General features: G+C 36.4%; 5 protein-coding genes and 1 pseudogene across 5 annotated transcripts; 1 reads left to right on the forward strand and 5 right to left on the reverse strand.

The window, feature by feature from the left end:
• Positions 1-3,249: 3,249 nt before the first annotated feature.
• LOC119055752 (olfactory receptor 51A4) lies at positions 3,250-4,218 on the reverse strand. The gene has a single exon (XM_037154025.2). The coding sequence runs from the start codon at positions 4,201-4,203 to the stop codon at positions 3,250-3,252; it is 954 nt and encodes a 317-aa protein (XP_037009920.2). The 5' UTR covers positions 4,204-4,218.
• Positions 4,219-17,117: 12,899 nt separating this feature from the next.
• On the reverse strand, positions 17,118-19,065 carry LOC119055769 (olfactory receptor 51A4). The gene is made up of 2 exons (XM_037154042.2): positions 18,946-19,065; positions 17,118-18,074 (listed from the first exon to the last, which is right to left on the reverse strand). Exons 1-2 carry the CDS (start codon positions 19,063-19,065, stop codon positions 17,118-17,120), a joined length of 1,077 nt encoding a protein of 358 aa, XP_037009937.2.
• Positions 19,066-25,825: 6,760 nt separating this feature from the next.
• Positions 25,826-26,800, reverse strand: LOC128628323 (olfactory receptor 51A4-like; annotated as a pseudogene).
• A 2,417-nt stretch (positions 26,801-29,217) lies between these two features.
• Positions 29,218-30,162, reverse strand: LOC119055727 (olfactory receptor 51G2-like). Its single transcript, XM_037153999.2, has one exon. It carries the CDS (start codon positions 30,157-30,159, stop codon positions 29,218-29,220), a length of 942 nt encoding a protein of 313 aa, XP_037009894.2. The 5' UTR covers positions 30,160-30,162.
• Positions 30,163-51,251: 21,089 nt separating this feature from the next.
• On the reverse strand, positions 51,252-52,187 carry LOC119055772 (olfactory receptor 51A7-like). Its single transcript, XM_053671451.1, has one exon. It carries the CDS (start codon positions 52,185-52,187, stop codon positions 51,252-51,254), a length of 936 nt encoding a protein of 311 aa, XP_053527426.1.
• A 16,222-nt stretch (positions 52,188-68,409) lies between these two features.
• On the forward strand, positions 68,410-69,375 carry LOC119055731 (olfactory receptor 51L1). The gene has a single exon (XM_037154003.2). The coding sequence runs from the start codon at positions 68,410-68,412 to the stop codon at positions 69,373-69,375; it is 966 nt and encodes a 321-aa protein (XP_037009898.2).
• The last annotated feature ends 2,714 nt before the right edge of the window (positions 69,376-72,089 follow it).

The following is a 72,089-nucleotide window of genomic DNA, read 5'->3' on the forward strand; positions in this document are numbered from 1 at the left end:
CCTTGGCATATGGTGTAGCATCTCACAATTCCTACAGAGACATGCTTGTTCATGTGTTCTAATGAGAGACATCATCTGTCACCATAATGCTGATGTCACTCCATAAATCAATGTTATTTAAGTTGTTTAGTTATTTATGTAAGTATATAACTCAAAGTAAAGTTGTAAGTTTTTAAACATTTGTTTTATTCAGATTTTATGCTGTAAAACACTTGGTCTTATTGTGAATGCTCTTTTCAGCTAAGAAGCTCAACATTAGAAATACATTTTAACAAAATGTAGAGGTGTTATCAATGATATTTTATTATAGTATAGCAGTGTGGTAAAACAATGTTCTTATAAAATTAAGAAACTTATTCTACTTGGAATGGATGTAGTTTAAACATATTTATGATTATAGCCAGGCAATTCTTTTTCTAGTCTATTTTCTTTGCATACATATTTAGAGTAGCTGAATTAAGGGATTTTTGAGACAAAACATATTTACAGATGTGAAAACATACTTTTCATCTCCCACTTGAAGAAACAATGTCTTGGGGTGACTTGGTAATCAGTGAGCAAGTAGTGGTATAAGTAATTGGCCCTTTCTGATCAGTGCAAACTCCTTCATAAAGCAGTCTTTGCCCTGAGCCCCCATTCAGCCTGGCAGATATTTCATTATCTGTGAAGTGTGGCCTAATGTCTCTCTTTACTCAATCCTGAGTTTTCCCCTTCTCTTTCACACATTTAAATTTTTGCACACTGATTCCATCTTAACATCTGCTTCCAGAGAACACAACCTCTATTTTTTAAAAAAGATTTTACTTATTAAGTTTTAGAGAGGGGAAGGGAAGAAGAAAGAGAGTGAGAGAAACATTAGTATGTGAGAGATACATGATTGGTTCCTCTCCCATGTCCCCAGCTGGAGACCTGGCCTGCAGCCCAGGCTTGTGCTCTGACTGGGGATCCAATCAACAGCCTTTCAGCTTGCAGGCCGACACTCAGTCTACTGAGTCACACCAGCCAGGGTTAAATTTTTGCATGTGTTTTGTTCAAAGTAATTTAGACATCTTTAATCAAAATATTGAAAAATTGGAATACCAAAAAATCTAGATTTTATGTTTTCAGCACACAGAAATTATTTGCTAATCCAAAGCTTGCAAACAGAGGTGTACATGGAAGGCAAGCTGTATAGATTGCTTTATTTCTAGAGAAAATTTATATTTGAAAATATCTTCTGTTTAAAACTGTTTCACTAACCAACCAATATACTAAAGTAATTTTAATTAATATATCAATATTTTATATATGAAGCACATATACATAATAATTAAATATATATGAAGAATTATGAAGTATGTATATATTTTTAAATATTAATGTATATTATTATATAATTGTATTTATTTTTGTAGCCTTGTTAATTCTTAAAAGTGTCTAATTATTACTTTTAAATGTCTTAACTGAAATAAAAGTTAATGTGTTTTGAGAAATTAGAAAGCTAACACAAAGTATATTTAGAGAAAATTAGAGATTGTTAATAAAGTTGAAAATGATTAAGGTTATTGAAAAAACATGTGGTAGAAAAATAAATGCATACATATTTTCCAAAGAAAAAGATTATTGCACATCTTGAGTTGTTAGAGAAATGCAAATATTGTTCAATAGCATAAATTCCACCAATATATACACCATTCTATGATTATATAAATATAAACACAATATGAGACAAGGTTTGAAAAGGGTTCCCACCATTCACAAGAGTCTGGGTGAACTACTGGAATTTTGACTGGATTGTTAAACATCCTGCGATAAGCAGAACTTCCCAATCTGGTGTTTTCCTGACTGGAATGCAGGTAGTGCATCTTTTCAGAAACATTGTTAGCTGTTCATACTAGTGGCCTGAAGGGCTAGTATGATTTGTTCATGTCTGGGTGTACACAGATGAAGAAGAAGTGACAAGAAACAAAAGAATAACTTAAAAAACAACATGCATTCATGTTAAATGCATACTGATATATGTGTATATACATATTACTATACATAAATAAATTAAAACACATTAAAATAATTAATTCATGAGAATTGAGAAAGTTGAGGCTGCAAAGGCATGCCACTCTTAAAATGTTTCTCTTTTAAAACAAACATGCCTATTGGCTGAGAAAAAGTAGCTATTAGTAGGGAGACTGGAAAAAAAAGAAAAAATATAGAAGGCGCAGCAAGGTTGCCCAAAACACAAGAATATATGGAATTTACCTCTTAGGAGTTATAATTAAATTTTGACAGAGAGGGATTTTTCTTGAAGAGGAATGGAATAAATTGGTAGAATATATACAGTAGACTTTAAGTCAAATGATAAAAGATAAGAGTCAGTCATGTGTCATTATCTTTACTTTGAATAATCAAAATACATTAATATTTATAAAGAAAACATGCAGAAAAGAAGTAGAGATACTATATTTTGCCTTGTATAATGTTCACTTTTTGCCCAAATATTTTAGAGAAAAATAAGGATGCACATTATACATAGGTAGTGAATTGATTCCATATCTATATAACTGTTTCTAATTCTTTTATTTATGCTTATTCATTAAAAGTGTAACTCAAGCCCTGGCTGGTGTAGCTCAGTGGATTGAGCATGGGTTTCAAACCAAAGGGTTGCCTGTTCCATTCCCAGTGAGGGCACATGCCGGGGTTGTGGGCCAGGTCCCCAGTATGGGAGTGCACAATAGGCAACCACACATTGATGTTTCACTCCCCCTTTCCCTTCCCTGTGTCTAAAAATAAATAAATAAAATCTTTTAAAAAAGATGTAACTATAAAAAGCAATAATAATATCTGTATGCAAAATAATACAGAATGATAAGTGGTTTTATATATAAATTAAAAATTGAATTAAAAAATTAAAACAAAAGATTTTTTTCCTGAAATTTGGGGCCAAAAACATGGGTGTCCATTATACATAGCAAAGTACAGTACTAAAGAATCTGAAAAATGGATGTGGGAGCTGAATAGAGGAGTAAAATAACAGTATTCCTAGTGATATTTGATGATCAGCTGAGACAGGAGATGTTGGGTACCAGTTTGAATAACCCCATGATTGTCTCCATCAGTGCTCAGCAGGGTACTGAGGGTACTGAGTTTCAAAAGCCATTCACTCTATGAACTCTGTCTGATTATGAAACCCAAGGCCATTCTACATTTTCATGCTTTATTCCAGCCACACATTCAAAGTTTATTCAGTCATTACTTACAAATGTTTTCCCTTTCTCATTCCTTTGATGAACTTCTTTTTGGACAAAGTTTCCCCATAACTTTTTCTCGGATTTGACGAGTCTTCACACAGTACACAATGGGGTTCATCAGTGGGGGCACTAGTAGGAAAACATCAGCCATGAGTATGTGGATCAGAGGAGACACATCTCTGGCAAAACGGTGGAGCATTGCTGCACTCAGCATGGGTACATAGAAGATGAGCACGGCACAGACATGAGAAATGCAGGTATTGAGGGCTTTCAGCTGCTCTCTGGGGGTTGCAATTCCCAGGACTGTCTTTAAGATCATTATGTAGGAAAAAGTAATAAACAACAAATCCAGGATGGTGGAGAGCGCAGCAAAGAGTCCATAGACAACATTGACTCTGTTGTCAGAGCATGCCTGCTTCATGACATCCTGGTGGAGACAGTAGGAGTGTGAGAGCAGGTTTTGATGACAGTATATCAGCCGTTGCAAGAGAAAGGGCAATGGAAGGATCAAAAGAACATTTTTAGAAGTCAGTAAGAGCCCTGTTTTGATGACTCTAGAGCTGGTTAAGATTGTGCTGTATCTCAGAGGATTGTGGATGGCCACGTATCGGTCAAATGCCATTACAGATAGCACAGAAGCTTCAGTGACTGTGAATAAATGGATAAAGAACTCTTGTGCAAAGCAGGCAGCTGCATGAATTTCATGGACACTGAATAGGAATAGCCCCAAAGTGGTGGGTAAGGAAGAAAGGGACAACCCTAGGTCTGAGATGGAGAGCATGGAAAGGAAATAGTACATGGGTTCATGGAGGCTTGGCTCTGTCTTGATAAGAAAGAGAACGATAAAGTTTCCCAGGAGAGAAAGAAGGTACACAGATGAGAAAGGAATAGATATCCAGATGTGACTCTTCTCCAGTCCAGGGATCCCAGTAAGGAGGAATCTAAGGACTTCAATGTTTGTGTCATTAAGAGGAGACATAACACATGAAAAGATACCTAACCAGGTGCTTACTGCAATGCAGTGAGAAATTTTCTAAATGAAGTCTGGCAGAAGATGTCCCTTTCTGGTACGCTGTAGGTCACAGGAACTAAGATGACAATCAGAGACTTCTTAAGGTGTTCTATGCATTTATTGTCAGTTCAGGCTGTCAGAAAATTCAAACACAAAAACAAATGAGAAGAATCTGATTTGCTTCTTCATTCAGGAATTTATTTTAATTTTGTAAAAAATGTCAATCATTGGGACTGCACATTTAATAATCCCCCCAAATCCTTTGACCACATGCAACTACCCATGGCTAAATCTCATAAAATCGGGTCACCAATTTTATGGTTCTCTTATTTCAGTTTTATAAAAACAAAATTATAAAGGGAAAAAGCAATGTTCTATAAGTTGGGAAGGAAGGTAGAATTCATAAATTGTTTCAAATCTGTTTATCTCTAATAGGATAATACTTGAAATAATGACAGAACTAAAAGTTTGTAATTATACAGTCTTGAGTTAAAAGGGACCTTGAAAACACATAGTCTTACTCTTGCTTGTACAGAATCACTCTAAATCAATATGTCACCATCAGCTAACATTGTACCTTATTCCTAGTATTGGTATATTAAATAGTACTCAAAGCTTTCTACTTCATGGTTGAACACTCAAATTATTTGTCTCCCTTGAATTGAGTTGATACGTGTTTCTAAAAGTTTCTATCTTCTTTTCTCCACAAGTACAGAATCTAGTTTCATTTATACAAAATTGCTTCTTTTTTTACATACTTTCATTATTATTACTTAATGTCTGTCTTCTCCCATTACTAGACTATAAGCATAGGGAATTGTGGTTATACTGTTCACAACTGTATTTTCAGTGCCTAGTAGATTAACTGGAACATAGCTATAGCTTCATAATTGTTTATTTAATTGAATATAATATCTGAAGTTGAAGACAGTACTACTTTCCTCTATTAGCTATCTCTTTTTCAGACTATACTTCCATATTCTATGAAATACGTGTATGCATTTTTGTTGTTTGTTTTGCTTTAGTTTCTGCATTTGGTGCTCTTCTAAGGACAAAAAAATTGGTGCCTCTTAACATATGAAAACAATTCCTTGATTGTTGGTTCAAAAAATTATCTTTCCCAAAGTCATTATGCTATAGGTTCTTTTTTACCTCTTAGTTCAGGATCTAGAAATTATTGAATCACTATTCAATCATCCACATAATCTCCCTCATTTTGCTTGTCAGGCTTGACTCTTAGACTTCTCCGAGAATATTCAGAGTATGGAATAAACTTGGCTTTAAAAAAAGTATAATTTCTTAGTGTTTCTGTCTCAACTGTCTGCTGTTATGTTGGATTTTGCTGTTCTTCCTAACCTCTAAATGAGTGAATATTCAAAGAACTGTCCAAGGACCTGGTTTCCTTGGGGATCTATAATTTATTAAGTATAAGTGTTTGGAACTTAAATGAAAGTCAAAGCTACAAATAAGTACGTGATATCCATCATCTTACGAATGTGCCTATCTTCCGAAACTTTTTATCTGAACCATAGAACATGTTTTTCTGTGCTAGATAAGGCTAAAATTACCTCATGTCAGTAGGCTGTGGCCATTTGTGTTCTGACCTTTGTCTTGCCATTGAATTGAGAACTGCATTGTTTTTTAGAAGTGGTCATTATTGCGATTTAATTTAAATGTAGAGGATAAGCACTATACCTTTAATTATTTTACTATATAGTTATTATTAATTTAACTTTATTATAGTAACATGACACCCTGTAAATAAAAATTTATATAAATTTCCTCATTTATGCTCTTATGCTATCATTTTATCCATTTTATAGATAAGAAAACAAGTCTTAGGTGTAATAATTTGTCCAAGGTCATGTATCTACCTGCCGGGAGTCATAAAGAATAATCATGTAATATTTGAAATATATATCCTTCTTACGTATATCATCCAGGATGAGCATTTCTAGAACATCCCTAGATATACATTTCCACCACTATGTACATTACATCCCTCCTTGGAAATTCTGTAAGGTTCTCAAGTCTCCATGAGGATCTTTTGAGTTGCTTTTGTTTCTACATCTAGCCCATCTCTTCAGGATCCAAAAAGGTAGAAAATGCAATGCAAATTTTTCCAGACATTATGAAAGAGTAGAATTACTTCTTACCTCCTTTGTGATTTTTTTTTTTACCAAAATGACATTTCTCCTTAAAGTCAATGAATGATAGGAAAAATATTAGAAGCAGGAAGAACCGTTTAGACTCTCCATTTCTGCTTCCTAAGCACTGTTTTATAAAGCCCAGAGAGCCCTTTGGGATGGCAACGAGCAAGAGCTATTTGGACAATAACACCACACTTTGTGGAAAATTTTCCATGGGGTTGACTCAAGGAAAATTGATGTAGCATCGAGCTCATAATACATTCTTAGCTTGAAGAAATTGAGTTTGATAAAATCTTAGAGGCAATCTTCAAACTCAATTTTTGCTCGTGGCTCATTTCCCAGCACATCCTGGGCCAAGTTTGCTAGGCATATTAGAATCCTAAGTTTGGAAAGAGAACAAGCCATCAATATGTATATTAATTTTCTTCTAACTTAAAATCATGTGCCTATATTTATATGTTTATAATGGCCATGTATATTCCCTTTTTTGAAGCCTCTGCTTCAATCTTGTACATTTTCTATTGATTTATCTGTCTTTCCCAAGCTCATTTGCAAAAGTTTTGTTTTTTATAAGTATAAGCTAAGCCATTTGTTAGTTACATGTATGTTCTCCCACCTTATGCTTATTTTTTTTAGTCTTTTAATTTTGTTTATTCAATTATTGAAGTCAGCCATGTTAGGTTATGTAGATTTATACTATATTTACTGTGAAAGCAGAAGATTCTCTTTGGAACAAATAGGAGCAAACCATAGGCCAGCAACCACAGGTAGCCAACCTGTCTTTATAATATGTTACATCTAATTTATTTAATATAATATTCATATAATGTAGTTAGAAAGAGACAAAATTCACTATGGATTCTCACTTTTTGTCTGTAATTTTTGTAAACCTCCTAACTGCCCTTAATACATAATCATGCATAAGTTCTCATACATTTGGTAATAATACAGTGCTTGAGTGAAATGTTTCTTAATGTAAAGAAGAATCACCTTAATATTTTGTTAAAATAAATATGACTCAACATATTTTGAAAGGATCACTAATTACTATATTGTTTATCAAGTTTCTGGATGATTCCTTTGTTGATGGTCCAAGGAGATATTTCAGTTAGTTATTGGTCTTCTACTACATGGTTTTGGTAGATGGACGAAAATCTGTCAGTCATGTTAGATTTGCTTGAGAGTGATTAGTTTTTTCTAGAAAAAAGAAAAACATAAAGATAATAATCAAGTCTTTTTTTAAAGATTTTATTTATTTATCTTTAGAGGGGAAGGGAAGGAGAGAGAGAGAGAGAGAGAGAGAAATATCATTGTATGGATGCCTCTAATGAGTCCCCTTGCTGGGAACCAGCCTGCAACCCAGGCATGTACCCTGACTGGGAATTGAACCGTGATCTTCTGGTTAGCAGGCTCCCCCTCAATCCACTGAGCTACACCAGCCAGGGCTAATCAAGTCTTTTTTTAAAGTTAAAAGTATAACCCATTTTTTAGTTTGCTGCCAGGAAGAGAAAAATTACTTATATAAATTATCTATCTTCAATCATATCAATTAAAGAGCATTTTTGTTGTGTTAAAATGTTTATGCACTTTGTCTTATACTTTAAAATTTATTACTATTTTTTAAATTATGCCACATTTATTTTTTCTCTTATTTGTTTATACTTATTTATCCTGCATTCTTGTCAGGTATTCTTGTATGTTTGCTCTACCTCCCAAGTTATCATTTTCTCTCTTATTTTAGTGTACTGACTGAGGCATGAATCAAAATAGAAGTGATGCCTCAGTTGGATGGGCTCTGTCCTGAAAATCAAAGGCCTCAGGTTCGGTTCCAGTCAGGGCATGTGCCTTTGTTGCAGGTTCGACCATATGAAAAGCAATCAATTGATGTTTCTCTCTCACACTGATATTTTTCTCCATGTCTTTCTACCTTCCCTTCTCTCTAAGGAAAAAAATGAGACAATATAGAATCATCTTGGTATTTTTTTGAATTTTCTGGAGATGTTTTAATATTTTTTCAAGCACGTTTAGGTTTATTGTTTGTTTGTGGTTTAACTTGGGAGTAGTTTAACTGTCACTTTCTAATATTAAAGGGATTATCTTTAGCTCCTTGGTTTATAAAAGAATTTTTTGAAATCATGCATAACTATTATACTCTATTGAATTATGTTTTATTTTTGTTGCTATCATATATTTTTAGTTTATTCTTGTTATAAGAATTTAAATGTGTATTAAAAAAATTCTGATGTATTTAAGAATTGCAATGATCTTAAACAACAAAAGGAGAAATCTTTCAGGCCTTTGTAAGAAACACTTACAAACTGAGAAAACTCATGCACAAACACATGCATGGGCACACACATGCTCAAATATGTTAGATATGTTTAATATGTGGTATGTATGAGATAAATTACAAAGAAATAGTAATTTATTAAATTTAATTCACTAGGTTAGTTATATTCAGTTAATTGAAATGTATTAAAAAGTATTTCCTCATTGTATTAATTCCTTTTTATAAACATGTAGTAATGTAATTATAAGAAAGATATTTAACAAATGGCTTTTGAATAAACTCATGTCACAATTAAATATGCATGCATTTTATGAACACTCTAACAGACACTTCTAATAAGAATTTCTACAATATCAGAAATCAGCATTTTATAAAGCACCATGAGAAGACAAAAAGGAAATTGTAGAAAACCATCTCTAATTGAAAATTGAAGATCTCAGGAAATAAATCTGATTGAGAAATGGTCATGCAGAAATAAAAATAGTGTGTGTGTGAGAGGAGGAAATTGATAGAAAAGGAAGGAAGAGAAATTGATAAAAAGAGCAAAGAAACTATTTTCTAAATGTGTGCAAGAAATGGAGGCATTTATCTCTGAGTTTCTTGTCATTGATGACCTTAAGATTTATAGTACCCTTGTATTTCTGAAAATGTCCTTAGACAAAATGACCAGGAGCACCTACCTTATATGAAAAATACTGTATTTTGGGACTTGTGGCCAAGATGGAGGCATAGGTAGATATACCGTGCCTTCTTGCACAACCAAAATAAGGACAACAACAATTTAGAAACAAAAAACAACTAGTACTGACAGAAAATTGAACTGTATGGAATTCTGACAACCAAGGAGTTAAAGTAGACATATTCATCCAGACCAGTAGGGGGGTGGAGTCGGGTGGCAGGGTGGAGGGTGGTCGCTGGAAGACCCCAGGTATGCGAGGCAGAAGTGGGAGGAAACAGTGAGGCGGCGGATTGTGGAGGGGCATGGCATGGAAGGTGGTGAGCAGACCAGGTGGTCCCATATTCATGCACAGATAAACCAGGCAAAACTGGGGAGCTAGACAGATCATCCAACCCAGCATCCCAGCGAGGAGAAATAAGGCCTCAAGACACTTATTGAAAACACCTGTGGGGGTTGAGGTGCTGGGAGAAACTCCCAGCCTCAGGAGAGTTCATTGGAGAGATGCACAGGGTCCTAGAACGTACACAAACCCACGCATGTGACAGTCAGCACCAGAAGGGCCTAATTTGCTTGTGGAAGCAGAGGAAATGACTGAAATCTGGCAGAGAGTGGAGCAAGCACCATTGTTCCCTCTCAGACCCCTGCCCCACATACAGGGTCACAACTCCGCAACTGGGTTGCCCCACCTCAGTGAACATCTAGGGTTCTGCCCATCCCTACCTAACGTGTGCGTCAAGACAAAAAAAAAATGGCCCAAATGAAGGAACAGATTAAAGCTCCAGAAAAAATACAACTAAACAATGAAGAGATAGCCAGCCTATCAGATGCACAGTTCAAAGCTCTGGTGATCAGGATGCTCACAGAATTGGTTGAATTTTGTAGCAAATTAGGTGAAAAAATGAAGGCTACACTAAGTGAAATAAAGGACAATGCACAGAGAACCAACAGTGATGGGAAGGAAACTGGGACTCAAATCAATGGAGTGGACCAGAAGAAAGAAAGAAAGATCCAATCAAAAAAGAATGAAGAAACAGGAATTCAGAAAAATGAGGACAAGCTTAGAAACATCTAGGACATCTTTAAATGTTCCAACATCCGAATTATAGGGGTACTAGAAGGAGAAGAGGAAGAGCAACAAGTGGAAAAGTTATTTGGACAAATGATAAAGGAGAATTTCCCCATTTTGGCAAAGGAAATAGACTTCCAGGAAGTTAAAGAAGCTCAGAGAGTCCCAAAAAAGTTGGACCCAAGGAGGAACACACCAAGGCACATCATCATTACATTAGCCAAGATTAAAGATAAGGAGAGAATCTTAAAAGCAGCAAGACAAAAGGAGAGAGTTACCTACCAAGGAGTTCCCATTTGACTGTCAGATGATTTCTCAAAAGAGACCTTTCAGGCAAAAAGGTGCTGGAAAGAAGTATTCCAAGTCATGAAAGGCAAGGACCTACATCCAAGATTGCTTTATTCAGTAAAGTTTTCATTTTGAATGGAAAGGCAGATAAAGTGCTTCTCAGATAAGGTCAAGTTTGAGGAGTTCATCATCACCAAGCCCTTATAAAATGTTAAAGAGACTTATCTAAAAAAAAGAAGATAAAAAACATGTACAGTAAAATGACAGCAAACTCACAATTAACAACTGCACCTAAAACAAAAGCAAACTAAGTAAACGACTAGAACAGGAACAGAACCTCAGAGATGGAGATCACATGGAGGGTTAGCAACAGGGGAGTGGGAGGAGGAGAGAGGGGGAAAAAGGTACAGAGAATAAGTAGCAAAGATGGTAGGTAGAAAAATAGGGGGAGGGTAAGAATAGTATAGGAAATACAGAAGCTAAAGAACTTATAAGTATGACACAGGGACATGAACTAAAGGTGGGGAATGTGGGTGGGAGGGGATGTGCAGGGTGAAGGGGAGTGAAGGGGAAAAGTGGGACAACTGTAATAGCATAAATCAATAAAATATATTAAAAAGCTACAATAAAGAAACATACTGTATTTCATATATTCCAAAATGTACATTCTTCATTGTCTATATAAATAATATTCTACTTTAGTTATTTTAAGATGTACATTCTTATGTTTTAACATCTCTGAAACTGAATTCAGATTACAAACTATGGTATCTTTGATTTGATGCAACATTGCACTTATTTCTCCATGTTGGAATTGGATGGAAGTCTAGAAATGAGCAGGCTTTCAACTTTCCTGAGGTCTTATGTTTATAAGATCATCTTTCTGGGAAACATACTGAAGAAAGATTCTTAGTAAAACTAAGATATTTAGGTTATACAGGCAAATAGTGACATATTTTGAAAATTATGCTAATGTGTTTATGTGTCTTCAATATCACAAGGGCATATTCTCTGTGCCTAATTGTAACACACCGATATCTAGGCTCTTTTGGCCCCTTTAATTTTATGTAATGTACCACCTCTTGCAATGAATTTCTGTAAACCTCTCACAAAGGTTCAATGTCTGATGAAAGAACCAAACAAGATAAATAATAACAACAATAAGAAAATATAGTTAAAAAAATCTTTAGCCTGTTGTCTCCTGGTAAGGTTTGTATCTACCCACAGATGTTTTTGCTTGTAATACAAAAGTGTTTTTCATATCTTGTAAGTGGATTCATCTACTTTTCCAGAAGGTTTCTTTTTTAAATTTTATTTTTTTAATTGTTGTTCAGCTACAGTTGTGCCAATTTCCTTCCCATGTCTCTCCCCTGCCCTAACCACATCCTGCTCCCACAGTCAATCTCCACCCTGTTGTCTATATCCATGGGTCCTTTGTACATGTTCCTTGACTAGACCCTTCTCCTTCTTTCCTTTATTATTGCTTGACCCCCTCCTTCTGGTCACTGTCAGTTTGTTCCTTATTTCTATGTCTCTGGTTCTATTTTGCTCATTTGTTTGTTTTGTTCACTAGGTCCCACTCATTAGGTGAGATCATATGGTATTTGTTTTTCGAAATAAGCCACTTGGCTTATTTTCTGAAATAAGCCACTTGGCTTATTTCACTTAGCGTAATACTCTCTAGTTCCATTCATGCTGTCATGAGGGTAGGAGCTCCTTCTTTCTTTCTGCTGCACAGAATTCCATTGTGTAAATGTACCAGTTTTTTGACCCACTCATTTACTAATGAGCACTTAGATTGCTTCCAGTACTTGGCTATTGTAAATTGTGCTGCTATGAACATTGAGGTGCCCAGGTTCTTTAGAAATGGTGTTTCAGTATTCTTAGGATACAGTCCCAGCAGTGGAATTGCTGGGTCAAAAGGCAGTTCCATTTTTAGTTTTCTGAGGAAATTCCATACTGTTTTCCACAGTGGCTGTGCCAGTCTGCATTCCCACCAACAGTGTGCTAGGGTTCCTTTTTCTTCACAACCTCACCAGCATTGGTTGTTTGTTGATTTGTTTAAGATGGCCACTGTGACCTGTGTGAAGTGGTATCTCATTGTGGTTTTAATTTGCATCTCTCTGATGGCTAGGGACTCTGAGCATTCTTTGGTATATTTATGGGCCTTCTGTATGTCCTCTCTGGGTAAGTATCTGTTCAGGTCCTTTGCCCATTTTTAATTGAGTTGTTTGTCTTCCTGGTGTTGCATTGTATGAGTTCTTTATATATTTTGGACATCAAACCATTGTCTGAGGTATTATTGGTAAATGTGTTTTCCCATACTGTTAGGTCCCTTTTCATTTTGCTGATGTTTTCTTTAGCTGTGCGTAAGCTTTTTATTTTGATGTAGTCCCACTTGTTTATTCTTTCCTTTGTATCCCTTGCCCTAGGAGATATATTGCTGCATGGGATATCTGAAATTTTTCTGCCTATGTTTTCCTCTAGGGATTTTATGGTGTCATGACTTATATTTGTTTTTTATCCATCTTGAGTCTGTTTTTGTGTATGGTGTCAGTTGGTAGTTGAGTTTCATTTTATTGCATGTAGAGGTCCAGATCTCCCAACACCATTTATTGGTGAGGCTATTTTTACTCCATTTTATGCTCCTTCCCCTCATGGTCAATTACAAATTGACCACAGAGACATGGGTTTATTTCAGGGCTCTGTACTTTGTTCCATTGACCTATATGTCTGTTCTTATGCCAGTACCAGACTGTTTTGATTATAGTGGCTTCATAATATAGTTTGATATCAAATATATTGATCCCTCCTACTTTGTTTTTCTCTCTCAAAATTGTTAAGTCTATTTGAGGTTGTTTATGGTTCCATACAAATTTTTGAAATATTTGTTCTATATCTCTGAAATATGTCATTGGTATTTTAGTAAGGATTGTGTTGAATCTATAGATTGCTTTGGGTATAATAGACATTTTAATGATGTTAATTTTTCTAATCCCTGAATATGGTATATGCTTCCATTTATGTGTGTTTTTCCTAATTTATTTCTTCAGTGTTCTGTAGTTTTCTGAGTGGAGGTCTTTTACCTCCTTGGTTAAGTTTGTTTCTAGGTACTTTATTTTTATTGTTGCTATAGTAAATGGGACTTTTTCCTAGTTTCTGTTTCTGATATTTCATTGTTGGTGTATGAAAATGCCTTTGATTTCTGAATATCAACTTTGTATCCCACTGTTTTGCCAAATTTATTTATTGGGTCAAACAGTTTTTTGGTGGGGCCTATAGGGTTTTCTATGTATACTCATATCATTTGCAAACAATAGCAGTTTTACTTCCTCCTTTCATTTATAGTAAGATTTCTAACCCTTGGCACTACTGATATTCTGAGCTGGATAATTATATTTGCAGGGGGCTTTGCTGGACATTATAGTATGTGCCCTATAAGATGGTTAACAGCAGCCCAAGTCTTTATCTAGCAGATCTTGATAACACACATCATCTCCCAGGTTGACACATCCAAAAATATTTCGAGATGTTGCCAAATGTCTCCTGGTGGAAAAATTGTTCCCACTAGGGGACAATTGAGAGCCATCGTTTTAGCAGGCCCAGAGTTTGCCCTTTTTTCCTCCAGGTACTGTAGTCCATATTTCAGGAACATAGGAAAATAATCATGGTGACCATAAATTGCCTCTGCCCTTTTGGGCATTTTTTTTAGCTTTAACTTTATTTTCATTTTATATTATCATGGAAGTATGAAATAGACTTAAAATACAGATTTTTTTGAGAGTGATGAACTTCACATTTTTGTACAATATCCTGAAAGAATTAAATACCCATCAAACCCATTTAATTATGCCTCCTCTTACTAACTGAGACAAGGAAATGCTTTGCTTTGTGCTACCCATCCTCACAATTGGAAAATTAAAGCTGAATTTCTTTGCTATGCTACAGCCCTCAACGTCCATGGCTACATCTGTCACACTTTGGAAAATTATGCATCTCAGACACAGAAAACACTTAGTACCCTGATTTGATGATGGAATTTTCTCTACTAAGAAAGCATTGTGGGTGGAAGGTGGGGATGGCTGGGGGAAATGGAGCCAACTGTACTTGAATGGCAACAAAAACAGAGGAAAAAATAAAATTCTATGGCACACCAGAAAAATAAAAATAAAAATAAAAATAAAAATAAAAATAAAAATAAATAAAACTATCACTCTTATAATAATAAAAAAAGCATTGTAGAAACAGATGCAATCCTTAATGTGAAAGTTGGAATGTAGCCAAGATAACACAATCCTGAGTGTAAAATGAGGTTTAACTCTCAGTTTCCTGTCATTGTGAAATTTATTAAGCCAATCTATCAGAACCTTAATCTAGTCAACTGAAAAAATAAGAAAAGTGTGCCCTGGCTAGTGTGGCTCAGTGGCTTGAGTGCCAGCCTGAGAACCAAAGGGTTGCTGATTGGATTCCCAGTCAGGGCACATGCCTGGGTTGCAGGCCAGGTTCCCAGTTGGGGGAACATGAAAGGTGACCTACCACACATCAATGTTTCTATCTCTTTCTTTCTCCCTTGCTTTTCCTCTGTCTAAAAATAAAATAAAATATTAAAAAATACACAATAAAAGAAATAAAATAATAAGAAAAATGTTTTATAAAAGATGGGTTATTTTGAAAATCAAAAGAGAAAATACGCCTAAAAATTCCTGGAAGCATATCTTGTATATATTAGAGGTTAAAAAGCAATGCTTATACCTATAAAAAATTTTCATTAATTGTTAAGTACTGTCTAGTTACAGGCTGATTATTGCTCTTTAAACATTTGACCCTGCTGGAAGTAGCTTTATTTACCTAAGGACAAAGGCAAATATTTACCTTTGTTTACCTTGGAGAGTTGGCTTGGTGTGGCATGTGAAGAGGGCTTAGGTCAATGAGTGCACATAAGAAAAAACTTAAAAAATTGTACTGTGCTATACAAGATTTGTAGGTCATGTTAAGAAGGGAAGTTGTTTTATTTGCCACCCTTCAAACCTGAGACAATAAATTCTTCCCTAAAACCACATAATTTTCTACTTTAAAAATCTTTGCATATCTGTGATATGCCTACCTTTGAAATACACAATTTAAGAAAGTTATATTAGCTCCAGATGAAGTATTACTGAACTTTTTAATATACAGTTCCCAATTCCTCAAACATAGCCTCATTTTCACCTTCAGTTGTTAACAATTATTTATTGGAGATCTACTCTGCATTACAAACAATCTAGACTAGGCAAAAAGTAAAGAGGTATGTTCCGTCCCTTCATTAATGGCACACTCTATTAAGGAAGTAGAAAGAAAATAAACAAACAACTGTATCTGTAATTAAAATAATAATAATGAGTAAGAGAAAGGATAAAGAATAAAAAAGCAATTAAAGGATTTTTTTAAGGCGGGGTCAAAATTAGAACTAAGGGATTAGGTAATCTATAATGAAATTAAATGGTAACTTAAAAGAAGTAATAGAAAGGAGTTACATAAAATTGAAGACAAGAACATCCTAAGAATGGGGTCATGTGTGCAAAATTTGTAAATGTAACAAGTTTTCAGAAGGCCAAAGGGGCTGAAGTTTAATTTGTGATATTGTTGGAGAGGTAGGTCAAGGTCATCTGTAGCATTATAGTATATACTTTTTTGCTATCATTATATTTCCAAAGAAATAAGAATTGATATTTACATCATTCACATTGTCTTTTAAAAAGATCACTCTCACTTGTGTAGATAACCACTTACAATGCAGCAGGAATAGACACTTAGAAGTAATGGGGAGGGATTTTGAGGAACAAGTATGAAAGACATAGGGATGAGGACTGGGGGGGATGAGAAAGAGGGGGGAGATAGGGCGGGGGGGGCTGGGATGGGAGAAATAGACAAAAAATGTACTTGAAAAATAACTAAATAAAAAAAATAGACACTTAGAAGTCAAAGAGGTTATTGAAATATTTCACAAAGGAATGCTGGTAACTTTGAGGATGATTAAAACAGAAATAGAAGACACTATAAAGATATAATTTGTGTCTAGAATCAAAAGAACTTAGTATAAATAGATTAAATATGGAGATACGGAATCCATTTTTGTCAGAAGGATAAACACTACAATTTGTTTTGATTAGGATTTGTTGCTTTTATCAGAGATGATATCATAAGGCATTTATTTTATTTCATGTTAATTGAAATAGAGACCTCAGGAAAGGTACTCCCTATTTCAGGTCTTATGCCCATTCTCAGTTACTAGTTTAAGTGAAATAAAACTGATGATATTAACAAAAATAGGTTCAACATTATTTGTGTCAAATACTAGGTTTTCCTAAACTCACCTAAAATCTCTTACCCAAAACATTCCTCCAATGTGGTTTTTGCACTATATGATTGTTATATCTGCTTCTGACATAACTTAGCTACAACTCTTACTCTAATCTGCCTAGTTTTTACACAGTACACAATTGGGTTCATCATTGGAGGCACAAGTAAGAGAACATTTGCCATGAGAACTTTGAAGAGAGGAGAGACATGCTGGGCAAAGCGATGGACAATGGCAAGACTGATGATGGGCAAATAGAAGATGATCACTGCACAGATGTGTGAAACACAAGTATTGAGGGCCTTGAGCTGCTCCTTCTGGGATGCAATTCCCAGCACAGTCTTGAGGATCAGGAAGTAAGAGACAGCAATGAGCATAAAATCTACCATAACACAAAGTGCTATAAAAAATCCATAGATGACATTAATTTTGTTGTCAGAGCAGGCCAACTTCATAACATCTTGGTGGAGACAGTAAGAATGAGATAATTGGCTTTTCTGGCAATATTTCAACTTTCTCAAAGTGAAGGGGAATGGAAGAACCAGGAGGACACTCCTAAAGGACAATACTATTCCTATTTTGGCAACTCTGACAGTAGTAAGAATGGAGCTATATCTCAGGGGGTTGTGGATAGCTAGGAAGCGGTCAAATGACATGATTAGGAGCACTGAGGACTCCAGTACCGTGAATCCATGGATGAAGAATTCCTGGGCAAAGCAGGCATTGGCAGAAATTCCAGGAGCATTGAACAAGAAGATTCTCAACATGGTAGGCAGAGAAGATAAGGACAAACCCAAGTCAGACAGGGCCAACATGGAAAGAAAATAGTACATGGGCTCATGCAAGGAGGGCTCTGTCTTGATGACGAAAAGGATGGTACAGTTTCCCAGAAGGGCAACAACATACAGGCTGCAGATGGGAATGGAGATCCAGATGTGTGCATATTCCAGTCCTGGCATACCAACCAAAAAGAAGGTGGTGATTTCAACATGTGATGTGTTGATAATTGTCATGATGCATTGAGGGCCCTGCAATAGAAGAGAGATGTTGAGTTGACAAAATATACATATCTAGAGATTTCACCGGAAGAGAACAGGTTTTGAAGTTTCTGGCTTTCTGTAGTAGCACTTTTGATGGGGCAAAATATTTACTTGGCTATCACACATAGAAAAAGTATGTACCACATTAGATTAGAATCTTTATGGGTTACAGCTTGAAAAAATTAGTTGTGGCCACATTTTTCCTTGGAGAAAATCTTTTTAATTTGCATTCAAATATGTGTCTAAATTAATTTTTCCTGAAAAGACTGAACAACCTGCGCTCAATCATCCCTGAGTCCTCTTTCTGTCTTCCTTTCATACCCTACATACGATGTTGGGTAAAATATATAATTTCTAGCTTGACAGTAAAGAGAGATAAAGAAATTTCAGACCCATTTTCTTTCTAACTTTTGGAAATCCCACAAATGTATGGCCTTCTTATAAATAAACTCTTCATTTGTACACTCTGCCATTTAAAAATTGGCTATATAAACATCTTTCAATAATTTTTATGACTTTTAAATTATTTATATATTAGTAAGAATAGTTGCAGCAGAAGTTACTGACAGTTCATGTCTCATTTTTTCCTGGCCTGGAATTTATGACCACTTGTATGGTGCTAATAGAAGAAGAATAACCTAAAGTGGACAATATCACAATTTAGGAGAATTTTAATGCTGCTGAAGACTGATCTTCTGAATGGTGAATAGTTAATTAACATAGTCACTGAAAAGAACAATTTTCCTAGAGGAGTGACTTTTGAGGTGTTCTTCTGCTCAATGTGAAGTTCTAAGTGGTTGATTGCCAAAAAATATAAGTAATGTGAAAGCCAAATAGATTAGCATATCAGAGTACTTACCAGACAGTGTGTACTTTGGAGAGAACTTTTCAAACTGGCTGCAGGATTAAGCACAAAATGGCAGAGGTGATTGGGTTTGTCTGCCACCAAAGGCTTCTGCTGATATATGAGGGTTTGCATATATTTCCTCCTGCAGTCACCTGCTACAGGGACACTAGACTCTCTGGAGATTGCAGTCAGGTTGGATTTGTCCTGGGAATGAGAATAAACATGGGCTGATATTGCAAATCCATAAAGACAGTTAATACTAGGAACATGAAATATGTATCTAGACCTCAAATTAGGGACTGTTCTGGTTAGAGAGAAGTACTTAACAACCAGGTATAGGGGAGATGTAAATGTTGTGCACAATCTCCAACACTCTGGTGGGCTCAGGACTTACTCCCCTGCCCCAGACAGAGTCAATGAGCAGACTCTACAAGTCTGTGCATTAAAAGAAGTGATAAAAACAAACACCCTATGACACATATTTTTAACCTAGACTTTACTCATCAAGCCTGGATTTATCTTTCCACATTCATCGTAAACTAAATATCCCTTTAAACCAGATTTTCAAATTATATTCCATTTCTCTCTTCTGAAATCTGCCTCTTCTTAGGGCCTCTTCATAATAAATTTTTACGCTTAACATTTCACAAGCCAAAAATGTGAACGTTTTAATCTCTTCTTCCCCACACTTTTGTACATTTAGATTGCTCTACTTACTGAGACTCACTTACTACTAGATGTTGATTTTGAATCCTTTAATATTTTGAATAATAGTAAGTATTGTTATTACCTTCATTTAATCAATGAAGAGAAGTGTTTCTTAAGGAGGTCAAATAATCTGTCCAAGATCATCTAGGAGTTGCATGGTAGAGGTAAGATAGGAATTCAGATCTGTCAGATTCCTAATAACTAGACATAAGTTATGCATTCAGGAAGGTCACTCAGTACCTGGGAAGTTACAAACTGAATGGTTGTTATTTTCAGCATTCTAAACTGCCTGCCATTTTACTCTTGGAGATAACCTCATTAATCTTACAGTTCAAAACATTTGGGACAAAGAAAATAATGCAAATAATATGGATTTTAAGGAGAAGTTTCATGAGGAGAAAACAAACACATACTCATCCTCATTTATCAATAGTCTAGTAAAAAAGTATTAAGTAGACAAAGGAGAGGAAGCATAACAAAGTTTTACTATAACCCTCCAACATAAAATCTTTTAAACTTTATTATGATTACTTTTAGACTGATAATGGGCTACCATTTGCATCCTGCTTGGTTCTAGAATCAATTATTCGGTCCCATTTATTCTTACTTTCTCTCTGAGGTTTTATATAGGTTCTTGTCCTTAAAGAAACAGCTGAGGCACCTTGGTTCTTTTTAATTATTTATTGCTCTGGTGGTGTTATGTGTCCTTTGGCTCAATGCTCAACTTCGGGGACTAAGTTTATTTGTTCCAAGCTACAGCAGGGCAAGCAGCACATTTATTTTGTTACCATCAATCTGTCCAGTCACTAGCACTGTGGAAGGACTATGGCAGCTTAATCAATATTTATTGAATGAATGGATTGCATTTTTTTTTACTGTTGCCATAAGATATATACTATTTTTACCTTTATCATTATTCCTATTTTGCTATGTTTGCTATAGAATAAAAGAAGAGATTTTAGACATTGTAGCATCTGCTCATGAATGTTTACATGCTATTATAATACCTATCTTGCATATGATTAACTTACATATTAGATGTTGAAAATTTTTAAATGCAGATAATGTGTAAAAGTTTTTTGCATATAAAGCATATTTAAAATACATAATATACAAATGTAAAAAGTGAATTATGTGTGTACAATATAATTGTTAATATTTTCTCAAATAGATTTGAAATTGTTTTTCTGTAACAGAAAGAAAAAGTCGGTGATCTCTGTTTTGTCTCCCAAACCCAAGTGATAATGAAGACATGGCATATAACGTAGTTGGGACACAGCTAAAAGCAGTGTCTCCACTGACAATTTTAGGTTTTGTTAATTAATTAATAAATAAGAATAGGTGACCATCTAAGATATAATTTCAATTTCAGGATGATGGTGAAAAAATGAATTAAGTCCAAAATACAAAGAAAGGAATAAAAATGGAAAGATAAGAAATCACTAAAATACTGACATAATTAGAGAAGTACTAGATATGTGACATAAATACTAATACTAAAATATCTGACATAATTAGAGAAAATCAACAAAGCAGAAACCTGGGCATGTAAAATTTGAGAATTAAAAAAACTTTTTGCTACATACTGTCAAGAATAAATACTGAAAACACAAAATTTATATTAGTAATGAAGACAGGGAATATTGCTAAAGGTATTATCAACAATGAAAAGATATTAAGTACATATAATAAACAACTTTTTTTCTTTTTCCAGTAAAACAGATAACTTAGGGGAAATGGACAAATTATTTGAAAGACACTAGTCTTCATAAAATAACAAGAAAGGGAAAAGCTGGGCAGCTCTTTATCTGTCAACAAAATTCAATACACAATTGTTTTTTTAAAAACCTCAAAGCAAACTCCAGTAGGAAAGCTCAATTCCTTATTTATTTTAAGCATTTAACAACAACAACAACAAAAGACCAATGTCATAACAATCTTTTGAAGAATAAAACATTTCTTCATCGGTTTCATGTGTTGACATCTAACTGATTGCACTGTGAGAAACAGCAAACAATGATTAATGTTCCATGTGAATTTAGGTACAAACATAATAAAAATACCAAGTAGAGCAGTGAATGTATAAAAATATAATATCATAACCAAGTAGAGTTTATCATAGAATGTACATTTTGAAACATCATGTATATATTTCCCAGTGGCATAGAGGAAAAACTACATGATCACTTCAACAGATAAAATATAGTTTCATCATAAAACCTCTGAGTAAAATAGAAATGGGGGTACTACCTTGAGTTGATACACACACACACACACATATATATATAATATGCTATAACTAGCATTAAAATAATGAAAAGATATTGGACACTTTCACTCATAGACAGGTAAAGGTCAGAAGGTATTCATGAATACTCCTATTCAAAATTGTATTAGATGTCCAAGACAGTGTAATATAGGGGAAAAAGTATAAAAATTTGAAAGGATAGTGTAAAGATGTTAATTCATGAATAGTATGATTGTTTATGTAGAAATATATAAATATTAATATAAAGATAAATGAATTAAAAAAAGTAAGCCGGGTAAAAAATAAAAAAAAACTGAATCCCTAAGAACTTGGAAAACAATTTGTATAAATTTAGAATACCATTTACATCAAACAATCAAGATCTTTAATTAGGAACATCAAAAATGTAAAATTAAACATAAAACACTTCTAAAATATCTAAACGGAAAATTTCAAACCATTGCAGAAAATTTCAAAAGACCTATAGACCATGTTCAGTGATTAGAGAACTCTATATTGTTAAGATAACAAGTCTTCCAAACGGAGCATATTGACTGCACAAGTGTACTCACATCCTAGTAGGTTTTGTTATGGAAATTGACAGGTTGATTGTGTACTTTATGTGAAGATGCAAAAGGCCTACAATAGGCAAGACAAGGAAGACATCAGACTACACCACTAGGTCTTAGGACCAACTCTAAAGCAACCTTTACCCAGCAGTGTTGGTGGTGCTGACACAATGTTGGAGGAGGTAGTTGTGAGGTCATGACCTCCAGTGAACCACAAGCTGGACCCACACAATCAGAACCTCCTCTCCCCTCCTCTGTCCTTAGAATGTATGGTGTGCCCACCGTTCCTATAGTGGGAGTCATTTTCAAGGAGGTGTCCTTGAGTGAGAAATGTATAATTGAGACCATCAGGACAGGGCAGTGACTGGACCTAGTTAATTAAGGCCTCTATAGAAACTTAAGATTCTTGCAAGCAGGTGAGGAGATATACTGGTTTTGTGGCTGCAAGACAAACCTCACTTATGTTCCCTTGCTTTTTAAACCTGCCACCCACCATTGTGAAGTGGTCAGCCTCTTTCTTCTGTGGCTCCTTGTCATTTGCATACAGAGGCCAGTTCCTGATATTCCCAGGAAATTCCCTCAGGTTGCAAACCAGTACAGAATAGACAAAATAAGCAACTTATATATAAAAATAAATTAAATAACATTGAGCTTTATCATAAGTCAATTTCATTTGGATCATGGATCTAAGTATTTTCAATAAGTGGAGAAATTTATATATAAAAACAAATTGATTAATATTGAGCTTTATCATAAATTGATTTCATTTGAATCATAGACTAAACTATTACATGTAAAAGAAAAAATGTAGAAGAAAATTATGATAACATGTTCATGATCTTGGATAACCAAGGACATAAAAAGATTAACCCTGAGGTAATGATAATTAATCACTTATATTTAATTAAGAGAAAGATCTTCTATTTATTGAATCATGCTTTTGAGAGAATGAGAAGACAATCCATCCCCCAGGAGTAAATATTCTCACTTTACCTATCTGCCAAAGGGAATACAGAGAACTCCTACAAATTAGTAGGTAAAATGATAAAAATTGGGCAAGGTACCCAAACTGGCACTGTCCAACTTGCATTTGGAAAAATAAAAATTAACATCACAATGACATACTATACTATAGTATAACAACTGGAACTGCCACAAGCAAATGCATCTCTAAGAATATCTATAAAAACTGTAGTTGTAACAGTCAAAATTTGAGACAATGTCAATATTAGTAGGGAAATGGTTAAAATAATTTTATATTTTGATTTAATTGGCTTGTGATATTACCTTATTACCCAGACATTGAAATGCTCTTCAAGTAATTCAATTGCCTTGCCGAGATTGAAAGGGGGGTTTTCTATGACTCCTGTAGAGAGCTATCAGTTAAAATGATATATACCTAGGTACCTGCCTGTCTTCTTAAACATAGCATTCTGAAAATGATGTACTATTTCATGATAATTTGCAATACCTACTAAGTACATTGGTTCCTAATTCTTGCTGTGATAGCATGATGCATGTATTTTCTAAGAGCTTCCAATAAAATTCCTATAGGCCACGCTATGGGTTGATTTCTCATGTATCCTTTAATAATTACTTTTCATCATATTTTAATAGCATTTCTCACTGATGTCATTCTGCCATCTTTCTCATTCTTAGTAAACAACTCCTGTTTTTGTTTCTTTTAGTTGATTTGATTTGTTTTGATTTGTTACTTCTTTCCAAGTGCCTTTTTCCCAACCCTTCTAAGAAGAGAAAGTCCCCCTTTTATCTGTCATCATCACAGTGATTTTAGCAGCACTGTGACCCAGTTTTGCTACTCACATTGAATGTATACCCATGGGTACATTGACCAGGTCTGTATTTTTCAGCCCTTTCTCTAGATCTCTTAAGTGGAGCTTATATAGTGAAAGTTCACTCTCTTTTCTGTTAGTTGAGGTGTAAGAAGTGTCAGCACGACCTACCCATTCTTCCAGCTTACAACCACTTACCACACTCATTGGGGTGCTATTGGTGGTTCATTCAGAACACTGACAGAAGCAAAGAAGAGAGATGAAGAGAGTGAGTTGGTGCTACTAACAACATCTAGAACTTGATAATAGTTCTAGGTTCCTGAACTTTTGCTTCCTATCTGTAAACCATTGTAATGTTCTACTCAAGAATGTTAAATTTGTTTAATGTAATATGATTTGGTTTACTGTCACTAGCAATGGATGGTCTGTTATAATAATGCAATCTTTCTAATTCTTAGAGTTTAGTGTGGATTAAAGATAGTAGTGGTTATTAGAAGTGGGACTAAATTCAGTCAGTAACTTTTAGTGAGAACCTGATTATATTCTATTTCTATACATGACATCACTTCACTTCTTTTATGATTTCTAAATTCTTTTTGTGCTTGTTTTTATTTTACAGTTAGCCCCAAGAAATTAACTTGTAGAACAAGTAAACCCCACATTAATGGGCATTTTGAGACATACTCTAATAGATTCTATGGTTTTATGCATTATATTCATTTCTTCAAAATTTGCTAGGGTTGCTATGCTTTTAACAAACATACAATAAACACTCATATGTTCCAGGCACTTTACTTGATATTGACAAAGAGAGAAGTTAAAATACTCTGGTTTGACCACCTACACATTGATGTAGATTATAGACAATTAAGAAATAATACCCTTATATAGGCTTATAACTGGCATAAGGCGTTATACAGGCTTGGATAAGGAGCAGCTCACCCAATATGCATACCAAAGAAGGAAATTTATTAAATTGATTCCAAACAATTTAAAATATAAATGAAGGAAATATTTCCTCATCTGTTAGGTTCCTACAGTTAATACATGTTTCACAGTATTAAAACAAAAGTACTTTCATTTGAATTGTTGATGAAATACACTCAAAAACACATATACATTTCCCCCAACACACCTAAACGCCAAGCAAGCTGTGTTTAGGAGATGCTGCTACTATACATGTATTTGTGTGTGATTAATCTTGCAGTTTACTTCAGTTACAACTGATCACACCTGAGTTAATTAGAACCATGTTTGCTTTTTTCTAAATAAACATTTTTGCTGTTTTAGAATAATACATTGAAAATTCATTTAATCAAGTTAAGATAGTATGTACATGGTTGTTGTTGATTAAATCACATAGCTGATTGTGTGAAGAGGTAAAGGAGAGAGAGAAGGGGTAAGAAATGCAGTTATAGGCATATTGTAACCCCAAGCCATCTAGTATTTTGTTGCTGTTAAATTAAACCAATAATTTGAAATTTGATGAGACTGCTGAGTATGTACAGTACAAACTCATGTCAATATCTATTACTTCATTGCAATTCTTTATTCCCATTTTTCTCGGAAAATTGTCAAGTGAACTTGGCATTTACTGCAAGATATTCCCCATCATATTTGTTTGTCACATAACTTCCCAGGATCCAATTTCTAATCTGCTGAGTCTTCAAAGAGTGCACATTGGAATTCATTAGTGTGGGAACCAGAAGAAAAGGATCAGCTATGATGACCCTAATAACTGGCATGACATTTTAGGCACATCAGTGAATAATAACTAAGGTGACAATTGGTGAATAGAAAATCATCACGTTACAAATGTGGAGGATGCAAGTGTTGAGGACCTTGAGGCAGTTTTTATGACCAATTATATGACCAATATAACTTTCAAGATCAGCATGTAAGACACAGAAATGCACACCAACTCTAGCATAGCTGTTACAGCCACAAACAGGCCACAGTTAAAACTGACTCTGTTGTCAGAGCAAGCCAGCCTTATGATACCCTGGTGGAAGCAATAGAAGTGAAATTGAATGTTTTTCTTAAAGAATCCAAGCCTGTTTAGAATACAGGGAAGAGGCAAGACCAATAAGTTGCTTTGTAGAGCAAATACAAGGCCACTATTAATGACTCTGTCACTGGTCAGAATGGAGGTGTAGCTCCCGGAGTGTGAAAGGCTATAAAGTGATCCATGGACATAATAAGAAATGATGACTCCATACCTAAGAATCCATGAGTGAAAACTCTTGGGCAAAGCAGGCATCAGATGAAATTCCAGTAGTACTGAACAAGAAGATTCTCTGCATGGTTGGAAGTGAGAAGGTGGAATGTCCATGGTCAGACAAGGTCAACATGGACAGAAGTTAGTATATAGGCTCATGCAGAGAGGTCTCCGTTTTTATGAAAAAGAGGAAAGTGTAGTTCCTCAGTATGGCAATGAGGTATGTGAGGCCAATGTGGATGGAGACTGAAATGTGAGCACGTTCCATCCTTGGGATGCCAGTGAGGAATAAGGTAGAGATTTGCACTTCACAGGTGTTCAAGACTGACATTGCAGAAGTGTGATGGAATGAGGATGTGGGTCTCAGAAGGGCCTTCTGCAATGGCTTCAATACATTAACTCAGATGTGTATGCTTTAATCATCTGGCAAGAGAGGTAGTCTCTGGATATGAGAACCTAAAGGGAAGCAGTGGTTTGGAGATTTTTATAATCCTAAGGTTGTCTTATCTAGATCTAGCAGAAGTTGGGTGCAGTTTTGTGAGGTATGTAAATCAGGCAGTCTCTGTATGGTTAGAATTGTATCTATTTAAAACGATTGTGAAAGAATTTCAATTTGGTGTCAGTGAGCTTTAGCTGAAGGATCTACTTGTTGTGAAATATATACTGTGAAAATATACAGGTAAATACACAGGGACCATTTTTAACTCATTTATATGACACCAGGAAATGAAATATCACTTAGCCATAAAAAGGACTCAAGTACTGATACACGCTACATCAGTATGCTAAAAGAAACCAGCCACAAAATGCCACATATTTTAATAATTCATTCATATGCAAATCCAAAACAGGGAAATCTATTGAGTCAGAAAGTATATCATTGGTGCCTTAAAATGAGGTGAAGGATATAGGGAAAGAAGTGATAGTTAAAGAGTATGAGATTTCTTTTTGAGATGATAAACATTGATTGACAGTTACACATATCTGTTAATATATTTAAAAACACTGATGTATTTTAAATGGGTGATATATGGTATGTGAATTACATCCCAGAAAGGTGTTAGTATTTAAAAGATATAAAACAGTACATAGAAAGCTAAGACCTTAACAAATACATGCATTTTTAAGTAAAGAAAAGGAGAAACATATACCATGATAACATGAATCAAAAGAAAGCTAGACAATCTGTACTGAATTCAGAAAAGACAGTTTATTTTTGTTCTTCATATTTTTAAAAGTATATTTTACTGATTATATTATAATAGTTGTCCCATTTTTCCCCTTCTTTATTCCTCTCTGCCCTGCATCCCCCTCCCACCAGCAATCCCAGTGCTAATTCCCTGGTAGGAGGTTTCGTGTACATTCTAGGACCCTGTGGGTTTCTTTAGCAAACTCTCCTGTGAGGCTGGGAGGTTCTCCTGCTGCTGCAACCCCATGATTTTGCAGCCAGAGGTTTGAGGCTTTCTTTCCCCATGCTGGAACCCTGGGTTGCATGGTCAGCCTTGCTCCCCAGTTGTTCTTCTCAGTTTATCCATAGGCAAAAGTGGGACCACCTGGTCCACCAGCCACCACTTCACCCACCCAATCCTCCAGCTGCACCCTTGCCCCACATCCTCTCTGCACCAGCTGCCTGTCACTGCCCATCCTACCACTCTGAATGAATGTTTCTCCTCTAACTCCTTGGCTGTCAGACTCCTATACAGCTTGATTTTCTGGCAGTTCTGGTTATTTTTTGTTTTTAAATTTATTGTACTTCTTTTGGTTGTGTGAGGAGGCAGTTTATCTATCTACACCTCCATCATGGCCAGAAGTCCAAAAAGACTAGTTTAATATGAAAGAAATTTTCAAGGATAAACAACATTATATTTTGATGAAGGGATTACCCAGAAAGACATAACAAATATTAGTATCTACATACCTAGCAAGTAGCATCAAAATACCTGGGGAAAAGCTGATAGCATAACCAAGAAAAAGTAGACAAATGTGTTATGATATTTGGAGCCTTTAACATCTCTCTTCAGTAACTAACAGATTAAAACAGGTGAAATGTGGGTCTCAGAAGTGTCTACCTACTCAGAATATAAAAGCCTCCATAAGTTTCTAAGCACAAAAGCATCATGGGTTTGGAGCATATGAGACCCACTCTAATCATTTTCATTACTTGGGCCAAGTTGTCTTCCTTATGCTTTTGAGAGCATGCTGAACTTTATCCACTTGTCATGGACCTTCTCTCTTAAAGAAGTCTTTCTTCCTGGAATCATTATCCTCTCCTGAACAGAAAAAAAATTTAAATGCATTAAAAATATATTCATACTATGGTCTATTTTGTGGGGAAATATTATTGCTCTCGACTATAGAACCTATATGAGACCCGGTGTCATAACCTAAATCTTCTTTAGAAACTGAGGGCCTTAACAGGGTGTAAGGAAAAATTTCACTAGATTCTTGATTTGGTGAATTTTACTTTCACAAACATTTATTGCTGATTATTAAAAGATTTCTAAGAATGGCCTAACCTGGGTTTAAAGACCATATTCTTTAGTATGTCAACATGAATATAAAACAAAATCATGCCTCTATTCTCTATACCAAACAGATAAGATTTACTGTTATTGAGGTGTGCATCTAGTTTCTTAAAGTCAAAATAGTATCAGTAACATATATATTCAAAATTCTACGGTAGTATGAAGTGCTCTAATAAAGATAAGGAGGAGGGGAAAGAAAGTTGTATTTTAGAACCTCTTTTCTCTAAACTTTCTGTTGTTTGAATTTCTTGAGAATTCTGTCTCGAATCTGCTTGGTTTTGACACTGTAGACAATGGGGTTCATGAGGGGTGGAACCAGCAAGTAGACGTTGGCCATGAGCACATGGACAATTGAGGAAGCATTCTGCCCATAACGACGGATCATAGATAGCCCAATCATTGGTGTGTAGAAGGTAAGGACAGCACAGATGTGGGAGATACAGGTATTGAGAGCTCTCACCCTCTCTGTTTTGGAGGCTATACTCAACACTGTGCCAAGGATGAGGATATAGGAGAGGAGGAGGAGCACTGAATCGAGTCCCATGGAGCAAATGACCACTATGAGGCCATAGATGCTGCTGACTCGACGGCTGGACACAGTTGTCTTTATGAGGTCCTGGTGCAGGCAGAAAGGGTAGGAGAGAATATTGACAGGCCGATATTGAAGCCTCTTAAGGAGGAAGGAAGCTGGAAAGACCAGAGCCAAAGCCCTTCCTACAATTGCCAATCCAATGCCACTGATGACACCATTGGTTAGAATGGCTGCATAGCGCAAGGGCTCTCGGATGGCCACCAGGCGGTCAAAGGCCATGGCTAACAGCACAGCTGACTCAATAATGGAGAAAACATGAATGAAGTACATCTGGACCAGACAAGTGTTGAAGGAGATCTCCCGTGCATGGAACCAGAAGACACTGAACATTGTAGGCAAGGTTGTAGTGGACAGGCCCAGGTCAGTAAGTGCCAACATTGACAGAAAGTAGTACATTGGTTGGTGGAGGGAAGGCTCAGTTCTGATGATGAAGAGGATAGTAATGTTCCCTGCAACTGAGGTGGCATAAACAAAGAAGATGGGGAGGGAAATCAAGCCATATCTGCTTTCAAGGCCTGAGAAGCCTGTCAGAAGGAAGCGCGGGTCCATAGCAGAGCTATTGAAGACAGACATTGTGGGAACGGAGACACCTTCAGTCTGGGTGGGGAGACCAGAAAGTAAAACAGTTAGGGTAAAAGTCAATATCGCAAACAGAAGCTCTGATGCACACTGCTCTGGTTTCTGATTCAATCACTCTTCTGCTTGTTATATATAATTTACTACCTACATTTATTATTTTACCAATTAATTCACTATTTCCTCATTGCATATTTACTCAGAACAAATTTTATAAAAGAAAATTGGGTAGTGTCAAAATATAGAGTAATATATAAAACACATCTTCAAATAAACACAGTCTAGTGGATAGAAAGAGCTCAAATTAAAGCAGAGTGTTAGTCGGAAACACAGAAAGAGGATTTATTAAAGGTAATTCTTGAATTAGTTTCTCAAATGACAAGTATGAGTTACGTGGGAACAAAGGGCCGTGTTAGATATTCTATGCTGATTGGTACCCATGTAAAGCAGGAAGCTGTTGCATTACAAGTGTAAATCATTATAATTGAGCAAAGTTGCTGGTAGCATGGCTTTTCAGATGGTAATTGGAGTTAAGATAGAAACTCCATCTTAATTGAGCATAAATACATAGGATTTGTACTTAATGTTAGAAGATACAAGATGTCACTTTTTTAAGTTAATGATTTGACCAAATGTATATTGTATCAGTGTCAAACTAGAACACATGTTAAGATTGGTTTAAATATTGACAAATGAGAAGGCAAGGAAGTCCTTTAAAAGGCTACTGTAGTCATAAAAAAGTGAATAAAAGTGACATGTAACAGTAATGAGGATAAAGAGTGAAGAGATATAAAAGTTTATAGGTAGAACTAAAGAAATATTGCTTGATGATCATACATTAAGAATAAACAAAAGGAAGAAACCCAGGACACGTGAAGTTACTTGGTGGATTTTGGTGTCATTCACTGAAACAAACAAAAATTTAAAAGTTGGAAAGACTAGGGGTTAAGATTGATTCAGTTTGGTTACAATAAATTTGAGGTGTGTGTGTCAAGAAGATGAAATAGTGGTATTTTTGCTTCCCTAAAGACTTGTCGAAAGGGAAATTACTGCTACTTGGTGAACTGGAAAAGATGTCTAATCGAGCACAAAGAGAAAGAAAAAATCCTTAGAAATAAAATAAAATTAAAATCAGTGGAAAGAACGCATGGCATGTGAGGAGAAGGGTCTAACAGGCACCAAGAGGACAAAATGTGCTGCAGGGAACGTAAGAGGCAGAGGTTACTGAGGACTGGAGAAGACCAGGCATTATAATAGGAATCCTAGAGACTCCAATTACTTAGCAACATGATGGTGACCCAATTCCAGCTACTCGAGGCACAAAACATCAATGAAACTTTTTTTCACTGAGTATCAAAGTTTTTATTTCAAAGTTCATCTGTTCCCTAATCTATCCTGCTCCACTGATACACTTCCATTTAGTGATTTCCTCTGACAGACTTAAAGTAATTCCCTCCCACGTCAAGGAGTCACAGGATCCTTTTCACTTGGATGCCACTTTCTTCTCTCTCTAGGAACAGATACAATAAAGATAGGAAGTTCCTTACATATTATCCTGTGATTTGTATACTGTAGTAATTGTAGCATATTAGTCAATACTGGTCTTTATACATCTCCCTTACTATCCTAGCTTTTTATATATCAAACTTTCCCTTGCCTCTTTAGCATCACTGAACAAGAATTGTCATCACTGTGGCACTTGCACACAGTTTCATTCTCCTCCCTTAATGCCCTCCCTCAAATCTATCAATGTCTTCAGCACTCCATCCTGCCCAGGTATGCCAGTCTTCCCTCTTAGATCTCTTTTACTGACTCCTTTGTAAAAAAAATTCTCTGACTTAGGATATTCATCATTCATCTCCCCTAAACAGGTCTGTTGGATACAGACACGAGCACCCTGATCTCAGTGACAACTCCTCCAGAGTCAAAGAAAACCTGAGGACAACTGCCTTCACTACTTCTATAACAGATAGCCATGTGCGAGAAACCGGAGACTTCAGAGCATGTGTCCACCATTTATAGTATCTATACCTGGAGATGAATTATAATGGCTTTGGAGCAGCTTTCGAGGATGATAGTCTGGCTTCTTTGGGGGAATGACAATCTGTATCTCTCATCCCCAAAGCAGTAATTACACTTGGTCAGCTTTCTACTTTCTGGACTTTTCAAATAGGTACTAATCTTTTTCCATGCTTGTCACCTCAGAAACATTCCTTCATGCATACCTGAGTTCTCAGGTGTAGACAGTCACTCCCCCTGCTGCAGGTTGTTCAGAGCTAGGGGCTTCTTGTAAGAAGAGAGAGCCACCAATGATGGGCATAAGAGATTTTATATGCATGTGTGTGTGTGTGTGTGTGTGTGTATATATATATATATATATATATATATATATATATATATATAGTGGGTGCTAAAGTAGATAGTTCTTCAAGGGAGCATAGCTTTCCTGAGGGAAGCTTCCATTTGTTTTGCAGCAACTCCAGAGCCAAGATGGCATATTTTGGGGTTCAGCATCCTTCACTCTATCCAGCAGTGTGCTTCATTAGCACTACACCCTGTGCTTTAACTGCTCTGAACCCAGTGATTCTCCCCAGATTAGTCTGTTCTCTCAGGATCTTTGTTTCCTTAATGCAACCTCCAGAGAGAAAAAATGATGCCACTGCCATTGGAGTTTTTTGTCTTGCTCAGGGGAAGGAGATGATTATGCCAAATTCTCAAACTGGGAGTTCAGATATCCAGCAACTAGGAAATACCCCTGAATTTATCTGATGGAGAACATGGGCTGGTTTATTTAGTCAGAATAATGTGCAAGGAAAATTCTGTGCTCTGAATAATCGGACACATAGAACAAGCTCTAACTTCTCAAAATGTTCATTCTTTAGCCTGCCTGTATCAAATGTTCCTAAAATGTACAATAGGCCACTGTTCAAATAGAATTAATGGCCAAACATACCAGGTAAGCCTTGGTCAATTTCATTTGGGACAAACTGCATATTGTAATTCCATTGTGTGTAAACATTAATATCGCATGCTAATGTTTCAGACCTTTCCAGACATATGGCATCCAGAGAACATTTATTAATTGTTGAAATTTGTGTTGAGCAGATCTTCATGTGGGAAACAGGAGTTGAGAGAATCCTTAATGTAAGGCAGTGATTCTCAACAAGAAAAAAAATTTTCCCTAAAGGGATATTTGACCATGTCTGGAGATATTTTCTGTTGTCACAACTGGGGCAATGTTAAGGGCATCTGGTCTGTAGATAGCAGGGATGCTCCTAAACATCGTACAAGGAGGGATAAAGTTCCCACAACAAAGAATTGTCCAGTCCAAATGGTAAAAGTGCCAATGTAGAGAAACTTTGTTTTAAACTGGGGGGAGGGGACAGGAAGTAATGGGGCTGGGGGGGTGAGGGAACAAAACTAAATGTACAGTATGCAATAATATCTCAATAAAGCTGTTATTTAGTAAAATTTAACTGCATTCTAAAATACTTAACCTATACATTTCTCTTACATAAGAAACGTATAATGTGGAAATGGCTTTTTATTAAGGAAACATTTGATATGTCCTCACTTTAACTGAGGTGCAGAATAAACTAGTCTGACTGCTGCCTAGGCAAATTTGAGGGTAACTGAGATGGCTGGGCAGCCATGCAAGGTCAAAGGCACGTGACTTTAGGTATCAGATGGGGAATGTAATAGAGGAATGTTAACCTGCCGTTGTTTAAAAAGAGAGCCCATTAAACAATGGGGACATGAGTGGAGGAATGAAGATCACCTGGCTAAAGGAGAGGCACAGCTCATCAACAGGGGACCAGTGGGAAGATCCAGAAGCAGAGTCTATGGAGATTGCAAAGGTGTCCTGAGGAGAGAGAGGGAGCCTTAAACTTCCATAAAACTTGGAAAGCCTGAAGCCATCTTTTCATAAGACTAGTCAAATAAAGAGTTTCTGCGCCTTCATTGCCTCTTGCTCTGCTCCAGCATTCCAACTTCTAAGAGTCTTGTCGAATGGAGAAAAGGCAAGGCAGTAAAGACAGGTTATAGAGACAAACATACCTCCTTCCATACTGGGGAATCTGCTATCTGAAACTGATCTTAGCTCGGGGAGGGGAGAACTATTACTTCTGACTGAACTTGAAACAGTTGACAGGAAATTTTTGTCTTTTAAAAAATTTTATTTATCTTTAGAGGGGAAGGGAAAGAGAGAGGGAGAGAAATATCAATGGATGGTTGCCTCTCATGTGTCTCCTGATGGGAACTGGCCTGAAACCCAGGCATGTGCCCGGACTGGGAATCGAGCTGTGATCCTCTGATTCACAGGCCCACACTCAATCCACTGAGCTACACCAGCCAGGGAGATATATATATATATATTTTAAGTTAAAGTGACCTTAAGGAATTCTGTTACCTAAGAATTATTTGAAATCTCACCTCGCCTACCCTGCTTTCCATCAGAGCCAGGAAAGAACAACATACATTAAAAAAGTTAAAAAGTGACAAAAGAAAAAAAACTTGCCTTTTTTCTTTGCTTTCAATTTTTTCCATTTTTTAATCAATTGTATTAATCAAGTTAATAATATTATACATGTCTCAAGTATACATCTCTATAAGACATCCTCTGTATAGCATGCTGTGGTTACCACCCCAGGTCAAATCTCCTTGTTGTTATTGTTGTTGTTTAATTAAATTAAAGTCTTTTATTCCTGCTTATTTTATTGTCATCTTGCAGCAGAGTATCTAGGTGACAGCAGCAAAGAGACACCTATTTTTAGCTGTCTAAATCTAAGATTTTATGAATTAACTAGATAAAAGGGATTTGAAAGTTATAGCAGAACCAGAGTTAAAATTTATATCAAAATGATTGCATTTATTGTTTGGGATGCTAAACATAATGATTTCCACAATTATTCTCAAGGGGGCCTTAAAATCCACACTCAGATTGTAGCATAGCCCTTAGGATATGATAAAGACATGACATTTCATATACTCCTCTCCAAAAAGGGAATTGTTCAATTGCAATAGGAAAATTAATAATGTGGGTTTTTTCCATGTAGTGAACAGAAAACAGAGAAAGTGTGGGACAGGTCACTTATAATAGTGATCACAGTGTAATCCTGGCCTCAAAGGGACATTTATTAGCACCCTCGTTCTCTCCTTGCCCACTGTGCCCTTTATGTTCCGGTCATAGTAATTATGGCTCACTTAGTGATATCTGTTCTTCAACTTTAGAGACTTTTTTGTGGGCAGGGCATATTTTACATTTATTTGAATTGCCTTGAGGCTCTGGCTCATTTGGTTCTTAGTTGTTATTTGTTGAATAAACATAAACTAACTTTGTTAACTAGAACCTAAAAGAATGCAAAACTGAAGTGAACTAGATAAGGGTAAGCACTGCCCGTGGGTGACTGTCTCATTCTGGCACTAATTCTGTGTCCTAAATATCGGTGATGAGTGAGGGAATCATCAGCCCCAGAGGGTCAATGCTAGTTTGCAAGTATAAAGAAACAAAGAATATTCAAATTAAAATGCATACATTTTAGTATAAAAGTGCCTATCTGATCTTTAGTGTTGGCATAAAAGCAATTTTATTGAAGATGGTGTGTTCTTGTCATTTAAAAAATATAAATATTCCAAAGTGTTAATCAATATATTGCAAATAAATATGAAGTTAGCAAGTGTGTTTTGCTTTTACACCAATTCTTAATCACTAGAAATTTGCTATTAGTTATGAAGTGCAGTCCAGGTTATTACTCATTATACTACCTTGTGCTTTTCTTGATTTATTTTGCCCTCTCATATATTGCAAGGGACTTATTGATTTCTTTTGTATATAATCAATTAGTTCACATTTCTCCCAGGTCCTTCTGCCCTACTCTGCTATCTTATTTTCTATTTTTTAAAGAAATTTTATTTATTTCTTTTTAGACAAGGGGAAGGGAGGGAGAAAGAGAGGGAGAGGAACATCAGTGTGTGGTTGCCTCTTACATGCCCCCTACTGGAAACATGGACCACAATCCAGGAATGTGCCCTGACTGAGAGTTGAACTGAGAGGTGACCCTTTAGTTCACAGGCTGAAGCTCAATCCACTGAGCCACACCAGCCAGGGCTGCTATCCTATTTTCCAATCCACTTTTTAAGATATCTTATATTTACCATAAGGAATGTTCTGCTTGCTTCATCTGCAACCTAGATACTAACTGGGTCCCACTTCAATGTTTGGAGACCCTGACTTTGATCTCATTAGGTCCACTACATTGCAAGTCTAAAATACTGTCTGGAAACTTTGCTTGTATGCAGACATTTATACTCAGGGTCATACATGTCCTCAATTAGACTTACACGAACCCAAGTACAGAGCTTAAAAGTTATTTTAGACTTAGTTTTCTGAGTGTTAATTAGCAAATTTTAGTTTTTTCTGTAAGTTATAAATGAATAATAAAAGTGTAATATGTCATCCCTCCCGAGAATACATCTCACATATATCTACCCCTAGTTTTGTAATATAGCTCTCCCAGGACATTTCAGGCAGCCATGGAGGCAGCCAAGGTAGTATCTGCCAGACTGAGACCCCCGCAAACCCCACAACATCTTCCCAATTGAGGTACATCACCCCACAGAACTCTGGTCCCAGATTTCAGAGTGTACTTGGTTAAGTTGGAGTATTTTCCAAAAGTTTACTAGAATAATGTGCTGCTATTTGAGGAGGTTCATTAGAGATGAGTCATTAGTTTAGGATTCTCATACATTCTCAGTTTCCTAGGGAGAGTCTTCAGTGCTCTCACTCCCATCCTGGTTGCTTTCCCTGGCTGAGCCACTTGGGTGCAGTGTTTTCAAGATACCCAAAGACGTCTGCTTCAAATGAAAATGATGTAGCCTCTCAGGGCTGTTAGCACCCTCCCTTTTCTTACTCGTAGACATAACATGCTTATCTTGTACTGATGTTGAGCCTCGCTGAACTCTCACCACCATGGATCCACTGAAATTCTGTGCCTTGGGGCTTCCCAAATGTGAGGGGGTTGGCAAGGAATGGCAGGTGCTCACATTGTGCTCATCTCTTCCGCTCATGTGCATGCTCCATTGTCCTCCTGGACTTTACTTGTAAACTCAAGTTCTAAGATAAAATTGTCAAGAATCTCAAAATGGTGACAGTGGAGCATTAAACTCAGCACTGACTGTTCTTCAATGTGTCCCCTGTGTGATAGCACAGTCTGGACTCCTGTGAACCTGCTCTACAGCTCTGTTCCTTACCTAAGTTCACATCCTGGTCTTAGGACATTTTGAATGTATGAACGTGAGAGTGTTAGTAAATATTATGGAAGCTCAGTTTTCTCATGTGTAAAATAAGAGTGCACATAGTGCTTGTTTTCAGCATTTCTAGAAAGCATTTATTTATTCAGTATCTATCATCGTATTGACCAACAGAAATATACTGTGAGTAAAAAAGCAGGTCCCAGCCCTGACTGGTATGGCACAATTGGTTGGGCATCATCCAACAAAGGTCACCAATTAGATTACTAGTCAGAGCACATGCCTGGATTGTGGGTTTGGTCCTAGACTGGGCATGTCTAAGGGACGTGTTCAAGAGGCATCCAATCAATGTTTCTCTCTCACATGGATGTTTCTCTTCCTCTTTTTCCTCCTCCCTTCCTCTCTAAAAATGAAGAAATAAAATCTTAAAAAAATAAGCCTGTTCCTGTATGCCTTTAAATTTTCTGCTACTCAACCTTTAGAACTCAATCTGTGATTCTTTTCCAGGTCTTTGCCCAACGCTAACCAACATGCAAAGTCCTTCCCTGATCATTCTGTCTGAAGTAAGATTCTGAGGTGGATCCCATTATACCCACCCCCTGGTATACTGTCCTTGTGCAGGTGGAACCTGTGATTCTATGAGATCCAAGTTCCATAATTAGGTTACTAACCCTTGGCAGAGTGGAGATTACTCTGGGTGGGCCTGACCTAATCAGAGTAGCCCTTAAAGGAGAAGAAGCAGTTACAGACATTGTCCTTCTGCCTCCACAATTTCCACATCTGCAGGGACTGAATTCTGTCAACAAACACATGAGTTTGGAAGAGGATCCCAAGCCTTGAATAGGACCTAGCCCTGGATGACTCTTTGACTACAACCTTGTGAGACTTAATCAGACAACCCAATGAACACAGGCCTTGATTCCTGACCATGGTTAATGTGAGATAATATATTTGTGCTGCTTTAAGCCACTAAGTTTATGGTGGTTCATTATGTAGCAATAGAAAACTAATATAATGTCTAAAATATACCCTCTAATAGCATCTCTGTTCCTCTTTTGTGTATCATTTTTCTTCATGGCATTTGTGCTACTTGAAGTTGTTTATGAAATTATTTCTTGTTTAGTCTGACTGTCCCACTGGTTGATAATCTCCACAAAAGAAGGAGCTCTGGCTCATTTACTGCTGCATTCCCAGCTCCTGAGAGCAGTTCTTGGCACCCAACAAGTGTCAATAAATATTTGGTGAATGAACTCATAAACAAATATGTGCATATTCAGGGTTTAGTTAATTTTAAAAACAATTCTTACATGTGTACTTCAGTTGAAGAAAACTTGGCATGTGGAATGGTGATTTATGTGTAAAAGAAGTTAGTGTTGGTTTTAATTTTCTAAAAGAGTATAAAATATGAAACAATTTATCAAAAAATGCAACTTAGCTGCAATATTTTAGGAGTGTATATATTGCACAAAGCAAGGTAAACCTGGCTGTTTAATAGCCTCATTACAGTTTCTTTTAACAAATGTTATTGCATTGTAACATCAAACACATAGGGGGCAGAAGACAGATGATACTGACAATGTGAACTTATTGTGGGGCATCTCAGGTAGAAAAGCATGTTGAATGGATGGAATAACTAAAGTGCTACCAATGCCATTTAATAGCTCAAAAATTACTTTAAAAATAGTTCAGCGATGGCAGTGCCCAGAACAATTTAATGAGTTATTTATAATTTTTTATAATGGTGAATTGCTTTATGAGTTAAAAAGTCATGTACAAATGCAAATGGACAAAATAAATGTGTCGATACACAATGCTCCCCCCTATTTCATCATTAGTGATGCTTGATGATATACTGGGATAGTCATTTTCACTAATTTTTTGAGGGGGGAATAAATACATAGCTAAAACTACAAACAAGAGAAATAAGAGACGTTTGCTGCTCTAAAAAGATGTTTTCCACTGCAGTGGAGCCCAGGGTGGGTGCTTTCCACTGGCCAGTCTGCTACTCCCCTTTGCTTCCTGCTGTGTACCAGCAGCAATGGCTGTGACGGCATAGATTTGTCCTGAAATCATGAGACATTTCTCACAATAGAGGTAGAGTTTACAAAGGCACGGATTTTCAGGTGTTGACTTTAAGCTGACTGCCTGGGCTACTTTGTTTAGCCTGCGGCCATGAGTAAGGGGAGCATGGTATCTGACAGTGGGAGGCAGCCCTGGAGAACATCCACCAGACCCCAGAGTATGAACACTCATTCCTGTTTTTTCCATATATGACATAAAATGATTTCTTTTGCTCAAAAAAAGAAAAAACAAAACAAAACACAAACAAACATAAGAATCTACTTGATAGAAGACAAGTATCCAGGACGGTTACTGGGAGGATAGAGTGTGGTCTTACCTGAGCAAAAACTTCATTCATGAGGATCTTGTGAGGATCTCAGTAGTTCTCATCTGTGAGTGGAGATCAAGGGACCTGATAAACACTATCTCAGCCAGGCGGTCACCGTTAACATTAGCAAGGAAGTCATATTGATAGTATATATACATGGGATATTATGCCATGAGTGATCTTCCTCCAAAAATCTCTTATGAGAAAAGAGAGTTTTCTCAGGCCACTCATGAGAAAAACAGCCAAATCTTAATTGAAAGACATTCTGCAATATACTTCATCAAAAGATAAATATACATACAAATGTATATACACAAACACCTATATAAAAATACATGTTTCCATATCTAAATTTATATATGTGTATGAGTGTATTTCAAGAATAATGATAAAGTGTGGTATTTTATTTTTACTAAAATATAGGTAGTTGGATAAATTTAAGTAACAGTAAAAAATGAACAAATTTTAGATTCAGAATGACTTTCTATTAAAGAATTATTGATGTGATTTTTAAATAACTTGAATTTCTGAAACTGACATTTTGTTACCTCCTTTGTGACAAGGTAATTATAATCCTTTCGATGATAACTTTCTAAAACACCTATAACTTCTTTTCTGATAGAGTAAGGTGTACATTTTTTTCATTAACAATTCTTTGTACTTAAAAATTATGGCTGATTTTCACATCATTAAGGACACATATTTTGCAAATAGTTATAAGCATACCTGCATTTTATAACATTTATAGTGAAAAATCTAACAAAATAAAATTTATTTCTCTCAATAAAATAATGACTGTATATATCCCTTATTCAAACTACTTTTGAATTCAATCAGAATCTTGCCAAAACCTGAAAAATATATTGCGAATATGTAGTCAGCCTTCTATGTAAATGCTCTGCTGTGTGCATGCACACACATACACATACACACAGAAACCAAACAAAACCAAAACTGATTTTTCCTAATTGTCTCTCCAAGTTTCAAACAAGTAGAAAAATGACACTATTTGTATTTTTAACTTCACTTTTCTATTTGGAAACTGGTCAATAAGGCATTAATTTCCTATGCGGCATATACTAAAACATGTTAATACCATTTCCACATTTTATACCACAACACAATATACTCACTATACATGATGCTGATATAATTGATTTGTAAAGTTAGGCAACACCTGAGATCAATATAAATAATTACATCTGATACTAAATTTTAGTTTAGTAAGTATGACTACAATGCACATTCTTTTAGAGCAATTACTGCATTGGGGAAGCAAACATATTTGGAATACAAATATTTTTAAGAATGCTATAGGTTTCAGAATGAGTCTCCAGAAATATATCGAAGAAACAAAATAAATGTTTTCAAATTACCTAAATTAGAAAACAGTTAATGGAGGTAGATTAATTTTTAATTTACAATTTAAATATATTTTTATATTTAATCCCCTCACCTCTTTTCACTAGCCTGCCAACCTTCCTTCACCTGACAGATGCCAGTCTGTTCTCTGTATGTGTCTGCTTCTATTTTGTTTGTTATTTTGTTCATTAGCCTCCACATATAAGTGAGATCACATGGCATTTGTCTTTCTCTGACTGGCTTATTTCACTTAGCACAATAAACTCCAGGCCCATCGACGTTGTAGCAGAAGGTAAGATTTCCTTATTTTTTACAGGTAAGTGGGGATGGAAACAGACTTGACTTTGCACAATGGGCATATGATGTAGTGTGCAGATGTTTTGTTGAGTTGTACACCTGAAACCATATGGTTTTATTAACCAATGTCACTGCAATAAATTCAATAAAAAGTAAATTTATAACAAATAAATAAATACTGAGCTTAAGGAGTAAAAAATATAATAAAATTTAAATATCAATGTCAAGTCCTTTTGCAAAGATTTATCATGAGAGATGTATACAATGAAAAATGAGAATAGCCTACTTTCTACTGGTGTACCAGTCATCATATGGCTGTGTGGTGAAATTGAGGGGTGATTGTTTTCTCTAAGCATGTGTTTTTCAAAACAACTGTAAATCTACTTTTTCCAACACCTGTATATTTATTATATTCTGTACATATATTATATGAAAAGAGAAAGCACGGTGTGTGTTCATGCATGAGAGAGAGAGAATTTGCATCTTTTTTCCTTTCATGTTTTTTATCTCCAGTTCATGGACCATAAATTCAGGATATTCCTGCTGTCGTGTCTCTGAGCTGCTGCTTTTTTGGCCACTTTTATTGATTTTTATTGTTTCCCATGAATTACACTACATTTCTGTAGGTTGAATTTCTTGCTTTGTTTTGTGACGTGTTGATCATTAAATTTCTTATAAGGATACGATAAACAAATGTGATAAACATATCTAAAACAAAACAAAGTTTAAAGTAGATGAACAAGAAATAATAGGATAACCAACAGAGAATATAAAGGAATTTCTGAATACAATTGGAAGAATATGAAAAGCTACAAGCAATTGGTTGAGTAGCTTTACATTCAAGTTTGCAAGTTACTCAACTACTAGCATCAGAGAAGGCCCTATGTGTTCATAATTGTTACAAAATACCTCTGTGCCAGGTGCAAGATTTATCTTCCTCTAAGATTAGTTTGTTCTGTCTTCTCTTAAAAGGTATTAGAAAGATCCATCATTGTCAAACACTTTGCTAAAAATGCAAATGCCTGCCTTTTCCTGTGTTTAGGGCCATAGGCAGTTCCAGCATCTAGGACTTCACTCCCTCACTTAGGTCCTCTGTTCCTAAAGAATGGCTCTATTATTCCCCAAACACACAGTATAAAAGCTTCCTTCTTTCACACTATTGCTCCAGAAGATAATCTAAAATGAAGTGTTTAGTGATCAATGAAAAGCAGTAATTTTTGTTTGAAGGGCATGTATTTTTAAATAAAAAGTATATTGCTCTGGCCAGGTAGCTCAGTTGATTGAAACATCCTCCTGATGGGCCAGGGTTATAGGTTTGATCTCAAGTCAGGACACATACAGGAGTCAACCAATGAATGCACAAAATATGCTTCTCTCTCTAAAATCAATAAAATTTTTGAGAAGTATAAATTGTTTTCCTTTAATAGAAAAGAACCTAGGGCAGATTTGACATTTTTAGTGCTGCAAAACTTGAGCAATATCTGTTGTTTCTGCTTCTTGGAATGCTGTGGGTTTTTCTGTTCGTTTTGGTAATTACTGTTTGTTTCTACCCTGTCTATACAGTAAACACAAATTAACCTCAAATCCTTGGTCACGGCCTAACTTACTATAAGTGAAAGAGTAACTTAGCATGTAGTTTATTCTCCTTCACATTATCGTTGCTTTTATCCTCTCTCTACCTTCACAGTATTTCATTTAAGTACATATCATTTTGGTATACTCTGACATACGTTGAATGAGTAATATACTCTCAATGTGGAGGCCTCTATATTTAAATTAAATAATTGAGTAGAATTTATAAAAACCCCACCTCCATACCATTACTTATAATCCACAAACAGATGGACAGTTTTTTGTTAGAATCATAAGGTTGCATTCTTATTTATTTGGAAAGGAAAAATGTAAAACAAAAATATAAATCTAATTAGAAACATGCTGATTTAGGATAGACTGTGAAGAAAAGAACTCCTGGTGGTCACTATTGCCTTCTCACTGATGCCCACTGCGCACTCCATGGTCTTGCATATCTGCACCCTGAAACAACTTATACTAACATGTAAGGCAATAACTCCAACATACAGCAAATATTCCACTCAAGGCATAGGACCAGGTATTTGGCTTTGAATATCTCTGTGCTCAGCCAGTGATTCTGGCTTAGCACTTGGTTGATTGGCATTACTTGCCAGGAGTCTAGCTTTCTACCATGCATTAACAGAATTGTTGGACTTTTTAGAGGGTCAGGGTAACAACATTCATTCTCATCACTTGGCAACCACAGTGAGACAAATACTATGTAGATTTTTTGCTTGAGCTGGTTCAAAGGTAAATAGTAGCTCTGAATATCAGGAAACTTACCAGTAAGTTGGTAAATTGTTAGACCCTCACGTTAGAGTGAAGAGGAAATGGAGGTGGCATGCATACACCGAAACTTCACTGTTCTGTAGGCACAATAATTTATTCTGACCTCAGAAATTGAGTCCTGCCTCCTGATGCTCTTCTACTGGTCCAGAAAATGTCAGGATTCCAGCTCAGCAGACTCTTTGCAGAAAAAAAGAAAATCCCTTGTGGTGAACCCTCAAAGGACACTGAATCCGAGGAGAGTCATCCAACCACTGCAAATGGAAAAAATTAATCCTTTGAGGAAGAGCTCCTCAAATCTTCTTTGCCACCTTTGGCAGGATTATGATCCTCTCATCCATCCATAATACCAGAGCAGCATGTGAACAATCTCAGGGCAGTTTCACATGGTATGATAACTACATCTTCATGCATCTGCCTCCTCCACTAGATTTTACTCCCTTAAACTTGTACTTGTAGATGTTTTCTTATACAAATTGAGAAAGTTTGGGTAATTTAGTTTTCATCTAGCCTATGCAAGGAAAGTGGTTTTCAACCTGGGATGCTCATCAGACTTTAGTATGGGGTTTTATAAAAATACAGATTTTTAGTCCTACTCCAGATTCACTGAGTCTCTTTAATTGAGATTTTTAGTATTGTCTTGATATTTCCTGACATATCATGCATATTATTTCTCATTATTATCATGTTACATATAAATATTTTTACACCATAAAAACTGTGCTTATTTATTTTGTGTGTATTTGATGTAACATCCTCTATTTTAGAATATAGGTTATATCATTATCCTCTGAGATATTAATTTAAAGCTTTCTCTTTTTTGGTAATAGTTTCACTATCTTGTTTTGCATGCCATGAAAACAACCAAATATATTTGTCAGTAACATTTTGTTATCAACTCACGTCAGATTTTTTATACTAAATGATATAAGTAACAAATTCACAATGGCCACTTTAAAGACATATTTAACTTTCTTAAGTTAGCTTAATTATGTTCAAACAATCGTTTTTGTTTGACTCTGATGCATTCATGAATCCTTTGCAATCTGTAACAGGCCACAGCATTTTCTTTCAACAAAGACCATGTAAGAGCCCATGGAAAAGGACTATACCAATACTTCTAAGTTCAAAGAATAGACTCTTGAGTGACTTTCAGATCCAGGCATAACTTGGAGAAACTACAGGTTTGGCTCCAGACCACTGCAATGAAGAGACTATTGCAACAAATTCAAACAATTTTTTGTTTCTTAGTTCTTATAAAATTATGTTTATAGTATATGATGTAGTCTAGCAGGTGTACAATAACATTATGTTAAAAAGTGTACATATCTTAATTAAAATTTTTTATTGATAAAAAATATTAATTCTCATCTGAGCTTGCAATAATTCGTAATTCTTTTGCTGGCACAGGGTTTTGCCTCCATTTTGGTGTGAACTCATTATCTGTGAAATATAAAGAAGTGAAGCACAATAAACTGAGATATGCCAGTATTCTAGTGGGCTGAGTCATAATATTCAGGACACTTTTAAATCAAGAAACAGGTCATTTCATGAGCCTGCTAACCCACACTCCAGCGAAATAAGAATTCACTGCATGAGGTTGAATAAATTGATGAGAAACATCTCATTGCATTTGCTTGTATTATTGTTGATATTGTTTTATGTTCTGTTTTATGAATATATAATGAAATTTTTCTCTGTGCCTCAAGCTATTTTTGACCAAAAATTTTGTAGACCCTGCTTTTGTAAACTGAAATGAAACCTTTTGAAGTTAGACCTGATTCTCATTGACTCCTTAAAGTTCAGAAACTTTTTAACCGTCCTTGCTTTTCATGGCCATGTGCTATTTGCACAGGTACAATAAGAACCTGTGCTCTTTTTAATTAGGACATAATTTGGAAAATTAGTTATGCAAGCAGGACATTTCCTGAAATGTCATACTTGCAAATGTTGCTTATTAAATCAGGTGTAACTGGTCACTTCTAGAGAACTAAGGTTGAGTTTTTTAGAGTTTGTGCTGACAAAGCCTTCCCAGATAAAGTAGCCTGTGAAGGGTTCAGACCAAATCGCTTCAGAATGTGCCACTAATTTGAGCTATAGATAATCGAGAACTCTAAAAATGCAGAAAGAGCTTATAACCTCTTCTTTAACTCCCTCAAATGATTTAGATAAAGGGCCTGGCCCAGGAACTATATTTTTACCATAGATAATTACAAAGATACAGGTTAGGTGTGGTGGGATAGGGGAAGCTAGGCAGGAACTGGACATCCAAGTTCTCTCTGTATCCCATTGTCTCTGCAAGGCCAAGCAAACATTTGTTTACTGAATATTTGCTCTTCCCATACTCCAGTGCATCATCTTCCTTCCCTTTGAAGACTTAGACCTCTACCCTCCTTTCTCCTTTAGCTCAGAATTACATGTAAGCCTTTTTATCCTGACTTCCTATGATTTTTATAGTCATGGGCCCCCAAAGTCCTCTGTGTGTATGTAATTAAATTTGTTTTTTTCTGTTAATCTATATTACGTTAATTTGATAATTAGACCAGCGAAAGAAACTAGACAGAATAAAAAATTTTCCCCTCCAATGCCTGTTATTTGGCTTATAGGGCCAGACCTTTCAGAGGTGGTAATGAAATAAGGTATGTAGTGAAAGGGTTTAACCTGTAAGGGCAACAGGGACTATCAAGGAGATAATAAGAGCAACTTCCAATGGATTTATGGCTTAGAACCAGCAGAAAACCAGCTTGATCTAACATGGTGACAAATGTTACCTCATGGTGAGTGCTGGCCTTATTATATGCTCATTGTAATACATCAGCACGATGAGGAATTCAAATGTTGGAAAATTTTAGTTTCAGGTGTTAGGAAAGAAGCTTAGTAATCGATGTATATAAAAAAGCTATTGTTTCAGGAACTGAAGGTATGATCCACTTTGACTCCAGGAGACCATAAACAGTTCCATCTTTGTGCCTCAGGAAGACTGCAAGCCATCAAAACGGTTTCAGAGTGATTATCCTCCAGGAAGAGGTGTCACCCACCCAGGGCACAGATAAAGACCACCACCTGGGACACAGATGAAAGAATGCTGCAGCTTTTATCTGATTAACTTTACCCCTGAATTCAAACCCCTTATCTACATTTTTCTTCTCCTTATAAAAATGGTTGCTTTAAAATAGAATTTAAGATGGTCCATTAGGGCACAAACCCATCCTTCTTCATACCTGAGACGATCTCTCTGACCATCTGAATAAAACGCCTATAAAGATTTAATCCCCAACTCCACTTATTGGGTCTGGTAGGTGACAAGCAGTTTTCAAGCATGCTAAATGACACACCTAGAGCCACCAAGTTCGGAAACAATAAGTCCTAAAAGGCAAAAAAGAAAAATGCCTGACAGAGTTATTCTGAAAAGTCTCCATCCCTTTTCTGGAAAAATTCTGATTATTTCTCCCTCTTTTTGAATGCTTTATCCTTGATTAAAGGAGCCAAAACAGAAGAAGTAAATCCCACTAAGGAGGGCTGCTTTGCCTGTGGAGTAGTCTTTGTCCCACTGCTCTACTAATAAACTCTCTTTCACTTTATGCTGCCTCTATGTTGAATCCCTTCCTTTGCAAAACCAAGAACCCACAGTGTGTCACAGACCTTAGGGTGTCTGAGCCCTGGGAACCTCTGCAGCTGTAAGAGAGTCACCTCTGTGTCAGGCCAGGATCCTGGGATATTTTGGGGAGTTTGAGAAAATAAAATAATGCCCAGATGTACAGGTACTTGAAGGAATAAATTGTGAGAGATAAGTTTTTTATTATAATTCCCTATACTAGATATAGTATACAATAGCAGCTTTTAAATGTCCAATCTTTTTAAAATTATTTTTATTTTTAAATATATTTTATTGATTATGCTATTACAGTTGTCCCATTTTCTCCCCTTCACTTCCCTCCACCCTGCACACCCCCTCCCACCACAGCCCCCCACTTTATTTCATGTCCACAGGTCATACATACAAGTTCTTTGGCTTCTACATTTCCTATATTATTCTTACCCTCCCCCTTTCTATTTTCTACCTACAATCTTTGCTATTTATTTTCAGTACCTTTTCTCCCTCTCTCCCCCTCCAACTCCCCTGTTGATAACCCTCCATGCAATCTCCATTTCTGTGGTTCTGGACCTGTTCTAATTGTTTGCTTAGTTTGTTTTTGTTTTTGTTTTAGGTATGGTTGTTAATAATTGTGAGTTTGTTGCATTTTACCATTCATATTTTTAATCTTCTTTTTCTTAGGTAAGTCCCTTTAACATTTCATATAATAAGGGCTTGGTGATGATCAACTCCTTGAACTTGACTTTATCTGAGAATCACTTTATCTGCCCTTCCATTCTAAATGAAAGCTTTGCTGAACAGAGCAATCTTGGATGTAGGTCCTTGCCTTTCATACTTCTTTCCAGCACCTTCTTGCCTGTAAGGTCTCTTTTGGGAAATAAGCTGACAGTTTGATGGGAACTCCTTTGTAGGTGACTGTCCCGTTGCCTCTTGCTGCTTCTAGGATTCTCTTCTTAATTTTAATCTAGGATAATGTAATGATGATGTGCCTTGGTGTGTTCCTCCTTGGGTCCAACTTCTTTGGGACTCTCTGAGCTTCTTGGACTTCCTGGAAGTCTATTTCCTTTGTTAGATAGGGGAAGTTCTCCTTTATTATTTGTTCAAATAACTTTTCCACTTGCTCTTCCTCTTCTCGTTCTGGTAACCCTATAATTCATATGTTGGAATGTTTAAAGATGTCCTGGAGGTTCCTATGCCTGTCCTCATTTTTTTGAATTATTGTTTCTTTATTCTTTTCTGATTGGATGTTTCTTTCTTTCTTCTGGTCTGCACCATTGATTTGAGTCCCAGTTTCCTTCCCATCACTATTGGTTACCTGTACATTTTCCTTTATTTTGCTTGGCATAGCCTTCATTTTTTCATCTAATTTGCAACCAAATTCAACCAATTTTGTGAGCATCCTGATCACCAGTGCTTTGAATTGTACATCTGATAGGTTGGCTATCTATTCATTGCTTAGTTGTATTTTTTTCTGGATCTTTGATCTGTTCTTTTGTTTGGGCCATTTTTTTTTGTCTTGACATGACTGTTATATAGTAAGGACTGGACCTTAAGTATTCACCTGGGCAGGGCAACCTTTGTGGCTATGTTACGACACTGTATGTGGGGCAGGGGTTCGAGAAGGAACAATATGCTTGCTCTGTTCTCTACTGGATTTCAGTCACTTCTCCCACTTCCCACAAGCAAATTGGGCCCTGTTGGTGCTGCTTCTCATGTGGGTGGATTTGTGTACATTTTAGGACCCTGTAGGTCTCTCCAACGAACTCTCCTGTGAGGCTGGGAGTTTCTCCCACTGCCTCAACCCCTACAGGTGTTTTCAATCAGTGGTTTGAGGATTTATTTTCCCAAGCTGGGGCCCTGGGTTGTACAGTCTGTCCTGATCCCCAGTTGTTTTTCCTGTTTTATTGAATGTGGGACCACCCAGTTCACAATCTGCTGCCTTGCCAGCCCCACCCACTGTTGCCTTGCCAGCCAGCTGCAGTCTTAAGTGCCCCACTTTACAAGCCCCTAACTCACTGGGTCCTCCAGCCACCTCCTAACTGTGAGTGCCTCTCTGCCCAGCTGCCTGTCTCTGCCCCTTCTACTGGTCTGGTTGAATGTGTCTTGTTTAACTCCTTGGTTGTTGGGCTTCCATACAATTTGATTTTCTGTCAGTTCTGCTTGTTTTTTGTTTTTAAATTGTTGTTGTCCTTATTTTGGTTGTGCGAGGAGGCACAGCGTGTCTATCTATACCTCCATCTTGGCCAGAAAGCTTCTACATGGAAATCTTTAGCACTGTAAACTTAAGAAGTCCTGTGTGGTAAATTAATATTCAGCATTTGTGTAAATAATGAGGCCAGATCTGATAAAGAAAGGCTTTTTTTGTAATCAAGAATAAGCTTTCTTAGAAATTCTATTTTATTGAAATGAGAGACAGTAGGGGGAAGTGTATACTTCAATGTACAACTTTACATGTTTAGAACACATCCTATGGATTACTGTATTTGATTCTGATTATGTGAGGACTTTGTGTTTTCATTGCTTTTGAGCTATTTTCCAGCTCTGAAAGTCATAGATACTAACTGCTGTTAAAGAACAAAAATTCGACTGCTCTGAGAAGTTGTGTGAAGTGGAATAACTTGGGAGGCAGAGGAGGAGGGTCGGGGAGGTCAAGAGAAAGCACTGCTTCAGGCCAGGTCCTCTTCTTTTGGGAGGAGGGAAAGACAGAGATTTTACCATCAGATAACCACACTAGGGCTAATTAGGAAGCTTCAGATTGACTGATAAAACTCACATTTCTGGGAAGGGTTGAAGTTGCAACTGTTTGCTGTCCTGGAGCAAATGACTGCATTTTGGGCTTGTCATTTTTTAAAATACACTAATCAAAGTAATTCATAATAGTAGACATGCAAATGAATTCTGGTGGAAAGTCAGTTGGCATGTGTCCTTCAAGGTGGAATAAGCCATATTTATACTCATTTAATGTCAACATCCCTATCTATAAATGTATCATTTACATGGGCTCTCCCTTGAACTGATTAAATCCTTTCCCTGGTTCTTTTTATTAAAAATAAGTTAAACAAGCTCTTTAATAAGTGTTCATTTTATGTCTTTGTAAGAACTGTAATGTTACGTTTTTTTGAAGATTAGTCTTTAACAAGATTTACAGTCTTGTGTGGGAGAGACACAAATAAATTACACACAGTATAATGAGTTATGGCATTAGTTACAGCTCCCATAGAAACCTGAGAAAAACTTTCTACCCTCCATAATTTAGAAAGTGATATTTTAATGCTCAGGAAGGAAATATTTAAACTAAAATTAATGAATGAGTTAAATCTTTTTATTTCTTAAAACTCCACATCTATGCATACTTATTTGTTTTATTGCTTTCATGTGTATGTGTCGTTGCCCAGCTCAACTTCCATTCCTGGGGGCATACACATGTCTCATAAAAGTGAAAATGATGTGTCGAAGGGGATGTATTAAAAAAAAAAAGAGTCAATCCTCTGTCACTTCTAATCACTATCCTGTTGTCCTATAAATGTAAACAGTTAATTCTCGAATGGACACATAAAATATTACTTTAAGCATGATAAAAATGGCAAGTGTATGTCACGTCCATAACACTGGTAAAGCAAGCTGGTGAAAATGGAACCTTAGAATGCATTTTATGTTTACATAAAACCCTTAATTCTAAATCCTAATCCAACAAATTTACAAAGTTAATTCTCCATTCTTAACAAACATTTGAAAGACGGTATTTCACTATAATTAATATATGCAAAATCCCTTATCCATTCATTCTACTTATTCTATGTCATTAACTGGTTAGGTTTTTATTGTGGTTAAGCATTTCCGTCAATTGTGTTTCTGACACAGTTTCCCTAAAACCAGATTTCTGATCTGCTGGCTCTTCACACAGTATACAATAGGGTTCATCAATGGAGGTACCAGGAGGAAAACATCAGCCATGAGAACCCTAATAATTGCGGAACTGCGTTTGGCAAACCGGTAGATAACAGCAAGGGAGATAATGGGAACATAGAAGATGAGTACAGCACAGATATGAGAGATGCATGTATTGAAGACTTTGAACCTTTTTTTCTGTGATGCTATGCTCAATACTGCTTTCAGTATCAGTATGTAGGACATGAAAATAAATGTTAAGTCTAAGATTCCTGTGAGAGCCACAAATAAGCCATAAATGACATTGATCTTGTTGTCAGAGCAAGCCAGCTTCATGACATCCTGATGTAGGCAGTAGGAATGAGAAAGGATATTTTTCTTACAGTACCTAAGACGTTTCAGGGTGAAAGGGAAAGGGAGGGTCAACAAAACACTTTTGAGAGAAAAAGCAACCCCAATTTTGGTGATTCTGACACTGGTCAGAATGGAGGTATATCTCAGAGGGTTGCAAATGGCAATAAAGCGATCAAATGACATGATGAGAAGTACCGATGATTCCATAGCTGAGAATCCATGAATGAAAAACTCTTGGGCAATACAGGCATCTGGGGAAATTCCTGGAGCATTGAACAAGAATATCCTTAGCATGGTAGGCAGAGAGGAGAGGGACAACCCTAGGTCAGAGACAGCCAGCATGGAAAGAAAATAGTACATGGGTTCATGAAGAGAAGTCTCTGTTTTTATGAAAAATAAGATGGTACAGTTCCCCAGGAGGGCAATAAGGTAAATGAGGCAAATGGAGATGGAGATCCAAATGTTGGCAGGCTCCATCCCTGGGATTCCAGTCAGGAAGAAGGTAGAAATTTCAGAAGTGTTGAAGATATACATGCCAGGAATATAAGGGAAGCAAGATGAGAGAGGCTCAAGAGAGGCTTCCTGCAGTGCTCTAAATAGAGTGGCTCAAATGCCTCACTCTATCTTATTGTAATCATTGAGGTCTTAGGAATCCAAATGATATACATATAATCCTTACATATAAACCTAAATGAAAAAAATAGGGAAGCAGGCATCAATATCCAACTAAAAACAAAAACAGAGAAAAGGAAAACAAATTGTTATCAAAATGGAACCTTGATGTGGATTACAACAGACATGGTTATAATAGATATGGATTATAACAGATATAAATTCTATACGAGGACTGATCAATCAACTAAAATGCTTATGAAGGCGTCTATTATCCAGTTCAAGACTTGAGGCTTTTTCTTTTATTATGGAAATATTACAAGTTATGTACCATTAAGAATTTAAAAAAATTTTCATACGTTTCCATAAAATTCAGAGACAACATATTTTATTCAATGTCCTCTAATGTAAACATAGGTTTTATTTCCTTTCTTCAAACCTTTTTAATGTCTCTCAAAAATGGTTGGTCATATCATTTCATTCATAGGAATTTTTATATTTTTGTAATATTTATTCTTAGAATTCTATGAATTTGTTGCTATTATTTATAGGATCATTTATTCTCTGTTATTTTCTCAATGATTACTAGTCATATAAGGGCAATGTTACAAATTTTTGTTGCTAAAATCTGTTGTCAGTCCATGCTGGTCATTCTCTTTTGTATCCTCCCTTCCTACCATGGATCCCGAAATGATTCTGCGTCTTCTTTCATCCCCTTAACTCTGTATACACTTCCATAAAGAAACCCTTCAAAAAACACTCCTCAATTGACTTTTCATGGACACGTATCTCTTGCTGGTTGGTTCATATCTTTCATTCTTTTTAGTTAAGATTTTTACTCCCCTCTTCTAGTATGTAGGATGTTCTTTTTATTATAGTGTTCTGCAGTTCAATGCGTAGTACACAAATGAGATTTATAATTAACTTATTTTGCTTGGAACTTAACAAACTCAACCTGAAAATCAATGCATTGAATATTTCTTTACTCTTGAATATTCTCTGCCATTATGACTTTTAACATTTTCCATTCAACAATCTTGGAAAATCTTGAATTTTCTCTTTTGAACTTTCTGCTTAGGTTGCTTTATGTTATCGAATTCTCTGGGGTTTTTTTGTTGCATTTTAGTGCATTCTTTAGTACTACTTTCTTAGTTAATAATTCTGCATTTATGTCTGATCTGAAATATATTCCAGTTATTGAGTTTTATTTCAATTACTCCTTTTCTAATGGAGGTTATTTTGATAAATACCAGTTTTGATCTGAAATGTATTCCAGCTATTGAGTTTTATTTCAATTACTCCTTTTCTAATGGAGGTTATTTTGATAAATAACCTTCTATTTCATTTTATATCTAATAATCCTCTGATGATTTTTATTCATTTTATTGTTATTATACCACATTTATTTTTTGAAGACTTAAGTATGCTTACTTCAAAATTTACTTTAGGTAGTTTTACTATCTTCTTTCCTTATGCGCATGTATGTATTCTTACTAAAATTGTAGTTTCTTTCTTGGTTTTAGGCTTCATATTTGTTTTAGAATATTACTGGTACTCTCATCTTGAGTGGACATTTTCTTTTTTGCTTGATGATTTTTGTTCAGGCCCCATGATTAGATGTGGTAGTTGGCTTTTCCTTCCTTACTTCCTAAAGTTTTTCTATTACACTATGCATTTTTATAATGGTTAGTGGGATCTTGTTTCAAAAGATAATTTAGTACAATTTTGATCATTTTTCCCCCCAGATATCTCAAGACTAGCTTGTTATATGAAGCAGATGTGGCCTATGACAATAGCTATATGTACCCTCCATGTGGGTTAACAGCTTCATGTCCTTCAGACTAGTCCCTTATCAAGTACGGAACACTATCATGCTGAGTCCCACACAGTTGCTAAGCTGTCAATCACCAATATGGCTTCAGACCAGGAGCCAAATGGGTTTGTGGATATAGCCTCCGCACACAACTGTGTTTTTAGATACTGCAGCTCATAATACCCACCTGTCTATCAATTATATATTTTCTATCTATTTTTCTATCTAAGGAGCCTGGCAATGTCTTTTTTCTATCATTTTTATATTATTATATCTATTATTGTAACATGTTTAGTGGGAAGTGAAAATTGATATATCTGATTCTGTTCACTATACTATATTGCAGCGATTTTCAAATGGTGTGCTACAGCAAGCACACGGGTGTGCTGCAAGAATTTGTAAAACATCCAATACCTGGCTCTTTAGTCAAGGGCACTGTACTCCTTTCCCTCAGACTGTTAAATAAAATAATTACAACAGTAGACAAAATTAAGTCAACACAACAGTAGCTGCCCATCGTGAAAGAATCCAAATTATGCCTATTCTTTGTCTGATTGGCAAAAAAATATATTTTTAGTATGTTTCAGGATTTTAGTAATTAGTTTATGTGTGCCATGAGATGAAAAAAGATGACAATCACTGCTATATTGAGTAAAATCCCCCATCAAGACTGAGATATAATTTTCAAATACAACCTTATATTTGAGTTATGTTAGAGCTTATGTTCAGAAAGAATTGTTGAAAATTATTTGGTCTTTTGCTATTTGTAAAGTAATGAATTTACTAATTTACCCAATGTTATTGTTCACTAGAGCTAATTGCAGGTTTCACCAACAATCGTTGTCATGAGGGATATTGATAATATTTCTCAGATCTGAAAAGTTTAGGCACTTTTTTAGTTCTACTGTTCTTATCTTAATTACAACTTTGACTATTTTGATACAATTATTCTGTTGTTAATGCCAAATTCTTAAAAACTCATCTTCCTTTTCTTTTTGACTACTTCTTTTATGTAATTTTCTCTCAGGCTATCTCAAGTTCTAATCATCACAATCTACCACACTCAATTGTTTCTGGGCTGTTGCTGTTGCTTTGTGGATTTTTGCTGCCTTCAGAATGAATATTCTGGGCTTAACCCCACCTCCAAATTTCTACACTTATTTTCCTGTACCCAAAGTCCTTCCATTTCCAGGTTGTCTGTAAACATTTTAGTGATATTAATTCCCCTTTAAATGGGCATGTCAAAGAGACAGACAGACAGACAGAAAGGAATGTCTAGCAAGCTCTAGATCATGCAATAAATTATATGCATTAAAAAGAAAAGAAAAAGGTTTTCCTTTTTCTGGTGTTGGATATTTTTCACCTTATTTGGAAGATTCTCATGCAAATTAATAGAAGGCATCACTGCAACCAAAACCACTGTGATATCTGTCTGCCTACACATTAATCCAGTTGTGTTACAGGGTACAGCCATCAATAGGGGCTATCTGTTAGACCTGGTATCTTCCAGTTCCTGAAATGTGCTTCTGATACTGAGTCTGGAAGAAGTGAGGTAAGTGTTTAAGGAAAATTTCAAGTGTTACTTCCACAGGGCTTGTGCAAGAATCTTGTCTGTTCAGTCTGTGTAACTGTGCCACTAAATAGTTATTGGAAGCTCTTTCTTTCCAGGACACATGGCATCAAAATATGCTTAATGTTAACATTTGTTTAAGCCAAGTGAGATGTTTGAGAAGAATACTGATTTTCCTCTTCCACCACTCACCCAGTTCAGGCTTTATTTCATCCTTCCAATAATAAATCTCATTAATCACTTCATGTTTATATCAGCTCTCTTAATAAAATAAAACATACTTAAGAGAAAAATGGAGTAATAAGAATTTTTAACCAGCACTCTATGTACTCTTCATTATCAACCTCTACTTCTCCCAAACTACAAAAAAGTATCTCTTTTTTTTAGAAAATACTATCTTTCTAGGAAAGCTATATAATACTGCTTTAAAGTGTGATATTTTAAAAGAGTTTCCAGGAAAGCAGAACACTGTATAGAAAATTTTCTAGTATGTTGTTTTCATCTCAGAAGGACCTACTGAAACCCAGTTGTCTAGTTTGAAAAATATTTTAAAATGCAGCTTAAATAACAAGTACAGAATGTCTTTAAATAATAGAATTAGAATAAAGTTCACAACTTATATGGGAGTTGTTAAATGAAATTGTTATCCTATTCTTTATATTAAAAGTAGAGCAATACCTAATGTAGTCAGAATGATGTTATCAGGACTGTTTCTGGTCTTGAGTATATCCTGAGATTGAAGTAAATATTAAACAGCAAAAAATCATAACAAATTATCAGGGATAAAGTTTTGATTAATGAGGTCCACAATTACAACACGAAGGTTTTCCAATACTTACCAAAAAGTTTGCAACTGTATTTATAATTCAGGTCAAAAATGAGATGAACCCAGGAAGAAGTTATCCCCAATCCCAGTTGTTAGGGACAAGGGTGAACTGTGACAGCCCGATTCTAGTCCTTCTACTTGGACACTTTTTTAGTGTAACAAAGGCCTCTGGGGATGGCAACTCAGGAAGCTGTACCCAGAGGAGCTAAAAAGCCCACAGGCAGGTCCTGAAATGAGTTCAGGGAATTCCCATTATGCATATGAATTAGCCACTTATGGTGAATACCACACGAGGCCTCCCCGTTCCAGCAAACAGAATTAATTGATCTCTTACCTGAAATTTCAAGCCCCTGTATGTGCTCTTCTGGAGCAGTTGCCATTTTATTTTTCCAGGTCATAATGTTTGTCCTATAATTAGGTTTTCAGATTCATTTTGCTACTTGCTGATAAAAGCAATTTATACCTTTCAAAATGAATGGTTAGTTTTTTCCTCATGTTCAAGAGCAGTTGAATTTTTCTTTAAGAGGCTAGTCTATATGTCCTTTAAAATGTTCTTCTATATGAAAGAATATAGCCTTTTATTATGATGTACTTTGCAAATAAGTTTTCCTTTTGTGTCACTTATATTTGCCTTTGCTAATGATGATGTCATAGGCTGGGTACCCTTTGAATCAAATGCTGAAGTCAACATTTGTATGCAGAAGTCTCTTTGGAGAGTACACATAGGTTAATACCTACAGAAAGAGAAGGAAATAGAGCTGTGAAGGGAGAAGTTGAACTCCACGTGATTTTAACAAAAGCTTATCAACCCTGCAGGATCTCTGGAGCTAGGGTGACCCTTTAGAATTGTCCCGAATTGACAAAAGGGAAAATAAACTAATTGAAAACTAAAAAAAAATAATAATAAAAAATAAAAAGCTGTGCAAGTTAAATGAGTATGCAATAAGTATGTACTATATGTATTCTCACAGTCATAAAATTATGAATATTATTTGTATATTTTCAACTTTTAGAGAAAATTTGAGAAGTTTATCTGTTAAGAAAACAACATAAACAATCTAGAAGTTTAGTACCTCAACAGACTAAAAAACATAGTCCATTGAGGGAAAGTTTTTGGACACAAATATCCTCATTTTACTAATTGAAGAGTAGAGATTTAGTGCTTATATTTCTTTGGATGAGAAATGCAACTAAAAGTATATTGTCTAACTGCTTACCATCATGAATAAATCAACCAAAATAATGATATAAACATACTAAGAAGGATAGAGATTTCTGGTTTTCCAGTTTCAGAGGTGAGGAGTTTGAAAGTTATACCACATTGCTACCAAGTTAAAAAAAATGAACCAACTAAAAAAATAGCAACTTTTCTAAGATCGGTATAAGAGTTGAAGATGCAGTACAAAGCCCTGCCTGCAAGATAGCGGAGACAGAAGAGTCAATACAGCGAGTCACAGCTTACTGGAGCAGATACTCACCAACAGAAACCACCTCAGGAACCAATGTTGGGTTAGGAAAGCCTGAAGTGTGGTTGACAAACTTTCAGAGGTTCTGTTTGGAAGCTGAGAGCTAAAAACACCAGGGGACACAGGGGAGCTCCAACTGTCTGATAAATTTACCTCCAGAAGTTTATACAAATTCCCAGAGTAAGTATAAGAGAAAAATCTCCTTGTGCCTACAGCAAAAAGATGGGAAAATGAATCATTCTGAAATATAAATATACTAGAGCACTCTCTTCTTAACAAGTCCTGCCCACACAAGAAACTAGTTAACCTGAGCTTAAGCTGCTGTGATATTGCCTGAACCAAACTGACAAAGATGAAGAGAATACTCAACTTTAGTCAGCTAGAGCCTTGCACATGGGAAAAGAGAAATACCCAACTCAAGCCTACTCTAACCATTTGGTTGCACTTGAAGGAGGAGAAAAAGAAAACTAAGAAACATTTGTGAAGTTCCAATATTTCCAAAGATGGTGCTCCGAATACAAACTGAAGAAGCCTCTGTCCTTTATAAGTTTACAGTGTAGTTTATAGGCCTACAAACATAAGGATATTTAATTTATTGACAATTCTGAGACAGAATTTCAAGAATAAGTAAAATAGAAGAACTACATTTAACAGGTGACTCTGATTGTGCCCCTCCATGAGAACAGAATGAACTTCACTTCTATAACCTAGACCTGTCTAGACTAGATGAAGGAAGCCGAACTCTAATTGGCCACTTCAGATGGACAGAAGAAAAATGAAGAAACCAGGAATGGAGAAAAAAAGAAAAACTCACAATGGAAGAGTGCAGGTGAATTTGGGGATTTCATGAGTGTGAAGGGTTGTTTCTGAGAAACTAAGGAGACATAAGAGATTGAAAAAGAAAGTTTTCACATCTCTTTTTTCTATTGCGATGGGCTTAGAATAACTTTTAGTAACTTTTGAGAGTTAAGCATTGTTTCTTTCATTATGACTCCACTAAGTTTAGATCCCAAAGTCTGTGAATTTATTCAGACTAAAGAAGTGTGAAATATACATCGATGGTATAATGATGGATATCACCTAGTAAAAATAAGCAATATGTCCTATTTAATAAAATCTGATGTAGAGTTAACCAGATATGGATGCAGATTTTAACATTTTTATCATCTCCATGAAAAGGTTTGTATATTTCCTGAGCCTCAGCCCATTCATCTTTGAAATGATGGCCTGTCACCATGAAATTTCAGTGAACAAATTCATATTTTACAAAGGTGAAAGAGGCTATAAGAAATAAATTGTCCATACACCACACCTGCCTAACAGTGAACATCTGTAGTTCCTTAAGCAATCCTAACTGCACCTTGCCTTTTTCATATTTAGGATGTTCTCTCCTCTAAGTTTATCATGGATGATTTTGTTCTTATTAATTCTTAAGGTTGAGTGTCCATTATTTGCCTATATTTTAAGAATACAACTTCCTTCTTTTATAATATTGGCAAGTTTATATAGCACTTTCACATTAAAATAACATCAACAACATCATTATGAATATGCTCATCTAATCACGTATCTTACCACTTATAGTCCTTCATGTAAAAAAGATGTAACCTTTGGTACCTTATTATGATCTACATTTTTCTTGTATTTATATTAAGAGGTATAATTAGTGCATGATAAAAATACACAGATATGAAGAGTACAGTGTAATGAGTTTTGAAAAGTAAAACCATCTTTATTACCCTGACTCTAGTCAAGAAATAGATAATCATTGCCTGATAAAATTCCCTTGTGCTCTTCTTGTACCATTTATTGTCTCCCCTCTGCAACAGAGCAAATCATTGTTCTGGTTGCTTTCTATAAATTAATTTGCCTTTTGTTGAACTTCATGTATATAATCATGATCTCACTTCTTTAATTCAATAATGTTTTGATGTTGCCTATGTTGGTAATTTGTTCCCTGCTGTTGCTCACTCTATCTATCTGTTATCTTTCTCTCTGTGTGTCTATCTATTTATCATCTATCTATATCATCATATACACATGCTTAATTTTGTTTACTCCAGTTGATGTAACATTTTGGTATTGAATTTGAAATGAATTTATCTAGTCATTAACTGACTTTATGTTGCTTATCATATTTGAATCCAATTTTTTAATCTATAAGAGTGTTACATTGTTACCTTACTCAAGGCATAAATATAGGTTTGTATTATAATTGGTTTTCTTGTCTATTTTTATAAGTTCAATAATTTTCCACTTTTATCCTTAATATCTGTTGTTTAATTTTTGTTTTTACCATAGGGCCAAGGCCCAAAACTCTGGCTTCTAGCACTTCTTGCCACCAGGCTAACATTAAATTGTGAATGTAGCCTTACACTAAGATTGTGGTTGGTACAGTCCTTACACCTCTCACCACTCCTCAGTGCCAAATATTGCCAGTGCAGAGAACCATCAATTAGTTGTGGTGTTTGTCCAAGTCATGAAGAAATGAGGGATGGGGATATAGAGCAAAGGGCTATAATACTCCATAGGAGTAACTGATGGGAATTGCATTACCCTAAAAGAGCATGGTGGGTTTTCAAAGTATAAGAGAAGGCAAACCAATTTGATTTATTGAGCCTGTGTCTGCAGGGACAATAGGACTTGATGATACCGTGCTTAGGAAACAGGCACCCCTGGAAGAAGGAGAAAAAATATGATTACAATCAGTTGTTGGGAAGAAATTCAGGTGGGGTTAGGGACCTGGAGGTTTGGGGGTGGGTCGTAAGTAGTGACTACCCCTCCTTGCCCCATCTATTCTCTATTTCCATTCTCTTTACAGAGTGATTTTGTCCTATGTGGTTTATCTGGAAAAATTGGCAGGAGTAAGAGAGAGGGAGGTATGGGTCACTGGTAAACTCTGTTCTCTGAAGACTAGTGTAGAAAGTATTCACGTGATTGCCAGAGGATGAGCTCCCAGAGGACAAAAATGAAATCACATCTAACCATTGTGTCTTCCTCACTGGAGAAACAATTTCAGGCCTAGGCACTTGGAAAGGGCTCAGTAAAGAATGGTGTTTGATTCATTCACTCTCAGTGTCTCCAGGTCTTTGATTCTGTTTCAGTTTTTTGTGTCTGTGTGGTTTACAGTGTACCAGGCCCAGTGTTCAGGTGCTGTCTCCACTACTATCAAGTATATGAATGTAATCAGTTCCCTTAAATTTCTTTAAATAAAAAGACAAAGGCGTTATAGTGTCATATTACCTTCTTAAATCAAATATGCTTTTAAATACCAGAGTTAATATTCATAAGCATAAGTACAAGATTTCAAAAGCTTTCAGCTAAGGCCTTATGTTATATATGCATATCTCTGTGTCTCTCTCAACTTATTATTAATGATTTATTTTCTAAAACATATTTTAGCAATTATCTCTTTCTGTATGCCTCTATATTTCCATTATGGGGTCTCAGAGATTTCTTATAGTCTGATCTGGATCTTCCACCTTTAGTTTTTGGAACAAGGTAGTATTTGTTTGTGACTAGTAATGAAATTATTATAGAGGCAAAACTGTCATAAACTACTCCTATGTCACCTACTATTTGCTTTTATTTATTTATTTTTTAATAATAAAATCCCCTATGATGAGATATACCAGTATTTCCTCAGCCAAGGCTATGGCCAGGTATTCTAAGGGCCATTAGAATGGTGTGAAATGACCATGAAAATAAATGCCACAGCCACTGTCACCACCCTGGCAGGCTGACCTCTCTGCCTTTAACTCAAAATGGACAATGATAACACTAATCAGTGCAAAGAAAGGGCATACAAGCAACATGAGTCATTGGACATTGTTAGCATAGCCATAAAGGCCCCATGGTCTGTGTTAGGTACGTGGATTCAGAAAGGGGAAGAAATGAGCATTTGCATGCAGCCTGTCATCTTAAAAGCTAATATTTTCCTGCTTTGGAGCCTGACCTTCCCAGTGACCCCTGCCACAGACCATAAGGGACTGGACTTTGCTAAGGTAGGTGTGCTAATCCGGACCACATAATCATATCGTGACTATTGTAGGCTCTTTTTTCCATGTGTGTTATATGCATGCTCATTACTGCACGTTGTAAAGATAAATACACTAACATTGTTACCGAACAAGAGGTCCGAGAGAGGGGCAATACAATATTTGGCCCACCTAGGGATGCCCAAAACTGCTATATAACAGGGGCCCCTCCCAAAAACAAAATACTAATATCTACTGGGCTCTTCTGTCCGCCGCCAATTGGAAAGACATCTCTTAAAGCCAGAGATTTTTGAAAAGGAAACAAAATGTTTATTTAATGCTACTCAGGCCTAATGCCTCTACTAAAATATTAAAGTCTTTTAGGTTGTGCACCTACACCCACACAGCACTCCCTTCTCCCACTGTCCCAACTCCGGGTACCATAAATCAGGAAAAGAGCACACGTCCCTTTTACAGGCCGCTGGCACCATCAGCTGTGTCACCGTGCAGGCAGGATCTCTCTCTAGTTAATCCAAAGTATTGTGGTACCCTCTCATGGTCCACTGGCAAGAGTTCTTTGTACCCAGTTCCAGTCAAAGTCTCTCTTGCTTTCCAGGCCACGCGGCCAAACAGGGGCACCCCAAAGCCGCGTGGGCCTCTTCTACCAAAGCTGCAGGAGTCCGCACTCCAACAAAAGCATGTGGCTTTCTTCTTCACCTGGCTGCAGGGATCTCCATTCTGGCAAAGCTGCGTGGTTTTTCCTTTCACCTGGGAAAGAGGGGGTCCGCACCCTGGCCAAGAGGGGACCCTTACTCTGCTGAAATCACGCAGCTATCCCTGCCATCTGGCTGCAGGGGTCTGCACTCTGGCCAAAACTGCATGGTTCTCTCTCCTCTTCACCTCGGCCAGAGAGGATCTTAACAGCTCAGACCATGTGGCTCACTCCCTTCACCTCAGCAAGAGGGGGTCCTCATTCTGCTGAAACTGCGTGGCTCTCTCCCATCTGGCCAAGCGGGGACCCTTCATGTCCTGGAGCCAGTCTTTTCCAAGCTCTCACCTAGGCGCTCTCACTCCGGAGCGCAGCCCCTAGTTACATTCTGAGTCCAAGCCCTTCTCACTCAGGAGAGCAGCCCCTAGTTCCCTTCTTGAGTCCCCCTAGTTCCATCCTGAGTCCCTAGCTACTCCCTTCTTCCTCGCTCCAAACTTGGCCACTGCTATTTAACATATCTATGAAACCAGTTAAAGGTTATAGATATGTTAAATAACCATTCCAGAGGTTAGCTGCAAAACTATTGCTATGCAAAACAGCTCTCAATGGTTCTGATCCATTTGTCTCTTTCCCCTGGGGGTGGGGTGGTGAGGACATCTTATATGTCTCTCCAATATTCCTATACACTTTGAATTCTGGACACCATTCCAAATCTGTTTTTTTTTTTTGCACCCCCCCCCTCCGGCTGCACCCTGTATCAACATTACATAACAAATCATTTTCTTCAATCTCTAAGTTTATTTTTTCTTATTTAAAAAGTAATAAGAAGTAATTAAATCATTTTGGGACCCACAAAAGTATTGTGCTTGTGCCTAATTAATAATTCAGGCCCAGAGCTCATGTCTCATGCTCTCGGCCTTCTCTAGGATAGAAAGGGACCACATAGGTGTCTGGGTCTCTGAGTAGTTAGGTAGTAAGGGATCAAGGAAAGGAATTCAAATAAACTAATAAATATGGTATTTCTGTTGACAGAGAAATCTCTCAAATTTTCTGCTATATACTGTCAAATTCCCCAAGAAACTGACTTTGTTCCATAACTACTAAGCACACAAAATACCTAAAATCCTTTATAACTCATTTTAGTAATGTATTTTATAACAGTTCGGGAAACAGGTAAAATATCCCGCTAATACTTAACCCAGACACATATGGTAAATCAGGTGACTCTTAGTGCCTAACCAAGATCACAATAAAATAAAAGCTTAAAAATGCATTTTGATACAAAATGCAAAACTTTATTATAGGTTTATATCAAGTACTATTGTTATGGGAAATGAAGCGACCAGACATTGAGGGATTCTGGAGTACGAGGTTTACTCCTTTTACGTGCACGGGTCCAGAGGAGTCAGTCTCCAAATTCTGAGCCTCGAACAAAAGATTCTTGGGGAATATATAGATTAGGGGTCTTCCTATCTACGTGGCAAAGCAGGATACGGAAGCAGAATGCGGTAATTAGTTCTATCTTCGGGGCAGAAGAAGAGTTCAAAGGCTAAATGTGAAAATTGGTTCTATCTGTGGGGGTGCTAGCCCTAGTCCTAGTGACTATCTGGCTATCTGCTTTATCTGCTCTTCCTAGATGACCTTATTGTTCTCCTATGGCGCCTGGGGTCTTGGGTGAGCAAAGGTCTCCTGGGACCTCTCCCTTCATTTCTAGTCCTCACTATCTGGCCACCCACCCTCCCAGACGGCTCCATCATTCTCTCTAGGGCGCCTGGGGTCTGGGCAAATAAAGGTTAAACAGAGGTTTTTCAAAGTTTCCCATATCACTATCTTAAGAACTATTGTGTAGACCCTATTGTATTAGACATGAAAACTGCTCTTAAAATACTTTCAGTTCAGGTAGAGTTCAGATAAAGACAGAAAGCTTGACTATGATACAAGGTGCTGTTTTTTCCCTGGAAGTTAAAATTTAGTACACTAGGCTGGTTAAGAAAGTCAGTGAAGACAGGGAGTAGCTGATAGATGAGCTTTTAAAAAGCATTTTAAAGGCATGCTATGAGGAAGTGTAAATGGACTGAGTATGCAAATTAGGCACATTATATCTGAAGGGTCATAGATTCTGTCCTAGAGCTAATTAGAAAGCCCAGGGGCCATCTACCTGGGCAGTTCTCACCCAATGCCTTCACAATCTTTATTCTTGGGCCTTTCTAACCTGAAACTTGGATGGTTTATTTTTAGAGATTTTTAAACAGGTTATCTAGGTTAGTTTAATTTATCCACTGTGTTTAATATTACCTCCCCAGTGACAGGAGAGTCGGGGATAGTGGTCATGATTTGACTGAGAACAGGAGGTTTACAAAGAAGTCTGGATAGACAAAGAACCATCTTTTGCAGTCCCTCAAATGAGACTCCACCCTGGGGCACTGATCCTCTGAGTCTGCCCTGATTGTCTCTAAATACTCACCCCTTCCTTCTCTCTCACCCAGGATGATTTCCATCTGTCTTCCTTGACCCGGAAAGAGGGGCCACTCTTTACCCTGGGGGAAGAAATGCAAATTTCTAAAGCAGACCCATTTTAACAAGACAGACACACCCGATGAACAGAAGCTGACTATGGTGCACCACCCTAGCTGTGAAATTACCAATATGGCTAACTACTCCCTCTCTCCAGAAGGTTCCAAATGGAATAAGCACACTCTGGCCTATAGGTGCTTGGTGTTAAGACCTAAAAGGATAAGTGGGGTGATTACCTCAAAGGACTGCCTACAATATTGTTTTCATCGCAAAAACAATATAGCATATACATTAAGATAAGCTGATATACTTGTTTTTGAAAATACAAATAGTATTTGAGAGTGATTTTGAAAAACTCAAGTTACTGTGCATAAAATGACAATTTGAGTTCTTAAGAGTAACTGGAGGAAAGCAGATGAGAGATAAGACAGTAAAATTGGTGAAAAGTCTTTGAGTTATGGGGCATGGCATGAGCAGGGTCTCTGTAAGTTGCGTCAGTTTTCAGAGAAAAGCCATTTCCCTGCAGTCACACCCATCTTCACCCATACCGCGTGAATGAGCGAAGCTGGGAAGCAAGTGTCTGACCATTTTCACATGACACAGGGAAATTCTTTAGAGTGCTGCAGCGGAGTCTCGGTGTGTTGACCAAGGCTGTCGGGCCTGTGTGGCATGTAGTTCAGCACTTTTCTCCTTGCCCAGTGCTCTTCTTCACCTCGCAGGTGTTAATTTCTGATAAATACTGAGATCTTATGAGAAATTTAATGTCATAACTTATGGCCTAACATTTAGGTTTTTTGCAACTTGAGCTCTGAAGCTGCTTGCAAGGCATGACTTGGCCCTTTCAGACTCTAAAATCATCTGCAGAGCCAACAGCCCCACTGTGTTGATTATACTGATTGATAGGGCAGGCTGCTTGCATCGCTGATAAATAATATTCCCTGGACTATGATTGTGTGAGCAAAGACCAGATTTTTTTGTTGTATTTTTTGTTCTACAGGCCTGAGCTGAAACTAGGACTTAATAAATATTTTATCATATATTATCCATCGTTCTCACCTCACAACCCCATTTGCCTGACCAGTGAATCAGCCAAACATTGAAAAGACCAGTCAGAAAATGAATGATGTAAGTTTGTGGTCTTGATCTCCTAGCAACCCATCTCTTTGATCACCAGCTCCTTATAACTTTTGCCTTTAGAAAACCTGCTTATCCCCACTATCCAGGGCTCTGTTCTCATTTCATACTGAGGGCTCTGTTTCCTGGTTTACGTATCTATTACCTGAATAAGCTCTCTTTTAATTTCTCAAAAGGATCCTCTGGACTTTTACATACAATAATTTCATTTATTTTATTTTAAAACTTTTAATTTATTTTGAATAGTTTATTATATTTTTCACAATTTTATTTTTATATATCAGTACCAAAGACTTAGAAAAGATAATCTATGAACTCTATTACCATTAGCATAAATTAATATCAAACACATAAAAATAAATCTAATGTAAGATATATAATATCTCTTAACAGAAAACTACAAACAGTATTTTGAAAAAATAAAGACCTTAATTAACTAAGGTATATGTTCTTAAACTGGAAAATCTGGTCATCTAAAAATTTTAATTTTCCCAAGTTGATCTATAGATCAATTTCAACTTCATTCTCAATAAAAGTCTCAATATATATTTTGAAAGAAAATCACAAATTATTTCTAAAGTTTATAAATAAATTCCAAGTGGTGGATAGTCAAGATATAAGCTAAAATTAAGAGTGTAGTGGGAAGCCTTGCTTTATACTGAGTACTGTGGAGGTAGTGATGTTCCAGATAATGGTTTTTGCCTTTACAGAGCTCAGTGTGGAGGCTTGAATCCTATTGTTGCTTAATAAATTACTAGTAAACACATAATTACTGAACAACCCTGTCCATGAAGAAGGGATAAAGACATTATAATATTGTAGAAGGGCCTGTAATCACACTTAAGTACCTTAGCTCTATATGAATGCCCCTAAAGAAGCTGAAATTTTAGTATTTCTCTGTGTTAGAGTAGGAACCATGAGTTCACTCTCATATGCTCAATTGAGAAGGAAAAACTATTCCATTTGAAAGAAAAGACTGGCTGTGGTAGATAGATGTAGGGACACGGTTCTACAATTTCCAAGATCATAGTCATATGTTCCTGGCATAGCTATAGTTAAAGGCTATATATATTAATAACTTCTCTGGGGATCCATCAGACTGTGACACCAATCCCCAATCTTCTAACCCAGGAGTATTTATAGGGATAGTGAAAGCATTCAAGCCTCATTATTCATGGAATCAAAGCCTTTCAGTACCTGAGTTCTGTGGAGAATCAAGATTGTAGCATATGTAATCAGTTTAAGTTTGATCTTCAGATAGAGCTCTTCTCAGGTGAGGAATATACCAAAGAGACCAAGAACTAACAGCACAGAAATACAAAGAAAAATGAGAAGAAAGAGGCAATAAAAAGACTGGAAAAAGTAGAGAATTATTTGGTGAAAAAATACAAATTTAGGTAAAAAGAAAATAGAAGGAAATGGCAACCTGAGCAGAATATGAGAATAAAGATGTTTAGAAAGTAAATTAATGTGAGAGAGAGAGACAGAGAGAGAGAGAGAGAGAGAGAGAGAGAGAGAGAGGGAGGGAGAATATGACTTTCTTTACCTACAATGGAGGAAAATTTTGGCATATAAAGAAAAATAGAACCGGATTATTTGGGAAAAGGACTACTGGTAACATCATTAAGCATTCACATTGATGTAATTGGCTTATGTGTAAATTTCAGGTAAGTGTTATATTTTTTCATTGCAAATAAGGCATAAATATGTTTTGGCATAGTTTGTGTTAATCTACAAGGACTAAAGAAAGTAAAATTATTAAAAGGACAATGTATGATTTATGCAGGAGAGCAAGTGAATGTCATTCTCCTCAGAGGTAAACAATTTTGAAATGTATGAAATGTGATATTCTACTCCAATCTTTCTTAACAATTTTAAGATGGGATAATCAGTGGAAGATTATCAATGCAAATACATCAAAGTTCCTGTCAGAGATTACCAGGTTTGTGTGGTACACAGTTTTGTTCCAGAATTTGGTTTTACTGGAAAATGTTTCTTTCATGAGAACCATAAAAGGTACTCCCTTACTCCCTCTGTGAGGTTAGAGGAAATATGTATTGTATTCTGATGGAAACAGCTTATGCTCACAAGGGATAACTTTGAGGGATAAAAAAGAGTAACAGAAACTATTCCTTATGTTTGCCAGGGTCAACATGGTGGTCTGGAATACCAGTGGTACTATGGAACCCATATTTATTCTGAAGGGTTTTCCTGGACTGGAGTATGCTCATTCTTGGCTCTCAATTCTGTTCTGCTGTGTATTCTTGGGGTCATTTATTGGTAATATTACCATTCTGTCTGTCATTTGGATTGAGTCCTCACTTCACCAACCCATGTATTATTTCATTTCTATCTTGGCACTAAATGACCTAGGTATGTCCCTGTCCACACTTCCCACTATATTTTCTGTTTTATGGTTGCATACTCGAGAGATTCAGGCAAGTGCTTGCTATACTCAGCTCTTCTTCATCCACACATTCACATTCCTGGAATCTTCACTGCTATTGGCCATGGCCTTTGACCGTTTTGTTGCTATCTGTCGTCCACTTCACTATACCACCATCCTCACCAACAGTGTAATAGGCAAGATCGGTTTGGCCTGCTTGCTAAGAAGCATGGGAGTTGTACTACCCACACCTTTGCTGCTGAGCCATTATCACTACTGCCATGACAACGTCCTCTCCCATCCTTTCTGTTTGCACCAAGATGTTCTGAAATTGTCCTGTTCAGATGTCAGGATCAACAACATTTATGGACTGTGCATAGTTATTGTCACACTAGGTGTGGATTCAGTCTTAATACTTCTTTCTTATGTTCTGATTCTTCATGCTGTGCTGAGCATTGCAACTGGTGAAGAACGGCTCAAAGCACTCAACACATGTGTATCCCACATCTGCGTGGTGCTCATCTTCTTTGTGCCAGTTATTGGAGTGTCCATGGCCCATCGCTTTGGGAAGCATCTGTCTCTGGTAGTCCACATGCTCATGGCTAACATCTACCTGCTCCTTCCCCCAGTGCTTAACCCCATTGTCTATAGTGTCAGGACAAAACAGATTCGGCTAGGAATTCTCCACATGTTTGGGCTAGGGAGGAGGCTTTAAATAACTCTATCGTCCAGTTTTCCCACTGAAAAATCTTGGGGGCAATTACTGGAGTTGATGAGAAGAGAAATATTTAGAGCTTAATCATCTGTTTAAATTTCTAATTCTTCCACTTCCTAGATATATGACCTCAGTTAATCATCAGTCCTTCTGAGATGCAGGTTTTTCAGAGCCAGATTGTGTAAGCATGGCCTTTTAATAATTTTGTTTTAAGCCTCAAAGTAACTATGAGACTTACAATGGACACTATGTGAAAGTGATTGTTTTTAAAAACTGGAAAGTTGTTAATATGATTACATTATTATAAATAATAGAAATAATATTACCTATGAAATATAACTATGTTTATATAGTTCTCATGTTTATGATCTAAAACCTAGAAATCAATCTTTCTCTCTACTTTTCTAATATGTTTTCCCACATTCTGTTTCTCCTGCTAAAATGTTGTAGTTGTTTATGGAAATATTTCTGACTTCTTGGGGCAAGTTTGGAACTTGAGTTCCTGGAACTTTGAACTGCTACTGTGCCTATTGGCTATGGACTAAGTCTTCATCTCATCACCAGGCAGTGATGCCCTGTCTCCCACTGTCACTGTAGACCTATCTGCTCTTTTAACTTACCAGCAAGTACTGAGGCAGAAACATGGGAGTGGCTCAAGAAAGCCTGACAGTGCAGGACTGAACATCTGGGCAAATGGACAGATTCTCTGCTCAGTGCTACAGCATAGGATTTGATATCTTAATCTGTGAGTGAGTTGGCAGTTTGGCAAAATATCCACCCTTATCTTTCGGTAATATTTTTTCCTCTTGTTCTGCATGCCTGTGTGGATCTTTACTATTGTGTCTCCTTCAGTTTCTTTATTGTAGATAACACATCAATCTCTTCTTCATTAAGATGACTTCCATGTCTGCTTTTATTGGTGATATTTTATTACATATCCATGGGGTCATGGCTGCTGCAGGAACACAGCACTGTGGGCCTGGTCCCACCCAGCTATCATGAGTACACATAAAGTAGCTGTAAGTGTAAATGCTGTTGCCTGTTTACTCACCCTCCAAAACAATACTGAGGAACATGAAATACTGGCTGTGACAATTATTGCTTTCAATACTGTGGATATATACAAAACAGAAGGCATGGTCTTCTTGTTAAAAATTAATGTTTAATAGTAGAGATATGCACATATAAAGATTAGTAATATTAGTAGATGCCAACATTGAAATGGGCAAATAATACAATATTGCTATTAAAGAGTGGTCAATTTTCAATGAAGCTTTAGAAATCAGGAATTAAAGTCATTGCCAATTTAGTTGTACCTTGTGGGTCAAATTCATTCTTACCAGCTAGATAAAGCACGAGAGAAATCAGTGTGCTGGAGCTGACTTGTACTGGTTTATGAAAGCCAATTGTTCATATCCTGTTCCTACTCCATGCTCTATTGTCACATTGGTAGTTTGAAATTGGTCATAATGGCAGTAGTTCCAAAACTGAAACTGGTACACTATAAATTGCAAGGCTTTAATTTTTTTCCTTGAGAGTTAGTTAAGTATTGTCAGCACAGCTCTAGGCAAGGTATTCCAGCAAAAAGAGGCAGCATGAAGAAAACAGTGTAGAAAGAACATGTGTTAGTAATGCTCTCTAGTCTCCAGGAGAAACTTAAGATTTGCCCAAACTGTCTCACACTACCTCAAAAGAGAAAGGACTCTGAAGGGGCTTGTGATGGACATGGACATGCACTGTTCAGATCACACTTCAGTGAAGAACTTGTGAAAAAGTGAAGGGATTAAGAAATAGAAATTAGTAGTTACCAAACAGTCATGGGGATGTAAAGTACAGCATAGAGAATGTAGTCAATAATACTGTGATAATGCTGTGCGGTGCCAGGTAAGTAATGAAAATATAGTGGGGAGCGCTTGGTAAAGTATGACATTGTCTAACCACTATGCTGTACACCTGAAACTAATATAAAATAATCATGAATGTAAAGTGTAATTAAGAAAATAAAATGTAAAGTTCTTTTTAAAAAAGAAAGAGGAACTTGCAGCCTAAGCTGCCATGATGTTATTATCTGGTTATGGGATTCAAGTTATACCTTGCTTCATAAAAATCATTAAGAAGTGATTCCTTTCTTAATATAAATACATATGTAGGGTTTCTGTTATTGTTTCATTAAATGTTTTAAATGATGCTACCTGGGAGTGGGGTTTTCTCTCTATAAACTCTTTAAGAAAGAGTTATCTTCTCTCTGTTCAGGAGAAGATAATGATTCCAGGAAGAAAGACTTCTTTAAGAGAGAAGTTCCATGACAAGTGGATAAAGTTCAGCATGCTCTCAAGAGCATAAGGAAGACAACTTGGCCCAAGTAATGAAACGGATTAGAGTGGGTCTCATATGCTCCAAACCCATGATGCTTTTGTGCTTAGAAACTTATGGAGGCTTTTATATTCTGAGTAGGTAGACACTTCTGAGACCCACATTTCACCTGTTTTAATCTGCTTTTAATCTGTTAGTTACTGAAGAGAGATGTTAAAGGCTCCAAATATCATAACACATTTGTCTACTTTTTCTTGGTTATGCTATCAGCTTTTCCCCAGGTATTTTGATGCTACTTGCTAGGTATGTAGATACTAATATTTGTTATGTCTTTCTGGGTAATCCCTTCATCAAAATATAATGTTGTTTATCCTTGAAAATTTCTTTCATATTAAACTAGT

The sequence above is a fragment of the Artibeus jamaicensis genome, unplaced genomic scaffold, assembly GCF_021234435.1.
Source record: "Artibeus jamaicensis isolate MK-2021 breed Jamaican fruit bat unplaced genomic scaffold, CSHL_Jam_final contig_69, whole genome shotgun sequence".
Taxonomy (NCBI): domain Eukaryota; kingdom Metazoa; phylum Chordata; class Mammalia; order Chiroptera; family Phyllostomidae; genus Artibeus; species Artibeus jamaicensis.

What these genes read in the sequence shown, in the direction of transcription:
- LOC119055731 (XM_037154003.2), top strand. Translation starts at nt 68,410, where the DNA reads ATGTTTGCCAGGGTCAACATGGTGGTCTGGAATACCAGTGGTACTATG.
- LOC119055752 (XM_037154025.2), bottom strand. Translation starts at nt 4,203, where the DNA reads ATGTCTCCTCTTAATGACACAAACATTGAAGTCCTTAGATTCCTCCTT.
- LOC119055772 (XM_053671451.1), bottom strand. Translation starts at nt 52,187, where the DNA reads ATGTATATCTTCAACACTTCTGAAATTTCTACCTTCTTCCTGACTGGA.
- LOC119055769 (XM_037154042.2), bottom strand. Translation starts at nt 19,065, where the DNA reads ATGCAAACCCTCATATATCAGCAGAAGCCTTTGGTGGCAGACAAACCC. An exon ending in TCCAAAGTACACACTGTCTG is followed by an intron (nt 18,075 to 18,945) that starts GTAAGTACTCTG and finishes CTTCTATTGCAG; the next exon opens with GGCCCTCAATGCATCATGAC.
- LOC119055727 (XM_037153999.2), bottom strand. Translation starts at nt 30,159, where the DNA reads ATGTCTGTCTTCAATAGCTCTGCTATGGACCCGCGCTTCCTTCTGACA.